Below are 68077 nucleotides of genomic sequence, written 5' to 3'. Positions count from 1 at the left end.
TTCCTCTCTTTTTTCTCTCTACCCCACTCTCTCTCTTCCCCCCTCTCTTTTCTTTTCTTTTATCCCGCCCTCTCTTCCCCTCTCTCTTCCTTTCTCTCATCTCGTTTTCTTCCTGTCTTCCTCTTCCTCTCTTTTTTCCTTTCTCTCTCTCTTCTCTATCTTTCTCTCTCTCTTGTCTTCTCTTTTTCTGTCTCTTCCTAGCTTTTCCTCTCTCTCCTCTTCCTCTTTTTCTCTCTCCCGTCTTCTCTCTCTCTCTTCCACTCTATATTTTTCTCTCTCTTCTACTCTCTCTCCCACTCTATATTTCTCTCTTTTCCTCTCTCTTCCTCTTTCTGTCTCCCTTCCTCCCTCTCTTTCTCTCTCTCCCTCTCTTTTCCTTTCTCCCTCTCTTCCTCTCTCTCTCCCACTCTCTCTCTTCCTTGCTCTCTCTTCCACTCTCTCCCATTTCCTATATTTCTTTCTCTTTCCCTCTCTCCCTCTCTCTTCCTCTATTTCTTTTTCTCTCTCCCTCTCTCTTGCTCTCTCTTTTCCCCTCTCTTTTCTTTTTCTATCTTTCCCTCTCTCTCCCTCTCTCTTCCTCTGTCTTTCCCTCTCTCTTTTTCTCTTTTTCTCTCTCTATTCCTCTCCTTTCTCTTTTCCTCCTTCTTTTCTCTCTCTTCCACTCTATATTTTTCTCTCTTCCTCTCTCTTCCCCCCTCTCTCTTTCCTTTTATGTCTCTTCCTCTGTCTTCTTTTCTCTCTCTCTTCCTGTCTTCTTTTCTTTTTCTCTCTATTCCTCTCTCTTTTCCTTTCTCTCTTCCTATATTCTTTTCTTTTTCTCTCTACTCATCTCTCTTTTCCTTTCTCTCTTCCTATATTCTTTTCTTTTTCTCTCTATCCATCTCTCTTTTCCTTTCTCTCTTCCTATATTCTTTTCTTTTTCTCTCTACTCATCTCTCTTTTCCTTTCTCTCTTCCTATATTCTTTTCTTTTTCTCTCTACTCATCTCTCTTTTCCTTTCTCTCTTCCTATATTCTTTTCTTTTTCTCTCTATCCATCTCTCTTTTCCTTTCTCTCTTCCTATATTCTTTTCTTTTTCTCTCTCTATCCATCTTTTTTCCTTTCTCTCTTCCTATATTCTTTTCTTTTTCTCTCTATCCATCTCTCTTTTCCTCTCTCTTCCTATATTCTTTTCTTTTTCTCTCTATCCATCTCTCTTTTCCTTTCTCTCTTCCTATATTCTTTTCTTTTTCTCTCTATCCATCTCTCTTTTCCTTTCTCTCTTCCTATATTCTTTTCTTTTTCTCTCTATCCATCTCTCTTTTCCTTTCTCTCTTCCTATATTCTTTTCTTTTTCTCTCTCTATCCATCTTTTTTCCTTTCTCTCTTCCTATATTCTTTTCTTTTTCTCTCTATCCATCTCTCTTTTCCTCTCTCTTCCTATATTCTTTTCTTTTTCTCTCTATCCATCTCTCTTTTCCTTTCTCTCTTCCTATATTCTTTTCTTTTTCTCTCTATCCATCTCTCTTTTCCTTTCTCTCTTCCTATATTCTTTTCTTTTTCTCTCTATCCATCTCTCTTTTCCTTTCTCTCTTCCTATATTCTTTTCTTTTTCTCTCTATCCATCTCTCTTTTCCTTTCTCTCTTCCTATATTCTTTTCTTTTTCTCTCTATCCATCTCTCTTTTCCTTCTCTCTTCCTATATTCTTTTCTTTTTCTCTCTATCCATCTCTCTTTTCCTTTCTCTCTTCTCGTCTTCTTTTCTTTTTCTCTCTATCCATCTCTCTTTTCCTGTATCTCTCTCTCTGTCTTCTTTTCTCTCTCTTTCTTTCTGGCTTTTCCACTCTCTTCCTAGCTTTCCCTCTCTCTCTTCTCTCTCTCTCTTCTACTCTATATTTTTCTCTGTCTCTGTCTTCCTCTCCATTTTCTTCTCTCTCCTTCTCTCTCTTCCCCCCTCTCTCTTTCTTCCTCTCTCTTTTGCCTTTTTTCTATTCCTCTCTTTCTTCCCCTGTCTTCTTCTCTCTTTCTCCCCCTCTCTGTCGTCCTCTGTCTTTTCCTCTCTCTTCTTCTCTTTTTCCCCTCTCTCTTCCTCTCTCCCTTTCTTGTTCTCGCTTTCTTTTCCTCTCTTCTTCTCTTTTTTTCTATTCCTCTCTTTCTTCCCCTCTCTGTCTTCTTCTCTATTTTTCTCCCTCCCTCTCTCTTCCTCTGTCTTTTCCTCTCTCTCTTCTTCTTTTCTCTCTTTTCCTCTTTCCCTCTCCCTCTCTCTCCTTCTCTCTTTCTTCCACTCTACATTTTTCTCTCTCTTCCTCCCTCTCTTCCACGCTCTGTATTTCTCTCTCCCTCTTTCTTCCTCTTTATTATTTCTATCCCTCTCTCTTCCTTTCTCTTTCATCTCTCTCTCTCCATGATTTCTTCTCTCTTCCTGTTTTTCTTCCTTTCTTTTTTATTCCCTTTCTTCCTTCCTCTCTTTTTTCTCTCTACCCCCCTCTCTCTTCCCCCCTCTCTCTTTCTTCCTCTTTATTTTCTTTTATCCCGCCCTCTCTTCCCCTCTCTCTTCCTATCATCTCGTTTTCTTCCTGTCATCCTCTTCCTCTCTTTTTTCCTTTCTATGTCTCTTCCTCTATCTTTCCCTCTCTCTTGTCTTCTCTTTTTCTCTCTCTTCCTAGCTTTTCCTCTCTCTCCTCTTCCTCTTTTTCTCTCTCCTTCTTCTCTCTCTCTCTTCCACGCTATATTTTTCTCTCTCTCTTCCACTTTCTCTTCCTCTTTTTTCTTTTCTTTTCCTCCCTCTCTTCCACTCTCTATATTTCTCTCTCCCTTTCTTCCTCTTTCTTTTTTCTCTCACTCCCTCTTCCTCCCTCTCTTCTTTTTCTCTTCCTCTCTTTCTCTCTCTCTTCCCCCCTTTCTTCCTCCCTCCCTCTCTCAATTCTCTGTCTCTGTCCTCTGTATCTCTTCCTCTCTTTTCCCCCCTCTCTTCCTCTCTTGCTGTTTTTCTCTCTTTCTCTTTGTCTCTCTTCCTTTTTCTATCCTTCTCTCCCTCTGTGTCTCTCTCTGTCTCTTCTCCCTCCCTCCCCGCTCTCCCTCTGTGTCTCTTTTTCTGTGTCTCTCTCTCACTCTCCTCTCTGTCTCTCTCATGTCTCTCTATCCCTCTCCTTCTTTGACTATCTTTTCTCTCTCTCTTCCCTTTTCTCTCTCTTCATCTTTCTCTCACCTTCCCTCCTTCACACACACTCTCTTTTCCTCTCTCTCTTACACTTTCCATATTTCTCTCTTCCTCTCTTTCCTCTCTCTCCTTCTCTTTTTCTCTTCCTCACTTTTTCTCTCTTCTTCTCTCTCTCTTCTATTCTCTTTCCCACGCTATATTTCTCTTCCTCTCTCTTCCTCTCTTTCTGTCTCCCAGCCTCCCTCTTTCTCTCTCTCCCTCTCTTTTTTCTTTCTCCCTCTCTTCCTCTCTTTCACTCCCACTCTCTCTCTTCCTCTCTCTTCTCTCTCCCACTCTCTATATTTCTTTCTCTTCCTCTCTCCCTCTACTTCTTTTTTCTCTCTCCCTCCCTCTTGCTCTCTCTTTTCGCCTCTTTTTTCTTTTTCTATCTCTTCCTCTCTCTCTCTCCCTCTCTCTTCCTCTTTTTCTCCCTCTCTTCTTCTGTCTTTCCCTCTCTCTCTTCTCTTTCTCTCTCTCTATTCCTCTCCTTCTCTCTCTCCTTCTTTCTCTCTCTTCCACTCTAAATTTTTCTCTCTTCCTCTCTTCCCCCCTCTCTTTCTCTGTCTCTTTTCCTTTTCTCTCTCTTCTTGTCTTCTTTTCTCTTTCTCTCTATTCCTCTCTCTCTCTTCCTGTCTTCTTTTTTTCTTCTCTGTTCCTCTTTCTTCTCTCTCTCTTTCTCTTTTCCTCTTCTTCCTAGCTCTCCCTCTCTCTCTTCTTCTCTCTCTCTCTTCCACTCTATATTTTTCTCTGTCTCTTCCACTCTCTCTCTTCCTCTCTATTTTCCTCTCTCCTTCTCTCTCTTCCTCCCTTTTTCTCCTTTCCCCTCTCTCCCTCTCTTTTCCTTTTCTCTCTCTCTTCCTCTCTCTCTCCCACTCTCTCTCTTCCTCTCTTTCTGTCTTCCTCACTCTCTTTTCCACTCTATTTTATTCTCTCTCTTCCACTTTCTCCCACTCCCTATATTTCTTTCTCTTTCCTCTCTCCCCCTCTTTTTCTCTCTCTCTCCCTCTATCTTTCCTTCTCTCTCTTCTGTTCTTTTTCTCTCTCTATTCCTCCTTTCTCTCTTTCCTTCTTTCTCTCACTTCCACTCTATGTTTTTCTCTCTTCCTCTCTCTTGCCCCCCCTTTCCTTTTCTCTCTCTTCCTGTCTTCTTTTCTCTTTCTCTCTATTCTTCTCTTTTCCTCTACCTTTCTCTCTCTTTCTAGCTTTTCCTCTCTCTTCTTAACTCTCCCTCTCTCTCTTCCACTCTATATTTTTCTGTCTCTTCCACTCTCTCTTCCTATTTTCCTCTCTCTCTTCTCTCTCTTCCCCCCTCTCTATTCTTCTCTCTCTTCCTTTTTCTCTCTTCTTTTCTCTCTAGTCTTTTTTCTATTCCTCTCTTTCTTCCCCTCTGTCGTCTTCTCTCTTCTTTTTCTCCCTCTCTCTCTCATCCTCTACCTTTTCCTCTCTCTCTTCTTCTCTTTTCCCCTCTGTCTTCCTCTCTTTCCCCATCCCGCTCTCTCTTTTCTCTCTTCTTCTCTCGTCTTTTTTTCTATTCCTCTTACTTGCCCTCTGTCTTCTTCTCTCTCTTTTCTCCCACTCTCGCTCTTCCTCTCTCTCTTTTTCTCTATCTTCCTCTTTCCCTCTCCCTCTTTCTCTCCACTTTCTCTTTCTTCTATTCTACATTTTTCTCTCTCTTCCATTCTCTATCTTGCTCCCTCTCTCTTCCACACTCTGTATTTCTCTCTCCCTCTTTCTTCCTCTTTATTTTTTTTTCTCTCTCTCTCTCTCTCTCCATTTCTCTTTCATCTCTCTTTCTGATTTCCTGTCTTCCTCTCTCTTTTCTTCCTTTCTTTTTTCTCTCCCACTCGTCCTCTCTCTTTCTTTTTTATTTTTTCTATCCCCCACACACACTCTCTCTCTTCCTTTTTTTCATCTCGCTCTCATCCTATATTTCTCTTCCTCTCCTTTCTCTCTCTGTCTCGTCCTCTATCCTTCCCTCTGTCTCGTCTTCTCTTTTTCTCTCTTTTCTTAGCTTTTCCTCTCTCTCCTCTCCCTCTTTTTCCCTCTCCCTTCTTCTCTCTCTTTTCAACTCTATATTTCTCTCTCTTCCACTCTCTTTTCATCTCTCTTTTCCTCCCTCTCTCTTCCACTCTCTATATTTCTCTCCCTTTCTTCCTCTCTTCTTTTTTCTCTCCCTCTCTCTCTTCCTCCCTCTCTTCTTTTTCTCTCTTCCTCTCTCTTTCTTCCTCTTTTTCCTCTCTCTTCCCCACCTCCTTCGTCCTTCCCTCTCTCTCTCTATCCTCTTTTTCTCTTCCTCCATATATCTTCTTTTCTTTCCCCTCTCTCTCTCTCTCTCTCTCCTTCCCTCTCTCCTGTTCTTTTTCTCTCTCATTTTTCTCTCTCTATTCCTCTTTTTCTCTCTCCTTCTCGTTCTCTCTTTCCCATTCTATATTTTTCTCTTTTCTACTCTCTCTTCCCCTGTCTCTCTCTCTCTTTCATTTTCTCTCTCTTCCTCTTTATTTTTTTATCCCGCCCTCTCTTCCTTTCTCTCATCTCACTCTCTTCTTGTCTTCCTCTCCTTTTCTTTTGTCCCTCTCTATCTCTTCCTCTATCTTTCCCTCTCTCTCATCTCTTTTTCTCTCTCTTCCTAGTTTTCCCTCTCCCTTCTTCTCTCTCTCTCTCTCCACTCTCTTCTTCTCTTTTTTTTCTTCTCTCTTTTCCTCCCTCTCTCTTCCACTCTCTATATTTCTCTCTCTCCCTTTCTTCCTCTCTTCTTTTTTCTCTCCCCCTCTCTCTTCCTCCCTCTCTTCTTTTTCTCTCTTCCTCTTTTTCTCTCTCTTCCCCACCTCCTTCCCTCTCTCTCTCTCCTCTCTGTCTCTGTCCTCTTTTTGTCTTCCTCCATATATCTTCCTCTCTTTCCCACACTCGCTTCCTCTATCTTTCCCTCTCTCCTGTTATTTTTCTTTCTCTATTCCTCTTTTTCTCTCTCCTTCTCTTTGTCTTTCCATTCTATATTTTTCTCTGTCTTCTACACTCTCTTCCTGTCTCTCTCTCTCTCTTTCATTTTCTCTCTCCTCTTCTATCTTCCTCTTTATTTTTTATACCACCCTCTCTTCCTTTCTCTCATCTCACTCTCTTCCTGTCTTCCTCTCCTTTTCTTTTGTCCCTCTCTATCTCTTCCTTTATCTTTCCCTCTTTCTAATCTCTTTTTCTCTTTCTTCCTAGTTTTTCCTCTCTCTCTCTTCCTCTTTTTCCCTCTCCCTTCTTCTCTCTCTTCTACTCTATATTTTCTCTCTCTTCCACTCTGTCTTCCACTCTCTCTTCTTCTTTTTTCTTCTCTCTTTTCCTCCCTTTCTCTTCCACTCTCTATATTTCTCTTGCTCCCTTTCTTACTCTTTCTTTTTTCTCTTCCTCCCTCTCTTCTTTTTCTCTCTTCCTCTCTCTTTTTTCTCTTTTACTCTCTCTTCCCCCCTTCCTCCCTCCTTCCCTCTCTCTGTCTCTGTCCTCTTCTTTTCTTCCTCTGTATCTCTTCCTCTTTTTCCCTCTCTCTTCCTCTTTTTCTCTCTTCTTTTTTCTCTCCCTCTCTCTCTCTTTTCCTCTCTCTCTCTCTGTTTCTTCTCCCTCCCTCCCCACTCTCCCTCTGTGTCTCTTTTTCTGTGTCTCTCTCTCACTCTCCTCTCGGTCTCTCTTATGTCTCTCTACGCCTCTCTCCTTCTTCGACTATCTTTTTCTCTCTTCTGTTTTCTCTCTCTTCTTCTCTCTCCTTCCCTCCATCTCACACACACACACACACACACACACACACACTCTCTTCCTCTCTCTGTTACACTTTCTTTATTTCTGTCTTCCTTTCTCTCCCTTCTCTTTTTCTCTCTCTTCCTCTCTTTTTCTCTCTCTCTTCTTCCTCTTTTTCTCTTTTTACTCTTTTTTCTCTCTCTTCCTCACTTTTTCTCTCTTCTTCTCCCTCTTTTTTCTCTTTTTCTCTCTCTTCCTCTCTCTCTTCTTCTCTCTCTTCCACTCTCTATATTTCTTTTTCCCTCTCCTCTTCTCTTTCTTTCTGTCTCTCTCCCTCTCTTTTCCTTTCTCCCTCTCTCCCTCCTCTCTTCCACTCTATTTTTTCCTCTGTCTTTCACTCTCTCTCCCACTCCCTATATTTCTCTCTTTCCCTCTCTCTCTCTTCCTCTATTTCTTTCTCTCTCTCTCTCTTCCCCCTCTCTTACTCCCTCGTTTCATCTCTCTTTTCATTTTTCCTCTATTCCTCCATCTCTTCCTCTCTCTCTCTCCCTCTCCATCTCTTTTTTCATTTTCTCTCTATTCCTCCCTCTCCCTCTCTTCCCCTCTTTTTCTTTTTCTCTCTCTTCCCCTCTGTCTCTCTTCCCCTCTTTTTCTTTTTCTCTCTTCCTCTCTCTTTTTCTCTCTCATTTTCTCTCTCTCTCCCTCTCTTTTTCTCCCTTTTCTTCTTCTCTCTATTCCTCTCTCTTCTCCCTCTTTCTCTTCTCTCTCCCTTTCTCCCTCTCCCTCTCTCTTTTCTTTTTGTCTCTATTCCCGTCTCTTCCTCTCATCTCTCATTTTCTCTTCTTTCTCCTCCCTCTCTCTTTTCTTTTTCTCTATTCCTCTCTTTCCCACCTCTCTTCTCCCCTCTCTTCATCTGTCTTTTCATTTTCTCTTTTTTCTCTCTCTCTTCCCCCTCTCTTCATCTCTTTTCCTTACTCTCTTTTTTCTCTCTCTTCCTTTATCTTTCCCTCTCTCCTGGTCTTTTTCTTTCTCCATTTCTCTTTTTTCTCTCTCCTTCTCTTTCTCTTTCCCATTCTATATTTTCTCTCTCTCTCTCTTCTACTCTCTTCCACTTTTCTCTCTCTCTTCCTTCTTGTCTCTCTTCCTCTGTCTCTTTCTCTCTCGCTCTCTTTTCATTTTCTCTCTCTTCCTCTTTATTTTTCTATCCCGCCCTCTCTTCCTTTCTCTCATCTCACTCTCTTCCTGTCTTCCTCTCCCTCTCCTTTTCCCTCTGTCCTCTCTCTTGTCGTCTCTTTTTTCTCTCTCTTCCTAGCTTTTCCTCTCTCTCCTCTTCCCCCTTTTCCCTCTCCCTTCTTCTCTCTCTCTCTTCCACTCTATATTTTTGTCTTTCAGTCTCTCTTATGCTTTTTTTCTTCTCTCTTTTCCTCCCTCTCTTCCACTCTCTATATTTCTCTCTCTCTTTCTTCTTATTCCTTTTCTCTCTCTCTTCTTTTTCTGTCTTCCTCTCTCTTTCTTCCTCTTTTTTCTCTCTCTCTCTTCCCCCTCTTCTCCCTTCTTTCCTCCTCTCCCTCTCTCCCTCTCTCTCTCTGTCCTCTTTTTCTCTTCCTTTATGTCTCTTCCTCTTTTTTCCCCCTCTCCCTTCCTCTCTTGCTCTTTTTTCTCTCTTCCTTTTTCTATCCCTCTCACCCTCTGTGTGAGTCTCTGTCTCTTCTCCTTCCCTCCCCGCTTTCCCTCTGTGTCTCTTTTTCGTCTTCTCTCTCTCATTCTCCTCTCTGTCTCTCTCATGTCTCTCTACCCCTCTCTCCTTCTTCGACTTATCTTTTCTCTCTCTTTTCCATTTTCTCTCTCCTTCCCTCCTTCACGCACACTCTCTTCTCTCTCTTACACTTTCTATATTTCTCTTCCTCTCTTTCCTTTCCTCTCTCTCCTCTTCCCTTTTTTCCTCTCTTTTTCTCCCTCTTCCTCACTTTATTCTCTCTACCTCTCCCTCTCTTTTTCTCTCTCTCTCTTCTACTCTTTTTCTCCCTCTTCCTCTTTCTCTTCATTTTCTCTCTCTTCTCCACTCTCTCTCCCATTCTCTATATTTCTCTCTTCCTCTCTCTTCCTCCCTCTCTTCTTATCTCTCTCCCTCTCTTTTCCTTTCTCCCTCTGTTCCTTTTCTCTCTTCCACTCCTCTCTTCCTCTCTGTTCCTCTTCCTTGCACTCTTTTCCACTCTATTTTTCTCTTCTTCCACTCTCTATATTTCTCTCTCTTTTCCACTCAATTTTTTTCTCTTTTCCTCCCCTCCTCCATTCCTCTCTCTTTTCTTTTTCTCTCTATTCCTCTCTCTCTTCCACTCTCTTATTCCCTCCCTCTCTTCATCTCTCTCTTTTCATTTTCTCTCTATTCCTCTCTCTCCCTCTCTCTTCCCCCTCTTCATCTCTCTATTCCTGTTTCTCCTCTCCCTTCTTCTCTCCTCTCCTCTTCTCCCCTATTTTCTTTTTCCCTCCTTCCCCTGTGTCTCTCTCTCTCTCTTCCTTCCTCTCTTTTCTTTTTCTCTCTCTTCCACTCTGTCTTTCTCTCTCTCCTTCTTCTCTTTTCTCTCTTTTATTTTTCTCTCTATTCCTCTCTCACTTCATCTCTTTTCATTTTCTCTCTGTTCCTCTCTCTTTCCCTCTCTCTTCATCTCTTTTCCTCTCTCTTCCTCTCTCTTCCTCTCTCCTGTTTTTTTCTCTCTCTATTCCTCTTTTCCTGTCTCTCTTTCCCATTCTATATTTTTCTCTTCTACTCTCTCTTCCACTTTTTCCCCCTCTCTTCCTTCCTCTCTCTTCCCTATCTCTCTCTCTTTCCTTTTCTCTCTCTTCCTCTGTCTTTTTTCTCTCTATTCCTCTCTCTTCTCTCAGTCTTTTTTGTCTCTATTCCTCTCTTCCCCCTCATTCTCCCTCCCTCTCCCTTCTTCTACTTTCCCCCTCTCTCTTCTCTTTCTAATTCTCCTTCCCTCTTCTTCTCATTCTCTTTCTTCCACTCATTTTCTCTCTATTTTTTCCTCTCTCTCCCTCCCTGTCTCTGTCTTCCTCCCTCTGCCTTCCACTCTCTCTTCTCTTCCCCTTTCTTCTCGCTTTCTTTTTTCTCTCCCCCTCTCTCTTCCTCCCGTCTTCTTTTTCTCTCTTCTCACTTTTTTCCTCTTTTCCGCTCTCTTCTTCTCTCTCTTTCTTCCTCTTTATTTTTTCTATCCCGCCCTCTCTTCCTCTCCTTCCTTTCTCTCATCTCATTCTCTTCAAATCTTCCCCTCCCTCTCTATTTTCCCTCTCTAGCTCTTCCTCTATCTTTCCCTCTCTCTTTTCTTCTCTTTTTCTCTCTCTTCCTAGCTTTCCCTCTCTCTCCTCTTACCTTTTTTCCCTCTACTTTCTTCTTTCTCTCTCTCTTCCCTCTATATTTTTCTCTCCTCCACTCTGACTCTCTCTTCCTCCTCTTTTTTCTTCTCTTTTTCTACCTCTCTCTTATTCTCTATATTTCTTTCTCCCTTTTTTCCTCTTTCTTTTTTCTCTCCCTCTCTCCTTTTTCTCTCCTTCCTTTATCTTCATCTCTCCCTCTCCCTTCTTTCCTTCCTCCTTCCTCTCTGTCTCTGTCCTCTTTTTCTCTTCCTCTCTTTTCCCCTCTATCTCCTTCTCTCTCTTCTTCTCTTGCTCTTTTTCTATCTTCCTTTTTCTATCCCTCTCTCCCTCTGTGTCTCACTCTGTCTCTTCTCCTTCCCTTCCCGCTCTCCCTCTGTGTCTCTTTTTCTATGTCTCTCTACCCCTCTCTCTCATTCTTCGACTATCTTTTTTCTCTCTCCTTTTTCCTCTCTCTTCTCTCTCCTTCCCTCCTTCACATATACTCTCTTCCTCTCTTCTCTTACACTTTTTTTTATATTTTCTCTCTTCCTCTCTTTTCCTTTTCTCTCCCTTTCTCCTCTATTTTTCTCTCTCTTCCACTCTCTCTCCCACTCTATATTTCTCTTTCCCTCTCTCTTACTCATTTTTTCTCTCTCTCTCCCTCTCTCTCTTCTTCCCTCTCTTTTCCTTTCTCCTTCTCTTCCTTCTCTCTCTTCTTCTCTTTCTCCCCCACTCTCTCTCTTGCACTCATTTTTTTCTGTCTTCCATTCTCTCTCCCACTTCTATTTTTCTCTCTCTCATTTCCACTCCATTTTTTCTTTCTTCCACTTTCTCTCCCACTCCCTATATTTCTCTTTCTCTCTCTCCCTCTATTTCTTTTTCTCTCTTCCTCTCTCTCTCTCCCTTCTTCTCTCTTCATCTCTCTTTTCATTTTCTCTCTATTCCTCTCTCTCTTCCCCCCTCTTATTCCCTCTCTTCATCTCTCTCTTTTCATTTTCTCTCTCTCTCCCTCTCTTCCTCCTCTCTTACTCTCTTTCTTCATCTCTCTATTCCTCTCTCTCTTCCCCTCTTTTCTTTTTCCTCTCTTCCCCTGTGTCTGTCTCTCTCTCTTCCCCTCTTTTTCTTTTTCTCTCTTCCACTCTATCTTTTTCTCTCTCTCTCCCTCCCTCTCTTTCTCTTTTTTCTTTTTCTCTCTATTCTCTCTTCTCTCTCTCTTATCTTTTTCTCTCTATTCCCCTCTTTTTCTCTCATCTTTCATTTTTCTCTCTATTCTCTTCCTTCCCCTCTCTCTTTCTCCCTCTTTCTCTTTTCCTCTCTCTTTCTTTTTCTCTCTATTCCTCCCTCTTTCCCCCATCTCTTCCTCCCTCTCTTTTCATTTTCTCTGTACTCTCTCTTCCCCCTTTCTTCATCTCTTTTCTTCTCTCTCTTATTCTAATCTTTCCCTCTCCCCTGCTCTTTTTCTCTCTCTCCTTTTTCCGTCTCTATTCCTCTTTTTCTCTCTCCCATTCTATATTTTTCTCTCTTCTACTCTCTTCCACTTTTTTTCTTCTTCTTCCTTCCTTCCTCTCTCTCTTCCCGTCTCTCTTCTTTTTCTCTCTATTCCTCTCTCTTCCCCTCATTTTCCCTCTCTTCTTCTTTCCTTCTCTCTCTTCTTCTCTTTTTCCTCTCTTTCTAGCTCTCCCTCTCTTTCTTCTCTCTCTTCCACTCTATATTTTCTCTCTCTTTTTTCCTCTCTCCCTCTTCCTCCCTCTCCCTTCCACTCTCTGTATTTCTCTCTCCCTTTCTTCCTCTCTTTCTTTTTTCTTTTCCCCCTCTCTTCTTTTTCTCTCTTCCTCTCACTTTTCTTCCTCTTTTTCTCTCTTCCTTTCTCTCTTCCTTCCTCTCATCTCACTCTGTTCCTGTCTTCCTCTACCCTTCTTTCCCCCCTTCCTGTATCTTTCCCTCTCTCTTGTCTTCTCCTTTTCTCTCTCTTCCTAGCTTTTCCTTCTCTCCTCTTCCTCTTTTTTTCTCTCCCTTCTTTCTCTCTCTCTCTTCTACTCTCTCTTTCACTCTGTCTTCCTCGTTTTTCTTCTCTATTTTCCTCTCTGTCTCTTCCCTTCCACTCTCTATATTTCTCTCTCCCTTTCTTCCTCTTTCTTTTTTCTTTCCTTCTCTCCTTCTCTCTCTCTTCCTCTTTCTGCCTCTTTTTTCTCTCTCTCCCTCTCCCTTCTTTCCTCCCTCCCTCCTCTCCTGTCTCTGTACTCTTTTTCTCTTCCTAACTTTTCTCCTCTTTATTCCTCTCTTGCTCTTTTTCTCTCTTTCTTTTTCTGTGCCTCTCTCCCTCTGTGTCTCCTCTCTGTCTCTTCTCCCTTCCTCCCCACTCTCCCTCTATGTCTCTTTTTCTATGTCTCTCTCTCACTCTCCCTTTCTGTCTCTCTCATGTCTGTCTACCCCTCTCTCCTTCTTCGACTATCTTTTTTCTCTCTCTTCTTCTTTCTCTCTCCTTCTCTCCTTCATACACACTCTGTTCCTCTCTCTTATACTTTTTAATATTTCTCTTTTCCTCTCTTTTCCTCTCTCTCCCTTTCTCCGTCTCGTTTTCTCTCTCTTTCTCACTATCTCTCCCTCTTTTCTCTCTTCTTTTCTACTCTTTTCTTTCTTCCTCTTTCTCTTCATTTCTCTCTTTCCTCCACTCTCTCTCCATTCTCTATATTTCTGTCTTTCCTTCTCTCTTCTTCTCTTTCTTTCTTTCTCTTTTTCCTCTCTCCCTCTTTTCCTTTCTCCCTCTCTCTCTCTTCTTCCTCTCTCTTCTCTCTTCCCCACTCTCTCTTCCACTCTTTTTTTCTCTCTGTTTTCCATTCTCTCTCCTCCCCACTCTCTATATTTCTCTCTCTCATTTCTACTCCATTCTTCTTTCTTCCACTCTCTCTCCCACTTTCTATATTTCTTTCTCTTTCCTTCTCTCCCTCTCTCTTCCTCTATTTCTTTTTTCTCTCTCCCTCTCTCTCTTTTTCTCTCTCCCTTCCTCTGTCTTCCTCTCTTTTTTCTTTTTTCTCTCTCTTCCTCTCTCTCTTTTCCTCTCTTTCCCCTCTCTTTATCTCTCTCTTTTCATTTTCTCTCTATTCCTTTCTCTTCTCCCTCTCTTACTCCCTCTCTTCATCTTTCTATTCCTGTCTCTCTTCTCTCTTCCCCCCCTCTTTTCTTTTTCCCTCTCCTCCCCTGTGCCTCTCTCTCTTCTCCTTTTTCTTTTTTCTCTCTCTTCCACACTCTCTTTTTCTCTCTCTCCTCTCCTCCTCTCTCTTTCTTTTTTCTCTCTATTCCCCTCTCTTCCTCTCATCTCTCTTTCATTTTCTCTCTATTTCTCTTCCTTCCCATCTCCCTTTCTCCCCCCTCTCTCTTCTCTCTCTCTTTTCTTTTTCTATTCCTCTCTCTTCCTCCCTTACTCTTTTCCTTTCTCTCTATTCCTCCCTCTCTTCTTTCTCCCTCTTCCTCTTTTCTTTTCTTTTTCTCTCTCTTCCTCTTTCTTCCTCTCATTTCTCTTACATTTTCTCTCTATTTCTCTTCCTTCCCCTCTCTCTTTACCTATCTCTCTTTTCTTTTTCTCTCTATTCCTCTCTCTTTCCCCCTCTCTTCCTCCCTCTTTTCATTTTCTCTCCCTATTCCCTCTCTCTCTCCCCCCTCTCTTCATTTCTTTTCTTCTCTCTCTCTTCTCTATTTTTCTCTCTCACCTTTTCTTTTTCTCTCTCTATCCTCTATTTCTTTCTCCTTCTCTTTCCATCTTTCCCATTCTATATTTTTCTCTTCTCTTCCACTTTTTTCCTCTCTTCCCCGTCTCTCTCTTTCATTTTCTCTCTTCTCTCTTCTCTCTCTCTCTTTTTCTCTATTCCTCTCTCTTCCCCTCTTTCTTCCTCTCTTCTCTCTTCTCTCTCTCTATTCTATATTTTTCTTTCTCTCTTTTTTTCTCTCTCTCTTCCTCCCTCTCTCTTCCACTCTATATTTCTCTCTCCCTTTCTTCCTCTCTGTCTTTTTTCTCTCTCCTCTCTCTCTTCCTCCCTCTCTTCTTTTTCTCTCTTCCGCTCTTTCTTCCTCTTTATTTTTTCTATCCCACCCTCTTTTCCTTTCTCTTATCTGTCTCTGTCCTCTCTTTCTCTTCCTCTCTTTTCCCCTCTATCTTCCTCTCTTGCTCTTTTTCTCTCTTTGTTTATCTATTCTTCTCTCCCTCTGTGTCTCTCTATGTCTCTTCTCCCTCCCTCCTGCTCTCTTTCTATGTCTCTCTCTCTCTCACTCTTGTCTGTCTCTTTCATGTCTCTCTCCTTCTTCGACTACTATCTTTTTTCTCTCTTCTTCTTCGTTCTCTCTCCTTCCCTTCCTCAGACACACTCTCTTACTCTCTTACACTTTCTATATTTCTTTCTTCCTCTCGCTCCATTTTCACTCTATTTTTCTCTCTTCCTCTCCCTCTTTTTTCTCTCTCTCTTCTACTCTTTTTCTCTCTCTTTGTCTTTCTCTTCATTTCTCTCTTTCCTCCACTCTCTCTCCCACTCTCTATATTCTCTTTTTCCCCTCTCTCTTCCTCCCTCTCTCTATCCCTTTCTCTCCCTCTCTTCATTTATCTATTCCTCTCTCTTTTTCTCTTTCTCCCCCCTTTTTTCCCTGTGTTTCTTCCCCTCTTTTTCTTTTTCTCTCTCTTCCCCTGTGTCTGTCTGTCTCTCTCTTCCCCTCTTTTTCTTTTTCTCTCTCTCTTCCACTCTATCTTTCTCTCTCTCTCCCTCCCTCTTTCTCTCTTTTCTTTTACTCTCTATTCCTCCTCTTCCCTCCCTCCCTCTTCTTTTTCTCTTTCCCTTTCTCCCTCTTCCTCACTCTATTTTCTTTTTCTATTCCCCTCTCTTCCTCTCATCTCTCTTACATTTTCTCTCTATTTCTCTTCCTTCCCCCTCCTCTCTTTTCCTATCTCTTTTTGCTTTTTCTCTCTATTCCTGTCTCTTTTCCCTCTCTTCCTCCTTCTCTTCATCTCTCTTTTCATTTTCTTCCTGTTCCTCTCTCTTCCCCCTCTCTTCATCTCTTTTCTTCTTCTCTCTTCTATCTTTCCCTCTCTCCTTTTTCTCTCTTTATTCCTCTTTTTCTCTCTCTCCTTTTCTTTCTCATTCTATATTTTTCTCTCTCTCTCTTCTACTTTTTTCTCTCTCTTTTTTCCTCCCTCTCTTCCCCTCTTTCTCCCTCTCTCTCTCTTCTACTTTCACTCTCATTCTTCTTCTCTTCTTCTCTCTCTTTCTAACTCTCCCTCTCTCTTTTTCTCGCTCTTTCTTCCACTCTATATTTTTCTCTCTCTCTTACTCCCTCTGTCTCTGTCTTCCTCCCTCTCTCTTCCACTCTCTATATTTCTCTCTCCCTTTCTTCCTCTCTATCTTTTTTCTCTCCCTCTCTCCCTCCCTCTCTTCTTTTTCTCTCTTCCTCTCACTTTCTTCCTCTTTTACTCTCTCTTCCTTCCTCTTTATTTTTCGATTCCACCCTTTCTTCCTTTCTCTGATTTTACTCTCTTCCTGTCTTCCTCTCCTTCTCTTTTTTCCCTCTCTCTCTCTTCCTTTATCTTTCCCTCTCTGTCTTCTACTTTTCTCTCTCTTCCTAGCTTTTCATCTCTCTCCTCTTCCTCTTTTTCCTCTCCCTTCTTCTCTCTCTCTCTTCCACTCTATATTTTTCTCTCTCTTCCACTCCCTGTGTTTTATTCTCTCTTCCTCTTTTTTCTTCTCTCTTTCCTCCCTCTCTCTTCTACTCTCTATATTTCTCTTTCTCCCTTTCTTCCTATTTATTTTCTCTCTCTCTCGTTCCCCTCTCTCTTTCTTCCTCTTTTTCTCTCTCTCTTCCCCCTCCTCTCCTTCTATCCTCCCTCCCTCTCTCCCCCTTCTGTCTCTGTCTTCTTTTTCTCTTCCTTTGTGTCTCTTCCTCTCTTTCCCCCTCTCTCTTCCTCCCTTTGTCTCCCTTCCTTTTTCTATCCCTCTCTCCCTCTGTGTTTCTTTCTCTGTCTCTTCTCCCTCCCTCCCCGCTCTCCCTCTGTGTCTCTTTTTCTTTGTCTCTCTCTTACTCTCCTCTCTGTTTCTCTCATGTCTCTCCTTCTTTGACTATCTTTTTTCTCTTTCTTCTCTCTCTCTCTTTCCCTCCTTCACACTCTCTTCCTCTCTCTTACACTTTCCATATTTCTCTCTTCCTCTCTTTCTTCTCTCTCCCTTTCTCCCTCTCTTTTTCTCACTTTTTTCTCTCTTCCTCTCCCTCTTTTTTCTCTCGTTCTACTCTTTCTCTCTTCCTCTTTCTCTTCATTTCTCTCTTTCCTCCACTCTCTCTCCCACTCTCTATATTTCTCTCTTCTTTCTTTCTGTCTCTCTCCGTCTCTCTCTTCCTCCCTCTCTTTCTATTTTGCTCTCTCCCTCTCTTCCTCTCTTTCTCTTCCCTCTCTTCCTCTCTATTTTTCTCTCTCCCTTCCTCTCTCTCTTTTTTCTCTCTCCTCTCTCTCTTCCCCCTCTCTTACTCCCTCTCTTCCCCCTCTCTTACTCCCTCTCTTCATCTCTCTCTCCCTCTCTTCCCCCTCTCTTCATCTCTCTATTCCTCTCTCTCTCTCCCTTTCTCCCTCTCTCTTCCCTCTTTTTCTTTTTCTCTCCTCTTCCACTCTATCTTTTTTCTCTCTCACCCTCTCTCTCTTTCTCTCTTTTCTTTTTCTCTCTATTCCTCTCTCTTCTTTCTTTCTTTCTCTCTCTCTTCCTCTTTCTCTTTTTCTTTTTCTCTCTCTTCCTCTCATTTCTCTTACATTTTCTCTCTATTTCTCTTCCTTCCCCTCTGTCTTTTCCTATCTCTCTTTCTTTTTCTCTCTATCTTTCCCTCTCTCCTGTTCTTTTTCTCTCTCTCCTTTTTCCTCTCTCTATTCTCTCTTTTTTCTCTCTCTCCTTCTCTCTCTCCCACTCTATATTTCTCTCTTCTTTCTTTCTGTCTCTCTCCGTCTCTCTCTTCCTCCCTCTCTTTCTATTTTGCTCTCTCCCTCTCTTCCTCTCTTTCTCTTCCCCCTCTCTTCCTCTCTATTTTTCTCTCTCCCTTCCTCTCTTCTCTTTTTTCTCTCTTCCTCTCTCTCTTCCCCCTCTCTTACTCCCTCTCTTCCCCCTCTCTTACTCCCTCTCTTCATCTCTCTCTCCCTCTCTTCCCCCTCTCTTCATCTCTCTATTCCTCTCTCTCTCTCCCTTTCTCCCTCTCTCTTCCCCTCTTTTTCTTTTTCTCTCTCTTCCACTCTATCTTTTTTCTCTCTCACCCTCTCTCTCTTTCTCTCTTTTCTTTTTCTCTCTATTCCTCTCTCTTCTTTCTTTCTTTCTCTCTCTTCCTCTTTCTCTTTTCTTTTTCTCTCTCTTCCTCTCTCATTTCTCTTACATTTTCTCTCTATTTCTCTTCCTTCCCCTCTGTCTTTTCCTATCTCTCTTCTTTTCTCCTCTATCTTTCCCTCTCTCCTGTTCTTTTTCTCTCTCTCCTTTTTCCTCTCCTCTATTCCTCTTTTTCTCTCTCTCCTTCTCTCTCTCCCACACTCATATTTTTCTCTTCCCTTCCACTTTTTTCTCTCTCTTCCCTTGTCTCTCTCTCCTGTTCTTTTTCTCTCTCTTCCTCTCTACCTTCTTTTTTCTCGATTCCTTTCTCTTCCCCTTTCTCCCTTTCTCTCTTCTTTTCTTTTTCTCTCTCTGGCTCTCCCTCTCTCTTCTTCTTCTCTCTCTCTTCTTCCACTCTATATTTTTCTCTCTTTTTTCCTTCTCTCTCTTCCTCCCTCTGTCTCTGTCTTCCTCCCTTTCTCTCTTCTTTTCTTTTTCTCTCTCTGGCTCTCCCTCTCTCTTCTTCTTCTCTTTCTCTCTCTTCCACTCTATATTTTTCTCTCTTTTTTCCTTCTCTCTCTTTCTCCCTCTGTCTCTGTCTCCTCCTTTCTCTTCCACTCTATATTTCTCTCTCCCTTTCTTCCTCTCTATCTTTTTTCTCTCCCTCTCTTCTTTTTCTCTCTTCCTCCCTCTTTTTCTCTCTCTTCCTTCCTCTTTATTTTTCGATTCCACCCTCTCTTCTTTCTTTCTCTCATCTCACTCTTCCTGTCTTCCTCTCCCTCTCTTTTTTCCTCTCTATCTCTTCCTGTATCTTCCCCTCTCTCTTCCTAGCTTTTCATCTCTCTCCTCTTCCTCTTTTTCCCTCTCTGTTCTTCTCTCTCTTCCACTCTGTCTTTTTATTCTCTCTTCCTTTTTTTTCTTCTCTCCTTTCCTCCCTCTCTCTTCCACTCTCTATAGTTCTCTCTCTCTCTCTCCTTTTTCTCTATTCCTTCCTCTTTTTTCCTCTCTCTCTTCCTCTCTCTCTCTCTCTCTCTCTCTCCCCCTCTCCCTTCTTTCCTTCCTTCCTCCCTCCCTCCCTCCTCTCTCCTCTCTGTCTCTGTCGTCTTTTTCTTTTCCTCTCTATCTCTTCCTCTCTTTTCCCCTCTTTCTTCCGCTCTCTCTCTCTTCCTCTCTGGTCTTTTTCTCTCTTTGTCTCTGTTCCTTTTTCTATCCTTCTCTCCCCCTGTCTCTCTCTCTCTGTCTCTTCTCCTTCCCTCCCTGCTCTCCCTCTGTGTCTCTTTATCTGTGTTTCTCTCTCACTCTCTCCTCTGTCTCTCTCATGTCTCTCTACCCCTCTCCTCCTTCTTCAACAATCTTTTTTCTCTCTCTTCTTCTCTCTCTCCTTCCCTCCTTCACACACACTCTCTTACTCTCTCTGTTATACTTTCTATATTTCTCTCTTCCTCTCTTTCCCTCTCTCCCTTTCTGCCTCTATTTTTCCCTCTTTTTCCTCACTTTTTTCTCTCCTCTCCCTCTTTTTTTTCTCTCTCTCTATTCTACTCTTTTTCTCTCTCTTCCACTCTCTATATTTCTCTCTTTCCTTCTCTCATCCTCTCTTTTCTTCTGTCTCTCTCCCTCTCTCTCTTCTTCCCTCTCTTTCTCTTTTTTCTCTCTCCTTTTCCTTCCCCTCTCTTCCTCTCTCTTCTCTCTTCCTTGCTCTCTCTTCTACTCTTTTTCTCTGTCTTCCATTCTCTCCCCCCATTCTCTATATCTCTCTCTCTCATTTCCACTCCATTTTTTTCTTTCTTCCACTCTCTCTCTCACTCCCTATATTTCTTTCTCTTCCTTCTCTCTCTCTTCCTCTATTTCTTTTTTCTCCCTCTCTCTTCCTTCTCTCCCCTTCCTCTCTTTTCCTCTCTCTCTTTCCCGTCTCTTATTCCTTCTCTTTATTTCTCTTTTCATTTTCTCTCTATTCCTCTCTTCCCCCTCTTTCACTCCCTCTCTTCATCTTTCTATTCCTTTCTTTCTCTCTCCCTTTTTCCCTCTCTCTCTCCTCCCCTCTTTTTCTTTTTGTCTCTCTCTCTCTTTCTTTTTCTCTCTTTCCCTCTCTTCTCCCTATCTCTTCTCTCTCTCTCTCTCCCCCTCTTCCTCTCTGTCTTTTCTTTTTCTCTCTGTTGCCCTCTCTTCCTCTCATCTCTCTTTCATTTTCTCTCTATTTCTCTTCCTTCCCCTCTCCCTTTCTCTCTTTTCCTCTATCTCTTTTCTTTTTCTCTCTGTTCCTCTCTCTTTCCCCTCTTTTCCTCCCTCTCTTCATCTCTTTTCATTTTCTCTATGTTCCTCTTTCTTCCCCCTCCCTTCTTCTCTTTCCCTCTCTCCCTTCTCTCTTTTCCTCTATCTTACCCTCTCTCCTGTTCTTTTTCACTCTCTTCTTTCTCTCTCTCTTTTCCTCTTTTTCTTTCTCCCTTTCCCATTCCATATTTTTCTCTCTTCTACTTTTTTCCCTCTCTTCCGTCCTCTCTCTCTTCCTTTCTCTCTCTTCCTTTCTCTTTCCCTCTTTCTCCCTCTCTCTTCTTCTCTCTTTCCAGCTCTCCTTCTCTCTTCTTCTTCTTTCTCTCTCTTCCACTCTATATTTTTCTCTCTCTCTTTGTTCATCTCTCTCTCCCTGTCTCTGTCTTTCTCCCTCTCTCTTCCACTCTCTATATTTCTCTCTCCCTTTCTTACTCTTTTTTCTCTCCCCTCTCTTCTTCCTCCCTCTCTTCTTTTTCTCTCTTCCTCTCTCTTTCTTCCTCTTTTTCTCTCTCTTCTTCTTTTTTCCATCCTGCCCTCTCTTCCTTTTTTTTTTCTTTTTTTTTTGCTGAGGCAATTGGGGTTAAGTGACTTTCCCAGGGTCACACAGCTAGACAGTGTCTGAGACCAGATTTGAACTCGGGTCCTCCTGACTTCAGGGCTGGTGCTCTATCCACTGCGCCACCTAGCTGCCCCCTCTTCCTTTCTCTCATCTCACTCTCTTCCTGTCTTCCTCTCCCTCTTTTTCCTTCTCTATCTCTTCCTCTATCTTTCCCTCTCTCGTCTTCTTTTTTCTCTCTCTTCCTAGCTTTTCCTCTCTCTCCTCTTCCTCTTTTTCCCTCTCCCTTCTTCTCTCTTTCTCTTCCACTGTATATTTTTCTCTCTCTTCCTCCCTCTCTTCTTTTTCTCTCTCTCTCTTCCTTTCCTCTCTCTCTTTCTTCCTCCCTCTCTTCCACTTTCTATATTTCTCTCTCCCCCTTTCTTCCTATTTCTTTTTTTCTCTCTCTCTTCTTTTTCTCTCTTCCTCTTTCTTCCTCTTTTTCTCTCTCTCTCTCTCTTCCCCCTCTTCTTCCTTCTAGCCTCCCTCCCCCTCCCTCTCTCCCCTCTCTGTCTCTGTCCTCTTTTTCTCTTCCTTTGTATCTCTTCCTCTTTTTCCCTCTCTTCCTTTTTCTATCCTTCTCTCCCTCTGTGTGTGTCTCTCTCTGTCTCTTCTCCCTTCCTCCCGCTCTCCCTCTGTGTCTCTTTTTCTATGTCTCTCTCTCACTCTCCTCTCTGTCTCTCTCATGTCTCTCTCCCCGTCTCTCCTTCTTCGACTATCTTTTTCTCTCTTCCTTTTTCTCCTTCTTTCTCTCTCCTTCCCTCCTTCACACTCTCTTCCTCTCTCTCTTAAACTTTCCATATTTCTCTCTCCCTTTCTCCTTCTCTTTTTCTCGCTTCTTCTCCCTCTTTTTTCTCTCGTTCTTCTACTCTTTTTTCTCTCTCTCCTCCCTCTTTCTCTTCATTTCTCTCTTTCCTCCACTCTCTCTCCCATTCTCTATATTTCTCTCTTCCTCTCTCTCTTCCTTTCTTTGTCTCTCTCCACCTCTCTCTTCCTCCCTCTCTTTCTCTTTTTCTCTCTCTCCCTCTCTTTTCCTTTCTCTTTCTCTCCCACTCTCTCTTCCTCTATTGCTTTTTTCTGTCCCTCTCTCTTCCTCTCTATTTTTCTCTTTCCTTTCCTCTCTCTTTTTTCCTCTATTCCTCTCTCTCTTTTCCCTCTCTTACTCCTCTCTTCATCTCTCTATTCCTCTCTCTCCCTCTCTTCATCTCTCTCCCTCTCTTCCCCTCTTACTTCCTCTCTTCATCTCTCTATTCCTCTTTCTCTCTCTCTTACTCCCTCTCTTCATCTCTCTATTCCTCTTTCTCTCCCTTCTCCCTCTCTTCATCTCTCTATTCCTCTTTCTTTCTTCTCCCTCTCTTCATCTCTCTATTCCTCTTTCTTTCTTTCTTCTCCCTCTCTTCATCTCTCTATTCCTCTTTCTCTCTCTCTTCATCTCTCTATTCCTCTCTCTCTTCCCCCTCTCTTCATCTCTCTATTCCTCTCTCTCTCTTGCCCCTCTCTTACTACTCCCTCTCTTCATCTCTCTATTCCTCTCTCTCTCTTCCCCCTCTCTTACTCCCTCTCTTCATCTCTCTATTCCTCTTTCTCTCTCCCTTTCTTCCTCTTTCTCTCGTCCCCTCTTTTTCTTTTTCTCTCTCTCTTCCCCTGAGTCTGTCTCTCTTCCCTTCTTTTTTTCTCTCTCTTCCACTCTATCTTTTTCTCTCTCACCCTCCCTCTCTTTCTCTTTTCTTTTTATCTCTATTCCTCTCTTCTCTTTCTTCTCCCTCTTCCTCTTTTCTTTTCTTTTTCTCTCTCTTCCTCTTTCTTCCTCTCATTTCTCTTACATTTTCTCTCTACTTCTCTTCCTTCCCCTCTCTCTCTTTTCCTATCTCTCTTTTCTTTTTTCTCTCTATTCCTCCCTCTTTCCCCCTCTCTTCCTCCCTCTCTTCATCTCTCTTCCTCTCTATCTTCTTTTTTCTCTCTCTTCCCCTCTTTCTCCCTTTTTCTCTTTTTTTTTCTTTTTCTCTCTCTAGGTCCCCCTCTCTATTCTTCTCTTTCTCTCTCTTCCACTCTATATTTCTCTCTCTCCCTTCCTCCCTCTGTCTGTCTTCCTCCCTCTCTCTTCCACTCTCTATTTTTCTCTCTCCTCTCTCTTCCTCTATTTTCCTTTTTCCCTCTGCTCCTCTCTCTCTTTTTCTCTCTTCCTCTCACTTTCTTCCTCTTTTTCTCTGTCTTCCTCTCTTTCTTCCCCTTTATTTTTTCTATCCCGCCCTCTCTTTTTCCTCTCTCTCTTCCTTTCTCTCATCTCACTCTCTTCCTGTATTCCTCTCCCTCTCTCTTTTCCCTCGCTATCTCTTCCTCTATCTTTCCCTCTCTCTTCTCTTTTTCTCTCTCTTCTTAGCTTTTCCTCTCTCTCCTCTTCCTCTTTTCCCCCCTCCCTTCTTCTCTCTCTCTTCCACTCTCTATATTTCTCTCTCTCCCTTTCTTCCTATTTCTTTTTTCTCTCCCTCTCTTCTCTCTCTCTCATTCTTCCTCTTTTTCTCTCTTCTCCCCTCCCTTCTTTCCTCCCTCCCTCCCTCTCTCTCCTCTCTGTCCTCTTTTTCTTTTCCTTTGTGTCTCTTCCTCTTTTTTCCCCTCTCTCTTCCTCTCTTGCTCTTTTTCTCTCCCTCTCTCCCTCTGTGTCTCTCTCTCTGTCCCTTCTCCCTCCCTCCCCGCTCTCCCTCTGTGTCTCTTTTTCTATGTCTCTCTCACTCTCCTCTCTCTCTCTCATGTCTCTCTCCCCCTCTCTCCTTCTTTAACTATCTTTTTTCTCTCTCTTCTTTTCTCTCTCCTCCATCCCTCACACACACTCACTCTCTTAACCTTTCTATATTCCTCTCTTCCTCTCTTTCTCCCTCAATTTTTCTCTCTTCTTCTCCCTCTTTTTTCACTCTCTTTTCTACACTGTTTCTCTCTCTTCCTCTTTTTCTTCATTTTCTCTCTTTCTTCCACTCTCTCTCCCACTCTCTATATTTCTCTCATTCCCTCTCTCTTCCTCTCTTTCTTTCTGTGTCTCTCCCTCTCTCTCTTCCTCCCTCACTTTCTCTTTTTCTCTCTCTTCCTCTATTTTCCTTTTTCCCTCTGCTCCTCTCTCTCCTACTCTCTACTCTCTTCCACTCTATTTTTTTCTCTGTCTTCCACTCTCTCTCCCACTCTCTATATTTCTCTCTTATTTCCACTCCATTTATTCTTTCTTCCACTCTCTCTCCCACTCTTTATATTTCTCTGTCTTATTTCCACTCCATTTTTTCTGTCTTCCACTCTCTCCCACTCCCTATATTTCTTTCTCTTCCTCTCTTTTCCCTCTCTCCTCTAATTTCTCTATTTCATTTTCTCTCTCCCTCTCTCTTCCTCTATTTCATTTTCTCTCTCCTTCTTTCTCCCTCTCTCTTTTTCTCTCTTCCTTTCTCTCTCTTTTTCTTTTTCTCTCTATTCCTCTCTCTTCCCCCTCTCTTCTTCCCTCTCTTCATCTCTCTCTTTCATTTTTTCTCTATTCCTCTCTCCCTCTCTTCATTTCTGTATTCCCCTCCCCCCTCTCCCTTTCTCCTTCTGTCTCTCTTCCCCTCTTTTTCTTTTTCTCTCTCTTCCCCTGTGTCTGTCTCTCTCTTCCCCTCTTTTTCTTTTTTCTCTCTCTTTTTCTCTCTCACCCTCACTCTCTTTCTCTCTTTTCTTTTTCTCTCTATTCCTCTCTCTTCCCCCTCTCGCTTCTTTTCTCTCTCCCTTTCTCCCTCTTTGTCTCTCTCTTTTTCTTTTTCTCTCTCTTCCTCTTTTTCTCTCTCTTCCTCTTTTTCTTCATTTTCTCTCTTTCTTCCCCCTCTCCCTTTCTCATTCTCTCTCTTTTTCTCTCTCTTCCCCCTCTCTTCATCTCTTTTCATTTTTTCTCTCTTCCTCTATCTTTCCCTCTCTCTCATCTTCTCTTTTTCTCTCTTCTTAGCTCTTCCTCTCTCTCCTTCTCCTCTTTTTCCCTCTCCCTTCTTCTCTCTCTCTCTTCCACTCTACATTTTTCTGTCTCTTCCACTCTGTCTTTCTCTTCCTCTTTTTCTTTTTCTCTTTTCCTCCCTGTCTCTTCCACTCTCTAAATTTCTCTCCCTCCCTTTCTTCCTCTTTTCTTTTTTCTCTCCCTCTCTCTCTTGTTCTCTCTTCCTCTCTCTTTCTTCCTCTTTTTCTCTCTCTTCCCCTCCCTCTCTCCTTCTTTCCTCCCTCCCTCCCTCTCTCTCCTCTCTGTTCTCTTTTTCTCTTCCTCTCTCTTTCTCCCTCAATTTTTCTCTCTTCTTCTCCTCTTTTTTCACTCTCTTTTCTACACTGTTTCTCTCTCTCCTCTTTTTCTTCATTTTCTCTCTTCTTCCACTCTCTCTCCCACTCTCTATATTTCTCTCATTCCCTCTCTCTTCCTCTCTTTCTTTCTGTGTCTCTCCCTCTCTCTCTTCCTCCCTCACTTTCTCTTTTTCTCTCTCTTCCTCTATTTTCCTTTTTCCCTCTGCTCCTCTCTCTCCTACTCTCTACTCTCTTCCACTCTATTTTTTTCTCTGTCTTCCACTCTCTCTCCCACTCTCTATATTTCTCTCTTATTTCCACTCCATTTATTCTTTCTTCCACTCTCTCTCCCACTCTTTATATTTCTCTGTCTTATTTCCACTCCATTTTTTCTGTCTTCCACTCTCTCCCACTCCCTATATTTCTTTCTCTTTTCCCTCTTTCCCTCTCTCCCTCTAATTTCTCTATTTCATTTTCTCTCTCCCTCTCTCTTCCTCTATTTCATTTTCTCTCTCCTTCTTTCTCCCTCTCTCTTTTTCTCTCTTCCTTTCTCTCTCTTTTCTTTTTCTCTCTATTCCTCTCTCTTCCCCCTCTCTTCTTCCCTCTCTTCATCTCTCTCTTTCATTTTTCTCTATTCCTCTCTCTCCCTCTCTTCATTTCTGTATTCCCCTCCCCCCTCTCCCTTTCTCCTTCTGTCTCTCTTCCCCTCTTTTTCTTTTTCTCTCTCTTCCCCTGTGTCTGTCTCTCTCTTCCCCTCTTTTTCTTTTTTTTCTCTCTCTTTTTCTCTCTCACCCTCACTCTCTTTCTCTCTTTTCTTTTTCTCTCTATTCCTCTCTCTTCCCCCTCTCGCTTCTTTTCTCTCTCCCTTTCTCCCTCTTTGTCTCTCTCTTTTCTTTTTCTCTCTATTCCCCTTTCTTCTCTCTTTCATTTTTTCTCTTTATTTCTCTTTCTTCCCCCTCTCCCTTTCTCATTCTCTCTCTTTTTCTCTCTCTTCCCCCTCTCTTCATCTCTTTTCATTTTTTCTCTCTTCCTCTATCTTTCCCTCTCTCTCATCTTCTCTTTTTCTCTCTCTTCTTAGCTCTTCCTCTCTCTCCTTCTCCTCTTTTTCCCTCTCCCTTCTTCTCTCTCTCTCTCCACTCTACATTTTTCTGTCTCTTCCACTCTGTCTTTCTCTTCCTCTTTTTTCTTTTTCTCTTTTCCTCCCTGTCTCTTCCACTCTCTAAATTTCTCTCCCTCCCTTTCTTCCTCTTTTCTTTTTTCTCTCCCTCTCTCTCTTGTTCTCTCTTCCTCTCTCTTCTTCCTCTTTTTCTCTCTCTTCCCCTCCCTCTCTCCTTCTTTCCTCCCTCCCTCCCTCTCTCTCCTCTCTGTTCTCTTTTTCTCTTCCTCTCTTTTCCCCTCTTTCTTCTTCTCTTGTTCTTTTTCTTTCTTCGTTTTTCTATCCCTCTCTCCCTCTGTGTCTCTCTTTCTCTATCTCTTCTCCTTCCCCGCTCTCCCTCTGTGTCTCTTTTTCTATGTCTCTCTCTCTCACTCTCCTCTTTGTCTCTCTCATGTCTCTCTACCCCTCTCTTCTTCTTAGACTTTTTTCTCTCTTCCCTTTTCTCACTCTTCTTCTCTCTCTCCTTCCCTTCTTCACACACACACACTCTCTTCCGCTCTCTCTTACACTTTCTATATTTCTCTCTTCCTCTTTCCTCTCTCTCCCACTCTTTTTTCTCTCTCTTCTTCCCTCTCTTTTCTTTTTCTCTCTCTCCCTCTTTTCCTTTCCCCCTCTCTTCCGCTCCCACTCTCTTCCTCCATTTCTTTTTCTCTCTCCCTCTCTCTCCCTCTCTCTTCCTCTCTCTCTTTTTTTCTCTATTCCTCTCTCTTCCCCCTTCTTACTCCCTCCCTTCATCTCTCCATTTCTCTCTCTTCCTCTCTTCATCTCTCTCTTCCTCTCTCTCTTCCCCTGTGTCTGTCTGTCTCTCTCTTCCCCTCTTTTTCTTTTTCTCTCTCTCTTCCACTCTTTTTTCTCTCTCACCCTCCCTCTCTTTCTCTTTTCTTTTTCTCTCGATTTCTCTCTCTTCCCCCTCTCTCTTCTTCTCTCTTTCTTTCTCCCTCTTCCTCTTTTCCTTTTCTCTTTATTACCCTCTCTTCCTCTCATCTCTCTTACATTTTCTATTTCTCTTCCTTCCCCTCTCTCTCTTTTCCTATCTCTCTTTTCTTTTTCTCTCTATCCCTCTCTCTTCCTCCCTCTCTTCATCTCTCTTTTCATTTTCTCTCTATTCCTCTCTCTCTTCCCCCTTCTTTCATGTCTTTTCTTCTCCCTTCTTCTATCTTTCCCTCTCTCCTGTTCTTTTTTCTCTCTATTCCTCTTTTTCTCTCTCCTTCTTTTCTCTCTTTCCCATTCTATATTTTTCTCTTTTCTTCTACTTTTTTCTCTCTTCCCCTGTCTCTCCCTCTCTCTTTCATTTTCTCTCTTCCTCTCTATCTTCTCTTTTCTCTCTATTCCTCTCTCTTCCCCCTCTCTCCCTTTCTCTCTTTTTCTCTCTCTAGCTCTCCCTCTCTCTTCTTCTCTCTCTCTTCCACGCTATACTTTTCTCTCTCTCTTTTTTCCTCTCTCTCCCTTCCTCCCTCTGTCTCTGTCTTCCTCCCTCTCTCTTCCACTCTCTATATTTCTCTCTCCCTTTCTTCCTCTCTTTTCTTTTTTCTCTCCTCTCTCTTCTCTTTTCTCTCTTCCTCTCACTTTCTTCCTCTTTTTCTCTGTCTTCCTCTCTTTCTTCTTCTTTATTTTTTCTATCCCACCCTCTCGTGTTCTTTCTCTTCCTTTCTCTCATTTCACTCTCTTCCTGTCCTCCTCTCACTCTCTATCTTTCCCTCTCTCTTGTCTTCTCTTTTCTTTTCTCTTCCTAGCTTTTCCTCTCTCTTCCTCTTTTCCCCTCTCCCTTCTTCTCTCTCTCTTCCACTCTTTGTCTTATACTCTCTCTTCCTCTTTTTTCTTCTCTCTTTCCTCCCTCTCTCTTCCACTCTCTATATTTCTCTCTCCCTTTCTTACTCTTTCTTTTTTCTCTCCCTCTCTCTCTTCCTCTTTTTTCTCTCTCTCTTCGCACCCTCTCTCCTTCTTTCCGTCCTCCCTCCCTCTCTCTCCTCTCTGTATCTGTCCTCTTTTTTTCCCCTTTGTGTCTCTTCCTCTCTTGCTCTTTTTCTATCCCTCACTCCCTCTGTGTCTCTTCTCCCTCCCTCCCCGCTCTCCCTGTGTCTCTTTTTTTATGTCTTTCTCTCACTCTCCTCTCTGTCTCTCTCATGTCTCTCTTTCCTTCTTCGACTATCTTTTTTCTCTCTCTTCTCTCTCTCCTTCCCTTCTTCACACACACTCTCTTACTCTCTTAACCTTTCTATATTTCTCTCTTCCTCTCTCTCCCTTTCTCCCTCTATTTTCTCTCTTCTTCTCCCTCTTTTTTCTCTCTCTTTTCTACACTGTTTTTCTCTCTTCCTCTTTCTCTTCATTTCTCTCTTTCCTCCACTCTCTCTCCCACTTTCTATATTTCTATCTTTGTCTCTCTCTTCCTCTCTTTCTTTGAGTCTCTCCCTCTCTTTTCCTTTCTCCCTCTGTTCCTCTCTCTCTCCCACTCTCTCTTCCTCTCTCTTCTCTTTTCCTCGCTCTCTCTTCCACTCTATTTTTTTCTATGTCTTCCATTCTCTCTCCCACTCTCTATATTTCTCTCTCTTATTTCCACTCCATTTTTTCTTTCTTCCACTCTCTCTCCCCCTCCCTATATTTCTTTCTCTTTCCTCTCTCCCTCTCTCTTCATGTATTTCTTTTTCTCTCTCCTCTCTCTCTTTTTTCTCTCCCTTTCTCTATCTTTTTCTCTCTATTCCTCTCTCTCTTCCCCCTCTCTTATTCCCTCTCTTCATCTCTCTCTTTTCATTTTTTCTCTATTCCTCTCTCTCCCTCTCCTCATTTCTGTATTCCCCCCCTCTCCCTTTCTCCCTCTGTCTCTCTTCCCTTCTTTTCTATTTCTCTCTCTTCCCCTGTGGCTGTCTCTCTCTTCTCTTTTTCTTTTTCTCTCTTCCTCTCTCTTCCATTCTATCTTTTTCTCTCTCACCCTCCCTCTCTTTCTCTCTTTTCTTTTTCTCTCTATTCCTCTCTCTTCCCCCCCTCGCTTCTTTTTCTCTCTCCCTTTCTCCCTCTTTGTCTCTCTCGTTTATTTTTCCCTCTATTCCCCTCTCTTCCTCGCTTCTATTTCTCTTCTTCCCTCTCTCTTTTCTCCCTCTCTCTTCTTTTTTCTCTCTATTCCTCTCTCTTTTCTCCCTCTCTTCATCTCTTTTCATTTTTTCTCTCTTCCACTCTCTTCATCTCTTTTCCTCTCTCTCTCTTTTCTCCCTCTTCCTTTATCTTTCCCTCTCTCCTGTTCTTTTTTCTCTCTCTTACTCTTTTTCTCCTTCTTTTTTCTCTCTTTCCCATTCTATATTTTTCTCTCTTCTACTCTCTCTTCCACTTTTTCCCCTTCTCTTTCTTCCTCTGTGTCTTCTTTTTTCTCTCTATTACTCTCTCTTCCCCTCCCTCCCTCTCTCTCTTCTTCTACTTTACCTCTCTCTTCTTCTCTTTTCTCTCTCTTTCTAGCTCTCCCTCTCTCTTCTTCTTTTCTTTCTCGCTTCCACTCTATATTTTTCTCTCTTTTTTCCTCTCTCTCCCTTCCTCCCTCTGTCTCTGTCTTCCTCCCTCTCTCTTCCACTCTCTATATTTCTCTCTCCCTTTCTTCCTCTCTTTTCTTTTTTCTCTCCTCTCTCTTCTCTTTTCTCTCTTCCTCTCACTTTCTTCCTCTTTTTTCTCTGTCTTCCTCTCTTTCTTCTTCTTTATTTTTTCTATCCCACCCTCTCGTGTTCTTTCTCTTCCTTTCTCTCATTTCACTCTCTTCCTGTCCTCCTCTCACTCTCTATCTTTCCCTCTCTCTTGTCTTCTCTTTTTCTTTCTCTTCCTAGCTTTTCCTCTCTCTTCCTCTTTTCCCCTCTCCCTTCTTCTCTCTCTCTTCCACTCTTTGTCTTATACTCTCTCTTCCTCTTTTTTCTTCTCTCTTTCCTCCCTCTGTCTCTGTCTTCCTCCCTCTCTTTTCCACTCTCTCCCTTTCTTCCTCTCTTTTCTTTTTTCTCTCCCTCCCTCTCTTCTTTTTTCTCTCTTCCTCTCTTTGTTCCTCTTTATTTTTTCTATCCTGCCCTCTCTCTTCCTTTCTCTCATCTCACTCTCTTCCTGTCTTCCTCTCCCTCTCTTTTTTCCTCTCTATCTCTTCCTCTATCTTTCCTCTCTCTCATCTTCTTTTTTCTCTCTCTTCCTAGCTTTTCATCTCTCTCCTCTTCCTCTTTTTCCCTCTCCCTTCTTCTCTCTCTCTCTTCCACTCTATATTTTTCTCTCTCTTCCAGTCTCTGTCTTTTACTCTCTCTTCCTCTTTTTTCTTCTCTCTTTTCCTCCCTGTCTCTTCCACTCTCTATATTTCTCTCTCTCCCTTTCTTCCTCTTTTCTCTCTCTCTCTCTCTCTGGTTCTCTCTTCTTTTTTCTCTCTCTCTTCCCCTCTCTCTCTCCCTTCTTTCCTCCCTCCCTCTCCTCTCTTTCTCTTCCTCTGTATCTCTTCCTCTCTTTTCCCCTCTTTCTTCCTCTCTTGCTCTTTTTCTCTCTTCGTTTTTCTATTCCTCTCTCCCTCTGTATCTACCTTTCTCTGTCTCTTCTCCCTCCCTCCTCTCCCTCTGTATCTCTTTTTCTATGTCTCTCTCTCACTCTCCTCTTTGTCTCTCTCATGTCTCTCTACCCATGTCTCCTTCTTCGACTATCTTTTTTCTCTCTCTTCCTTTTTCTCTCTTCTTTCTCTCCTTCCCTCCTTCACACACACTCTCTTCCTCTCTCTGTTACACTTTCTATATTTCTCTCTTCCTCTCTTCATCTCTCTCCCTCCCTTTTTCTTTTCTTTTTCTCTCTATTCCTCTCTCTTCTTTCTCCCTCTTTCTCCCTCTTCCTCTCTCTCTTCCTTTTTCTGTCTATTCCCATCTCTTCCTCTCATCTCTCTTTTCATTTTTCTCTCTATTTCTCTTCCTTCCCCTCTCCCTTTCTCCCTTCCTCTCTTTTCTTTTTCTATTCCTCTCTCTTCCTCCCTCTCTTTCTCTCTTTTCTTTTTCTCTCTATTTTCTCTCTCTTCCTCCCTCTCTCTTCCACTCTCTATATTTCTCTCTCCCTTTCTTCCTCTCTGTCTTTTTTCTCTCCCTCTCTCTCTCTTCCTCCTGTTCTTCTTTTTTCTCTCTTCCTCTCACTTTCTTCCTCTTTTCTCTCTCTTCCTCCCTCTTTCTTCCTTTCTTTTTTCTATCCAGCCCTCTCTTCCTCTCTCTCCTCTCGCTTTCTTCCTGTCTTCCTCTTCCTCTCTTTTTTCCCCCTCTCTGTCTCTTCCTCTATCTTTCCCTCTCTTTTTTCTCTCTCTTCCTAGCTTTTCCTCACTCTGCTCTTTCTCTTTTTTCCCTCTCCCTTCTTCTTTCTCTCTCTTCCACTCTATATTTTTCTCTTTTCCATTCTCTGTCTTTTACTCTCTCTTCTTTTTTCTTCTCTTTTCCTCCCTGTCTCTTCCATTCTCTACAATTCTCTCTCCCTTTCTTCCTTTTTCTCTCCCTCTCTCTCTTCTTTTTTCTCTCTTTCTTCCACTTTTCTCTCACCTTCTCTCTTCTTTCTCTCCCCCCTTCTTTCCTTCCTCCCTCCCTCTCTCCCTCTCTGTTTCTGTCCTCTTTTTCTCTGCCTCTTTATCTCTTCCTCTCCTTTCCTCTCTATCTTCCTCTCTCTCTTCTGCTCTTGCTCTTTTTCTCTCTTCCTTTTTCTATCCCTCTCTCCCTCTATGTCTCTCTCTCTCTGTTTCTTCTCCCTCCCTCCCCGCTCTCCCTCTGTGTCTCTTTTTCTATGTCTCTCTCTCACTCTCCTCTCTGTCTCTCTCATGTCTCTCTACCCCTCTCTCCTTCTTTGACTGTTTTTTCTTCTCTTCTTTTTTCCTGTCTTCTTTCTCTCTCCTTCCCTCCTTTACACACACTCTCTTCCTCTCTCTCTTACACTTTCTATATTTCTCTCTTCCTCTCTGTCCCTTTCTCCCTCTCTTTTTCTCTCTTCCTCACTTTTTTCTCTCGTTCTTCTACTCTTTTTTCTCTCTTCCTCTTTCTCTTCATTTTTCTCTTTTCCTCCACTCTCTCTCCCACGCTCGATATTTCACTCTCTCTCTTCTCTCTCTCTCTTCTTCCCCTCTCTTTCTATTTTTCTCTCTCTTCTTCTCTTTTCCTTTCTCCCTCTCTTCTTCTCTTTCTTTCCCACTCTCTCCCTTCCTCTCTCTTCTCTCTTCCACTTTATTTTTTCCTCTGTCTTCCACTCTCTCTCCCACTCTCTATAATTCTCTCATTTCCACTCCATTTTTTCTTTCTTCTACTCTCTCTCTCTCACTCCCTATATTTCTTTTCTTTTTCTCTCCTCTCTCTCTCTTCCTCTCTCTCCTTCTCTCTTTTTCTCTCTTCCTCTCTTTCTTCCCTTGTCTTATCCCCTCTCTTCATCTCTCTCTTTTCTTTTTCTCTCTATTCCTCTTTCTCTCTCTCTTACTCACTCTCTTCATCTCTCTATTCCTCTCTCTCTCCCTTTCTTCCTCTCTCTCTTCCCCATTTTTTCTTTTTCTCTCTCTTCCACTCTATCTTCTTCTCTCTCACCGTCCCTCTCTTTCTCTTTTTTTCTCTATTCCTCTCTCTTCTCTCTTGCTTCTTTTCTCTCTCCCTTTCTCCCTCTTCCTCTCTCTTTTTTTCTCTCTATTCCCCTCTCTTCCTCTCATCTCTCTTCCATTTTCTCTCTATTTCTCTTCCTTCCCCTTTCTCTTTACCTAGCTCTCTTTTCTTTTTCTCTCTATTCCTGTCTCTTTCCCCCTCTCTTCATCTCTCTTTTCATTTCCTCCCTGTTCCTCTCTCTTCCCCCTTTCTTCCTCTCTTTCTTCTCTCTTTCTTCATCTCTTTCTTCTTTTTTCATCTCTTTCTTCTCTCTCTTCTTCTATCTTTCCCTCTCTCCTGCTCTTTTTCTCTCTCTCCTTCTCTCTCTCTCTTACCCATTCTATATTTTCTCTCTTTTCTACTTTTTCTCTCTCTTCTCGTCTCTCTCTCTTTCCTTTTCTCCCTGTCTTCTTTTTCTCTCTCTTCCTCCTTCTCTCTCTCTTCTTCTACTTTGCTCTCTCTGTTCTTCTCTTTTTCTCTTTCTAGCTCTCCCCTCTCTCTTCCACTCTATATTTCTCTCTCTCTTTTTTCCTCTCTCTCTTCCTCTCTCTTTCTCTGTCTTCCTCCCTTTCTCTTCCACTCTCTATATTCCCCTCTCCCTTTCTTCCTGTCTATCTTTTTTCTCTCCCTCTCTTCTTTTTCTCTCTTCCTCTCACTTTCTTCCTCTTTCTTTCTCTTCCTCTCTCTTTCTATTTTTTCTATCCCGCCCTCTCTTCCTTTCTCTCATCTCACTCTCTTCCTGTCTTCCTCTCTCTTTTTTCCTCTCTCTCTCTCTTCCTCTATCTTTCCCTCTCTCTTGTTCTTTTTCTCTCTCTCCTTCTCTTTCTCATTCTATATTTCTCTCTCTCTTGCACTTTTTTCTCTCTCTTCCTTGTCTCTCTCTCTTTTCATTTTCTCTCTCTTCCTCTCTGTCTTTTTTCTCTCTATTCCTGTCTCTTCTCCTCTTTCTCCCTCTCTCTTTTCCCTTTTTCTCTCTCTTTCTAGCTCTCCCTCTCTCTTCTTCTCAGTCTCTCTCTTCCACTCTATATTGTTCTCTTTCTCTCTTTTTTCCTCTCTCTCTTCCGCCCTTTGTCTTTGTCTTCCTCCCTCTCTCTTCCACTCTCTATATTTCTCTCTCCCTTTCTTCCTCTCTTTCTTTTTTCTCCCTCTCTCTTCTTTTTCTCTCTTCTCTCTCTTTTCTCTCCCTTCCCCCTCTCCTTTCTTTCATTCCTTCCTCCCTCTCTCTTCTTCTTTTCTCTCTCCTTCCCTCCTTCACACACACACTCTCTTCCTCTCTCTCTTACACTTTCTATATTTCTCTCTTCCTCTTTCCTCTCTCCCTTTCTCCCTCTCTTTTTCTCTTTCTCTTACCGTCTCTCTTCTCTCTTTTCTTTTTCTCTCTATTCCTCTTTCTTCTTCACTCTCTCTCTTTCTCCCTCTTCCTTTCTCTGTCTCTGTCCTCTTTTTTCTCTTCCTATTTCCCCCCATCATCCTCACTTGCAAGTTTTCTCTCTTGTTCTTTTTCTCTCTTTCTTTTTCTGTGCCTCTCTCTCTGTGTCTCTCTCTCTGTGTCTCTTCTCCCTTCCTCCCCACTCTCCCTCTATGTCTCTTTTTCTGTCTCTCTCTCACTCTCCTCTCTGTCTCTCTCATGTCTCTCTACCCCTCTCTCCTTCTTCGACTATCTTTTTTCTCTCTCTTCTTCTTTCTCTTTCCTTCCCTCCTTCACACACACTCTCTTCCTCTTTCTCTTACCCTTTCTATATTTCTCTCTTCTTCTTTCCTCTCTCTCCCTTTCTCCCTCTCTTTTTCTCTCTTCCTCACTTTTTTCTCTCTTCCTCTTTTTTCTCTCTCTTCTACTCTTTTTTCCTCTCTCTTCCTCTTTCTCTTCATTTCTCTCTTCCCCCACTCTCTCTCTCTCCCCCTCTCTCTTCCTCTCTTTCTTTCTGTCTCTCTCTCTTGTTCCCTCTCTTTTCTCTCCCTCTTTTTTCCTTTCTCCCTCACTTCCTCTCTTCCTCACTTTTTTCTCTCTTTCTCTTTTTTCTCTCTCTTCTACTCTTTTTTCTCTCTCTTCTCTTTCTCTTCATTTCTCTCTTCCCCCACTCTCTATATCTCTCTCCCCCTCTCTCTTCCTCTCTTTCTTTCTGTCTCTCTCTCTTGTTCCCTCTCTTTTCTCTCCCTCTTTTTTCCTTTCTCCCTCACTTCCTCTCTCTTCTTCTCCCACTCTCTCTCTTCCTCACTCTCTCATCCACTCTATTTTTCCTCTGTCTTCCATTCTCTCTTACACTCTCCATATTTCTCTCTCTCATTCCACTCCATTTTTTCTTTCTTCCACTCTCTCCCACTCCCTATATTTCTCTTTCCCTCTCTCCCTCTCACTTCCTCTATTTCTTTTTCTCTTTCTCTTTTCTTTTTCTCTCTATTCCTCTCTCTCTCTTCCCCTCACTTATTCCCTTTCTTCATCTCTTTTCTTCTTTTTTCATCTCTTTTCTTCTCTCTCTTCTTCTATCTTTCCCTCTCTCCTGCTCTTTTTTCTCTCTCTCCTTCTCTCTCTCTCTTACCCATTCTATATTTCTCTCTTTTCTACTTTTTTCTCTCTCTTCTCGTCTCTCTCTCTTTCCTTTTCTCCCTGTCTTCTTTTTCTCTCTCTCTCCTCTTTCTCCCTCTCTTTTTCTCTTTCTAGCTCTCCTCTCTTTTCTTCTTTTTCTCTTTCTAGCTCTCCCTCTCTCTTCCACTCTATATTTCTCTCTCTCTTTTTCTCTCTCTCTTCCTCTCTCTTTCTCTGTCTTCCTCCCTTTCTCTTCCCCCTCTCTTACTCCCTCTCTTCATCTCTCTATTCCTCTCTTTCCCTTTCTCCCCCCTCTCTCTTCCCCTCTTTTTTCCTCTTTTCCCCTGTGTCTGTCTCTCTCTCTCTTTCTTCCCCTCTTTTTCTTTTCCTCTCTTCCTGTCTCTTCCACTCTATCTTTTTCTCTCCTTCCCTCCCTTTCTCTCTTTTCTTTTTTCTCTCTTTCTCTCTCTTCCCCCTCTTCTTCTCTCTTTCTCCCTCTTCCTCTCTTTCTTTCCTTTTTCTCTGTATTCTTATCTCTTTCCCCCCTCTCTTCCTCCCTCTCTTCATCTCTCTTCTCATTTTCTCTCTGTTCCTCTCTCTTCCCCCTCTCTTCATCTCTTTTCCTCTCTCTCTTCCTCTATCTTTCCCTCTCTCCTGCTTTTTTTCTCTCTCTATTCCCCTTTTTCTTTCTCTCTTTCCCATGCCATATTTTTCTCTCTCTCTTCTACCCTCTCTTCCACTTTTTTCCCTCTCTTCCTTCCTCTCTCTCTTCCTGTCTCTCTCTCTTTCCTTTTCTCCTTCTTCCTCTCTCTGCTTTTTTTCTCTGTATTCCTCTCTCTTCCCCTCTTTCTCCCTCACTCTCTTCTTCTATTTTTCCCCCCTCTCTTTCTAGCTCTCCTCTCTTTTCTCTCTCCTCCATTCTATATTTTTCCCTCTCTCTTTTTTCCTCTCTCTCTCTCTTCCTCCCTATCTTCTTCCCTCTCTCTTCCACTCGCTATATTCTCTCTCCCTTTCTCCCTCTCTTCCTTTTTTTCTCCCTCTCTTTCATCCTCCCTCTCTTCTTTTTCTCTCTTCCTCTTTCTTCTTCTTTCCTCTCTCTTCCTCTCTTTCTCTTTATTTTTTCTATCCCGCCCTCTCTTCCTCTCTCTTCCTTTCTCTCATCTCACTCTCTTCCTGTCTTCCTCTACCCCTCTTTTTTCCTCTCCATCTGTTCCTCTATCTTTCCCTCTCTCTCGTCTTCTCTTTTTCTCTCTCTTCCTAGCTTTTCCTTCTTCTTCCTCTTTTTTCCTTCTTCTTTCTTCTCTCTCTCTTCCATTCTATATTTTTCTCTTTCTTCCACTCTCTTTCACTCTTCCTCTTTTTTCTTCTCTCTTTTCCTCCCTCTCTCTTCCACTTTGTATATTTCTTTCTCTCCCTTTCTTCCTTTTTTGTTTTCTCTCCCTCTCTCTTCTTTTCTTTCTTCCTCTCTCTTTCTTCCTCTTTTTCTCTCTCTCTTCCCCCTTCTTTACTCCCTCTCTCCCTCTCTGTTTCTGTCCTCTTTTTCCCTTCCTCTGTATCTCTTCCTCTCTTTCCCCATCTTTCTTCCCCTCTTGCTCTTTTTTCTCTTCGTTTTTCTATCCCTCTCTCCCTCTGTGTCTCTCTCTCTGTCTCTTCTCCCTCCCTCCCCACTCTCCCTCTGTGTCTTTTTTTCTATATCTCTCTCTCACTCTCCTCTCTGTCTCTCTTCCCGTCTCTCCTTCTTCAACTATCTTTTTTCGCTCTTCCTTTTTCTCTCTCTTCTTTCTCTTCCTTCCCTCCTTCACACACACTCTCTTCCTCTCTCTCTTACACTTTCTATATTTGTCTCTTCCTCTCTCTTTTTCTCTCTCTCCCTCCCTCCCTTTCTCTTTTCTTTTTCTCTCTATTACTCTCTCTTCACCTTTCTCTCTTCTTCGCTCTCTCTTTCTCTCTTTTCTTTTTCTCTCTATTCCCCTCTCTTCCTTTCATCTCTCATTTTCTCTCTATTTCTCTTCCTTCCCCTCTGCCTTTCTCCCTCTCTCTCTTTTCTTTTTCTCTCTTCCTCTCTTTCTTCCTCTTTTTCTCTCTCTTCCCCTCCCTCTTCCCTTCTTTCCTCCCTCCCTCCCTCTCCTCTCTTTCCTCTTTTTCTCTTCCTCTGTATCTCCTTCCTCTCTTTCCCTGCTTTCTTCCTCTCTTGCTCTTTTTTCTCTCTTCGTTTTTCTATCCCGCTCTCCCTCTGTGTCTACCTTTCTCTGTCTCTTCTCCCTCCCTGCTCTCCCTCTGTGTCTCTTTTTCTATGTCTCTCTCTCACTCTCCTCTCTGTCTCTCTCATGTCTCTCTTCCCGTCTCTCCTTCTTCGACTATCTTTTTCTCTCTTCCTTTTTCTCTCTCTTCTTCTCTCTCTCCTTCTCTCCTTCACACACACTCTCTTCCTCTCTCTCTTACACTTTGTATATTTGTCTCTTCCTCTCTCTTTTTCTCTTTCCCTCCCTCCCTTTCTCTTTTCTTTTTCTCTCTATTCCTCTCTCTTCTTCGCTCACTCTTTCTCCCTCTTCCTTTCTCTCTTTTATTTTTCTCTCTATTCCCCTCTCTTCCTTTCATCTCTCTTTCATTTTCTTTCTATTTCTCTTCCTTCCCCTCTGCCTTTCTCCCTCTCTCTCTTTCTTCTCTCTTTTCTTTTTCTCTCTTTTCGTCTCTCTTCATCTCTTTTCATTTTCTCTGTTCCTCTCTTCCTTCTCTCTTCATCTCTTTTCCTCGCTCTCTTTTCTCTCTCTTCCTCTATCTTTCCCTCTCTCCTGTTCTCTCTCACCTTTTTCTCTCTCTCTTCTCTCTCTTTTCTTTTTCTCTCCTTCCCTCCCTTTCTCTCTTTTTTTCTCTCTCTCCCACTTTTTTCTCTCTCTTCCTCTCTTCCCCTGTCTCTCTCTCTTTTATTTTTCTCTCTTCCTGTTTTTTTCCTCTATTCCTCTCTCTTCCCCTCTTTTTACCTCTTTTCTCCTTCTCTTTTTCTCTCTCTTTCTAGCTCTCTCTCTCTTCTTCTTCTCTTTTCTCTCTCTTCTACTCTATACTTTTCTCTTTTCTCTCTTTTTCCTCTATCTCTCTTCCTCCCTCTCTCTTCCACTCTATATTTCTCTCTCCCTTTCTTCCTCTCTTTTTTTTTTCTCTCCCTCTCTCTTCCTCCCTCTCTTCTTCTCTCTTCCTCTCACTTTCTTCTTTTTCTCCTTCCTCTCTCTTTCTTCTTCTTTATTTTTTCTATCCCACCCTCTCTCCTTCTCTCTTCCTTTCTCTCATCTCACTCTCTTCCTGTCTTCCTCTACCCCTCTTTTTTCCTCTCCATCTGTTCCTCTATCTTTCCCTCTCTCTCGTCTTCTCTTTTTCTCTCTCTTCCTAGCTTTTCCTTTCTTCTTCCTCTTTTTCCTTCTTCTTTCTTCTCTCTCTCTTCCATTCTATATTTTCTCTCTCTTTCTCCCTCTCTTCTTCTCTCTTCCTCTCTCTTTTTTCCTCTCTCTCTTCCACTCTCTTTCACTCTCTCTTCCTCTGTTTTCTTCTCCTTTTTCCTCCCTGTCTCTTCCACTCTCTATATTTCTCCCTCTCTTTTTCTTCCTTTCTTTTTTCTTTCCCTCTCTCTTCTTTTTCTCTCTTCCTCTTTCTTTCTCTTTTTCTCTCTCTCTTCCCCCCTCTCTTCTTTCCCCTCTCTCCTCCTCTCTCCCTTCTTTTCCTCTCTCTCTCTTTCTCTCTCTCTCTCCTCCCTCCTCTGTCTGTGTCTTCTTTTTCTCTTCCTCTCTTTCCCCCATCTTCCTCTCTTGCTCTTTTTCTCTCTTTTTTTCTATGCCTCTCTCCCTCTGTGTCTCTCTCTCCGTCTCTTCTCCTCCCCGCTCTCCCTCCGTGTCTCTTTATCTGTGTCCCTCTCTCTCTCTCATGTCTCTCTACCCCTCTCTCCTTCTTCAACTATCTTTTTTCTCTCTCTTTTCTTTCTCTTCCTTCCCTCCTTCACACACACTCTCTTCCTCTCTCTCTTACCCTTTCTATATTTCTTTCTTCCTCTCTTTCCTCTGTCTCCCTTTCTCCCTCTCTTTTTCTCTCTTCCTCTCCCTCTTTTTCTCTCTCTTCTTCTTTCTCTTCATTTCTCTCTCTCCTCAACTCTCTCTCCCACTCTCTATATTTCTCTTTCACTCTCTCTTCCTCTCTTCTTTCTGTCTCTCTCCCACTCTCTCTTCCTCGCTCTCTCTTCCACTCTATTTTTCCTCTGTCTTCCATTCTCTCTCCCACTGTGTCTCTCTCTCTCTCTCTCTCTCTCTCATTTCCACTCCATTTTTTCTTTCTTCCACTTTCTCTCCCACTCTCTATATTTCTCTTTCCCTCCCTCCCTTTCTCTTTTCTTTTTCTCTCTATTCCTCTCTCTTCTTCGCTCATCTTTCTCCCTCTTCCTTTCTCTCTTTTATTTTCTCTCTATTCCCCTCTCTTCCTTTCATCTCTCTTTCATTTTCTTTCTATTTCTCTTCCTTCCCCTCTGCCTTTCTCCTCTCTCTCTTTTCTTCTCTCTTTTCTTTTTCTCTCTTTTCGTCTCTCTTCATCTCTTTTCATTTTCTCTGTTCCTCTCTTCCTTCTCTCTTCATCTCTTTTCCTCGCTCTCTTTTTCTCTCTCTTCCTCTATCTTTCCCTCTCTCCTGTTCTCTCTCACCTTTTTCTCTCTATTCCCTCTCTTCCTTTCTCTCTTCTTCTTCTCTTTTCTCTCTTTCCCATTCTATATTTTTCTCTCTCTCTCCCACTTTTTTCTCTCTCTTCCTCTCTTCCCCTGTCTCTCTCTCTTTTATTTTCTCTCTTCCTGTCTTTTTTCCCTCTATTCCTCTCTCTTCCCCTCTTTTTCTTTTTCTCTCTTCCACTCTATCTTTTTTCTCTCTCTCCCTCCCTCTCTTTCTCTTCTTTTTCTCTCTATTCCTCTCTCTTCTTCTCTCTCTTCCTTTCTCCCTCTTCCTCTCTCTCTCTTTTTCTCTCTATTCCCCTCTCTTCCTCTCATCTCTCTTTCATTTTCTCTCTATTTCTCTTCCTTCCCCTCTCCCTTTCTCCCTCCCTCTCTTTCTTTTTCTTCCTCTATTCCTCTCTCTTTCCCCCTTCTCTTCCTCCCTCTCTTCATCTCTTTTCATTTTCTCTCTGTTCCTCTCTTTCCCCCTCTCTTCCTCTCTCTTTCCCCTCTCTCCTGTTCTTTTTTCTCTCTCTCCTTTTTTCTTCATTCCTCTTTTTCTCTGTCCTTCTCTCTCTCTCTCCCATTCTATATTTTTCCCTCTCCTACTGTCTCTTCCACTTTTTTCTCTCTTTCTTCCTCTCTCTCTTCCCCTGTCTCTCTTCCTCTGTCTTCTTTTTCTCTCTATTCTTCTCTCTTCCCCTTTCTCTTTTCTCTCTCTTCTACTCTATACTTTTCTCTTTTCTCTCTTTTTTCCTCTATCTCTCTTCCTCCCTCTCTCTTCCACTCTATATTTCTCTCTCCCTTTCTCCTCTCTTTCTCTTTTTCTTTTTCCCTCTCTCTCTCCCCCTCTCTTCTTCTCTCTTCCTCTCACTTTCTTCTTTCTCTCTTCCTCTCTCTTCTTCTTCTTTATTTTTTCTATCCCACCCTCTCTCCTTTCTCTCTTCCTTTCTCTCATCTCACTCTCTTCCTGTCTTCCTCTCCCTTTCTTTTTCCCCCTCTCTATCTCTTCCTCTTTCTCCTCTTCTTTTTCTCTTTCCCTTCTTCCCCTCTTTCTCTTCCACTCTTTTTTCTCTCTTTTCCACTCTCTTTCACTCTCTCTTCCTCTGTTTTCTTCTCCTTTTTCCTCCCTGTCTCTTCCACTCTCTATATTTCTCCCTCTCTTTTCTTCCTTTCTTTTTTCTTTCCCCTCTCTCTTCTTTTTCTCTCTTCCTCTTTCTTTCTCTTTTTCTCTCTCTCTTTCCCCCCTCTCTTCTTTCCCCTCTCTCCTCCTCTCTCCTTCTTTCCTCTCTCTCTCTTTTCTCTCTCTCTCTCCCTCCCTCCTCTGTCTGTGTCTTCTTTTTCTCTTCCTCTCTTTCCCCCATCTTCCTCTCTTGCTCTTTTTCTCTCTTTTTTTCTATGCCTCTCTCCCTCTGTGTCTCTCTCTCCGTCTCTTCTCCTCCCCGCTCTCCCTCCGTGTCTCTTTATCTGTGTCCCTCTCTCTCTCTCATGTCTCTCTACCCCTCTCTCCTTCTTCAACTATCTTTTTTCTCTCTCTTTTTCTTTCTCTTTCCTTCCCTCCTTCACACACACTCTCTTCCTCTCTCTCTTACCCTTTCTATATTTCTTTTCTTCCTCTCTTCCTCTGTCTCCCTTTCTCCCTCTCTTTTTCTCTCTTCCTCTCCCTCTTTTTCTCTCTCTTCTTCTTTCTCTTCATTTTCTCTCTCTCCTCAACTCTCTCTCCCACTCTCTATATTTCTCTTTCACTCTCTCTTCCTCTCTTTCTTTCTGTCTCTCTCCCACTCTCTCTTCCTCGCTCTCTCTTCCACTCTATTTTTCCTCTGTCTTCCATTCTCTCTCCCACTGTGTCTCTCTCTCTCTCTCTCTCTCTCTCATTTCCACTCCATTTTTTCTTTCTTCCACTTTCTCTCCCACTCTCTATATTTCTCTTTCCCTCCCTTCTTCTTTCTTCCTCTATTTTTTCTCCCTTCCTCTCTTTTTCTTTTTCTCTCTCCCTTCCTCTCTTTTCTTTTTCTCTCTATTCCTCTCTCTCCCTCTCTTCATCTCTCTATTCCTCTCTCTCTCTCTCCCTTTCTCCTCCTCTTCTCTTTCCCTCTTTTCTTTTTCCCTCTCTTCCCCATCTGTCTGTCTCTCTCTTCCCTCTTTTTCTTTTTCTCTCTTCCACTCTATCTTTTTCTCTCTCTCCCTCCCTCTCTTTCTCTTCTTTTTCTCTCTATTCCTCTCTCTTCTTCTCTCTCTTCCTTTCTCCCTCTTCCTCTCTCTCTCTTTTTCTCTCTATTCCCCTCTCTTCCTCTCATCTCTCTTTTCATTTTCTCTCTATTTCTCTTCCTTCCCCTCTCCCTTTCTCCCTCCCTCTCTTTTCTTTTCTTCCCTCTATTCCTCTCTCTTTCCCCCTTCTCTTCCTCCCTCTCTTCATCTCTTTTCATTTTCTCTCTGTTCCTCTCTTTTCCCCCTCTCTTCCTCTCTCTTTCCCTCTCTCCTGTTCTTTTTTCTCTCTCTCCTTTTTTCTTCATTCCTCTTTTTCTCTGTCCTTCTCTCTCTCTCTCCCATTCTATATTTTTCCCTCTCCTACTGTCTCTTCCACTTTTTTCTCTCTTTCTTCCTCTCTCTCTTCCCCTGTCTCTCTTCCTCTGTCTTCTTTTTCTCTCTATTCTTCTCTCTTCCCCTTTCTCTTTCTCTCTTCTTCTTCTCCTTTTCTCTCTTCCACTCTATATTTTCTCTTGCTCTCTTTTTCTCTCTCTTCCTCCCTCTGTCTCTGTCTTCCTCCCTCTCCCTTCCACTCTCTATTTCTCTCTCCCTTTCTTCCTCTCTTTTCTTTTTTCTCTCCCTCTCTTCCTCCATCTCTTCTTTTTCTCTCTTCCTCTCTCTTTCTTCTTTTTCTCTCTCTTCCTCTCTTTCTTCCTCTTTATTTTTCTATCTCATCCTCTCTTCCTCTGTCTTTCTTTCTCTCATTTCACTCTCTTCCTGTCTTCCTCTTCCTCTCTTATTTCCCTTTCTATCTCTTCCTCTATCTTTCCCTCTCTCCTCTTCTCTTTTTCTCTCTCCTCTTCCTCTTTTTCCCTCTTCCTTCTTCTCTCTCTTCCACTCTATATTTTTCTCTCTTCCACTCTCTCTTCCTCTTTTTTCTGCTCTCTTTTATTCCCTCTCTCTTCCACTCTCTACATTTCTCTCTCTCCCTTTCTTCCTCTTTTCTTTTTTTTTCTCTCTCTCTCGTTCTTTCTTCCTCCCTCTTTCTTCCTGTTTTTTTCCTTTCTCTTCTCCCCCCTTTTTTCCTCCCTCTCCCCTTTTTTTCTCTTCCTCTCTTGCTCTTTTTCTCTCTTCCTTTTTCTATCCTTCTCTCCCTCTGTGTCTCTTTCTGTGTCTCTTCTCCCTCCTGCTCTCCCTTTATGTCTCTTTTTCTATGTCTCTCTCTCACTCTTCTCTCTCTCATGTCTCTCTCCTCCCCCCTCTCCTTCTTCGACTATCTTTTTTCTCTCTTTTCTTCTTTCCCTCTCCTTCCCTCCCTCATACACACTCTCTTCGTCTCTTACACTTTCTATATTTCTCTCTTCCTCTCTTTCCTCTCTCCCCTTTCTCACTCTATTTTTCTCTCTTCCTCTCCCTCTTTTTCTCTCTCGCTTCTACTCTTTTTCTCTCTCTTCTTCTTTCTTTTCATATCTCTCTTCCTCCACTCTCTCTTCCACTCTTTATATTTCTCTCTTCCTCTCTCTTCCTCCCTCTCTTTCTTTATTCCTCCCTCTCCCTCTCTTCGCCCTCTCTTACTCCCTCTCTTCATTTCTTTATTCCCCTCTATCTCTCCCTTTTTCCCTCTCCTTCTCTTCCCCTCTTTTCTTTTTCTCTCTCTTCCCCTGTATGTCTGTCTCTCTCCCTTTCTCCCCCCTCTCTCTTCACCTCTTTTCTTTTTCCCTCTCTTCCCCTGTGTCTGTCTCTCTCTTCTCTTTTTCTTTTTCTCTCTTCCTCTCTCTTCCATTCTATCTTTTTTCTCTCTTCCTCCCTCTCTTTTTCTCTCTTTCCTCTCTCTTCCCCCCTCCTTCTCTTTCTTCCTCCCTCTATCTTCCTCTCTCTCTTTTCTTTTTCACTCAATTCCTCTTTCTTCTTTTTCTCTCTATTCCTCTCTCCTCTTTTTCTCTTTCTTCCTCTCTTTCCCTCTTTTTCTCTCTCTCTCTCACTTTTTTCTCTCTCTTCTTTTGTCCTCTCTCCCCCTCTTTTCCTCCCTCTCTTTTTCTCTCGCTCTCCCTGCTTCTCTCCCTCCCTCCCTCTCTCTCTTCCCCCTCTCGTCTCTTTTTTCTCTCTTCTTCTCTGTCTCTCTCCCTCTCTCTCTACCTCCCTCTGCCCCTCTCCTCCTCCCTCTCTGTCTATTTTTGTCTCTCTTCCTTCTCTCTCTTTTCTCTCTGTATTTTTTCTCTCTCTCTTCCTCTCTTTTCTTCCTCTCTCCCTCTCTTTCACTCTATAGTTTTCTCTCTCTTCCTTTCTTTCTCTCTTCCACTGTCCCTCCCACTCTGTATATTTTTCTTTCCCTCTCTCTCCCGCTCTTAGTCCCTCTCTTTCTTTCTCTGTCTCCCTCTCTCTTTTTCTCTATTCCCCCCTCTCTGTCTCCCTCTCTCCCTTTCTTTCTCTCCCTCCCTTTATTTTTTCTGTCTCTCTTCCTCTCTTTTTCTCTCCCTTCCTCCCTCCCTCTCTCTGACTTTTTTCTGTTTCTTTTCCTCTCTTTTTCTCTCTCTTCCTCCCTCTCTCTCTTTTTTCTGTCTCTCTTCCTCTCTTTTTTCTTCCCCTCTCCCTTCCTTCCCCCTCTCTCTTCTTCTCGTTCTTTTTCTCTCTTCCTCTCTCTCTTCCACTCTCCCTCCCACTCTATATTTCTTTCTTTCCCTCTCTTCTTCTCTTTTTTTTCTGTCTTCCTCTCTCTCTTCCTCCATCTCTTTCTTCCTCTCTCTATTCCTCTGTCTTCCCCCTCTCTTTTTCTTCTCTCTTTCTCCCTCTCTTCCTCTTTCTTCTTTTCTTTTTCTCTCTTCTTCTCTCTTCTATTCCTCTCTCTCTTCCCCCTCTCTCTTCATCTCTTTCTTCCTCTCTCTCTTCCTCTTTTGTATCTGCTATCTTTCCCTCTCTTCTTCTTTTTCTCTCTCTCTTCCTCGCTTTCTCTCCCTTTCTCTCTCTTCCACTCTATATTTCTTTCTCTTCCTCTCTCTTTCTCTGCCTCTTCCTGTGTTTCCTTCTCTCTCTCTTTTTTTTCTTCCTCTTTTTCCCTCTCTCTCTTCCTCTCTCTTTTTCTCTCTTCTATTCCTCTCTCTCTTCCCCCTCTCTCTTCATCTCTTTCTTCCTTTCTCTCTTCCTCTTTTGCATCTGCTATCTTTCCCTCTCTTCTTCTTTTTCTCTCTCTCTTCCTCGCTTTCTCTCCCTTTCTCTCTCTTCCACTCTATATTTCTTTCTCTTCCTCTCTCTTTTTCTCTGCCTCTTCCTGTGTTTCCTTCTCTCTCTGTCCTCTTTTTTTCTTCCTCTTTTTCCCTCTCTCTCTTCTTCTCCCTTCTCTCTCTCTTCCACTCTATAGTTCTCTCTCTCTTCTTCTCTCTCTCTCTTCCATTCTATAATTTTCTCTCTCTTCTACTCTTTTTCTCTCTTCCTCTATCTCTTTTCTTTTCCTTTCTTTCTCTTTCTCTTCCACTCTCCCTCTCACTTTCTATATTTCTCTCTTTTCCTCTCTCTTCCTTCTTTTTCTCTCTCTTCCCCTCTCTCCTTTTTGTCTCTATTCCTCCCTCTCTCCCTCTCTCTCTCTTCCTTTCTCCCTCTCTCTCTTCCTCCCTCTCTCTCTCTTCCACTCTATTTTTTTCTGTCTTCCACTCTTTCTCCCTCTCTTTCTTTTTCTCTCTCCCTCTCTCTTTTCTTTTTCTCTCTATTCCTCTCTTCCCCTCTCTCCTTCTTTCTTTTTCTCTCTTCCTCCCTCTATTTTCCTCTCTTTTTCTTTTTCTTTCTATTCCTCTCTCTCTTCCCCTATCTCTTTTTCTTTTTCTCTCTCTTCTCTCTTCCCCTTCTCCTTCTTTCTTTCTCTCTCTTCCTCCATCTTCCTCTCTTTTTCTTTTTCACTCTATTCCTCTTCTCCTTTTCTTTTTGTCTTTTCATCTTTCTCTCTCTTCCTCTTTTTCTCTCTCCCTCTCCCTCTTTTTCTCCCTCTCCCTCTTTTTCTCTCTCTTCTCTTTTTTCCCCTCTTTCTCCCCCTCTGTTTTCCTCCCCCTCTCTCTCCTTCTCTCTTTTTCTCTCTCTCCTTCTTTCATTTTCTCTCTCCCTCCCTCTCTCTTCTCTCCCTCATCTCTCTCTCTGTCTCTTTTTCTCTATCTTCTTTTCTTTGCCTCTCTCTTCCTCTGTTTCTCTCTCCCTCTCTCTCTTCCTTCCTTCCCCTTCTCCCCCTCCCTCCCTGTCTGTTTTCTGTCTCTCTTCTTCTCTTTTTCTTTCTCTCTTCATCTCTCTCCCTCTCACCCTCTCTTTTCTTCTCTCTCAGTCCCACTCTATATTTTTCTCTTTCCTACTCTCTTTCACTTTTCTCTCTTCCTCTCTCTCTTCCACTCTCTATATTTCTTTCCTTCTTTCTTCTTTCTCTCTTTCTTTTTCTTTTTCTCTCTTTCTTATCTCTTCCTCTCACTTTTCTCTCTCCCTCTCCCTCCTTTTCTCTCTCTTCCTTTCTCCATCTTTTTCTCTCTCTTCCTCCCTCTCTCTCATTTTTTCTCTCCCTCCCTCCCTCCCCATCTCACACTCACTTCCTCTCTCCCTGTCTTTTTTCTGTCTCTCTGCCTCCCTCTCTCTCCCTTTTTTGTGTCTCTCTTCCTCTCTTCTCTTCTCTCTCTCTCCCTCCTTCTCCCTCTGTCTTCCACTCTCTCTCTCTAACATTATTTTCTCTCTCTCTTAATCTCTCTCTCCCTCTCTTCTACTCTATAGTTTTCTCTCTTTCACTCTTTTTCTCTTCTCTCTCTCTTCATCTTTTTCTCTCTCTCCCTCTCCCTCTTTTTTTCCCTCTCCCTCTTTTTCTCTCGCTCTTCTCTTTTTTCCTCTCTCTCCCCCTGTTTTCCTCCCTCTCTTTTTCTTTCTCTCTTTTTCTCTTCTTCTATTTTTCTCTCCCTTTCTCTATTTTTCTCTCTCCCTTCCACTCTCTATGTTTCTCTTTCTTCCACTCTCTATTTTCCTCTTTTTCTTCTCTTTTCTCTTCTACTCTCTATTTTTCTCTCTTCCTCTCTCTCTTTTTTCCATTCTCTATTTTTCTCTCTCTCCCCGTCTCTCTTTTTCTCTCTCCCACTCTCTTCCCCTCCTTCCCTCTCTCTGTCTCTTTCTTTTTCTTTCTTTCTGTCTTTTTTTTCTCTCTCTCTCCCTCTCTCTCTTCCCCTCCCTACCTCCGTCTCTGTCTCTGTCTCTCTCTGTCCCTCTGTCTCTCTCTCTCTTCCACACTCTATTCTCTCTCTCTTCCACTCTCTATTTTTCTCTCCCGCTTTCTCTTTTTCTCTCTTCCCCTCTCTATTTTTCTCTCTTCCATTCTCTACTTTTCTCTCTCTCTTCCACTCTCTATTTTTTCCTCTCTTCCACTCTCTATTTTTCCCCTCTCTCTTCCACTCTCGATTTTCTCTCTCTTCCACTTTCTCTTTCTCTCTCTCTCTCTCCCCCCTCTCTTTTTCTTTCCTTTTCCCCTCTCTTTCTCTCTCTCTTATCCTCTCTATTTTTTCCTCTTTCTTCCCCTATTTTTCTCTCTCTTCCTTTCTTCCTCTTTTTTTTCTCTCTCTCTCCCTCTCTTTCTTCCACTATTTTTCTCTCTCCACCTGTCTTCCTTTCTCTCTTCCTCTCTTTCTTGCACTTTCTATTATTCTCTCTCTTCCACTCTCTCTCCCCATCTCTCTCTTCCTCTCTCTCCCTTTGTGTCTGTCTCTTCTCCCTCCCTCTCTCCCCCCTCTCCCTTTGCGTGTCTGTCCCTCTTTGTCTCCCTCACTCTCTCTCCCCTCTTCCTTTCTCTCCTCTCTCTGTTTCTATCTCTGTTTCTCTTTTCCACTATCTTTTTCTGTCTCTTCTCCTCTCTCTTTCCTACTCTCCTTCCCTCCTTCACATACATTCTTTCTTCAAACTATAACTATCTAGGTTTTTCCGTCTGTCTCTTTCCTGTCTTATTCACTCTATTCATCTATTTTCCCTAATAACCTCTCCACAACCACCCCTCTCTACTTTTCTAAGTCTCTGAATTCATTCATCTTATACTCTTTTACCATCTGTTTCTCCTTGTTCCTGCAATCACACTTTTTTTTTTTTTTACTGTTTAGGTCTCTCCAACTACACACATCTTACACTACAAAATCTCTTCCTCTTAATTTTACCTCATATCCATCTCTCACTGTCTGGCTTTCTCCAACCATTGCTCTCTCCATGTCTTAATCTTTCCATTTATACATTTCTGCCTTCTGGGTCTCCTTAACCATCCAATCCTTGCTAAGTTTCTTCATTCGTTCATATCTTCCTATATCTCTTCAACTATCCATATTTCTCATTGAGGTCTCTTTAAACCATTTCTCATCATTTTATCTATTTTTCTCAGTCTAGGAACCTTCAATCATCTATTTCTCACCATCTCCAATTCATTCTCTCTCCTTGTATTTATGTCTTTCTTAAGCCATTTTTCTTGACAAGATCTTTTATCTAGGTCCCTCCATTCATCTTTCTGTTATCCTTTTCAATCATAAATCATTCATTGTTTACATGTGCAAACCTTCCATTTTCTATAGACTAACTTTTACCAACTATGGTCTGTTTCTGCATTTAGCAATTTATTCCTTTCTAAATCTTTTCATTATTCTGCCTGTGAGCATCTAGGTCCCTCCATACATCAACATTGTCATATATGAAATGGATTCTCCATTCATACATTTTTCCATATGTAAGTATCTTATCCATCTCACTTTCATTAGGTCTCTTTTACTGTCTTTATCTTTCTATAATTATTTGTATTTATCTATTTTAACCTGGATGGTTCTCTGAAACCATCAATATTATCCTGACTAGATCTCTGCTATATTTCTCACCATCTAAGTCTCTCCAACCATCAATTTCTCTAGTTCTCTTCATCTTCATTGTCTAGGTCTCTTTATTCACCTATTTCTACTTATCTGATCTCTTCAAAACTATCTTCCTTTGTCTATGTTTCTCTTTCTTTTCTAAATGACATTTTTCAAGTAACAAGTAGTTTTAATTAAATTATTTCTACATTGTACAAATTTAAAATAAAAAACAAAAGTCAAATTCCTCAGTACATATCTACATGATTTGGCAAAATAAATTCTCATATTAACCATGTATAAAAATGTATGCCTTTTTCTGTACTTTAAGCTCATGACCCCTCTCTGTTTGGAGGTAGATGGCAATTGTGTCTTAATTCTTTTGTACTGATAGGTTATTATGTCAATAAGAATTCAACAGCCTTTTAAAATAATTTTTGTTTAAAAAGTTATCACTGCATACATTATTCTGCTGGTTCTCTCTTCACTCTGTATCAGTTCACAAAGGTCACTTTAGTTTCTTCTGAAGTTGTCCCTTTCATCATATCTTAGGTCACAATAATATTCTATTATGTTAACATATCACAATTTATTTAGTCATTCCCCAAACAGGAAGATTTTCCTTCTTTGTTACCAATATTTGACTATCCCCAAAATACTAGTATAAATGGTTTTGCACATACAGATACCTGTTGACATTCTTTGATGTTGTGGAACCTACTAATGATATAGCCATAACTTTTTAAGCTTCCCTAGTTGCAAATTGCTTTTCAGAATGGCTGGACTAATTCACAGCTTCCTCAACTATTCACTAGTGTATCTATTTTTTCTATATTCCCTACAACAGTTGTTTTTTTAACATCATTTTTTGTCAGTCTGATAGCTGTAAAGCAGTAACTCAAAGTTGCTTTAATTTATGTTTCTCTAATTATTAGGGATTTAAAACATTTTTTTCATATGATTGGTAACAGTTTCGTTATCTTCCTTTGAAAACATCACGTTCATATCCTTTATCTATTGAGGAATGACTCAGTCATATAAAATTGAGTCCATCCCTTTTATAGCTTAGAAATGAAATCTTCATTAGAAAAGGTTGTTGCAACAGTTCTTTCCAGTTACCTTTTCCTTTATAACTTTTACTACATTAGATTTCTGTATGCAAATCCATTTTAATTTAATATATTTACAATTGTCCATTTTATCTTGTGTGATCCCATTACTTGAAGTTTCATCATAAGCGCGTACTCTATCTACAAATCAGAAAGGTAATTTCTTCCTTGCTGCTCTAATTGTTTTTGATGTCTTTTTATATCTAAATCATGTATCCATTTGGAGCTTATCTTGGCATATAGTGTGAGGTGGTGGTCTAAACCTAATTTTTACCAGATTGCTGTCCAATTTTCCCAGCATACTCTGTCAAATAGTGAGTCCTCCCTCCACCAAGTGGGATCTCTTTGGGTTTATTAAACACTGTTTTTTGACTTCTCTAATATTGTGTTCCTAATCTGTTCCTCTGATCAATCTCAAACTCTCCCAAATCGTTTAAATAATTACTAATTTGTAATGCACTGATATCTCCAAGCACCCATCTCTTATTTCCTAATTCTCTTCAATCATGCACCTCTGTTGATTCAACAATCAAATATCTTACTCTCATCACTGCCATAGAATATTCAACTTTCACTTTTTAGATTTATCCATCAATCCATCTTTTAGATTCTGGGACTAACCATCCAATTTTTCCTGTACAGGTTTCTCCATTTCTGCCTATCTGGGTCTTTTCAACCATCAACTTTCACTGTCTAGGTTTCTTCATTGATGCATCTTTTGGTGTCTAAATATCTGCAATCCTCTAAGGTATCACTTCACACCTCTGAGATTGGCTAAGATGACAGGAAAAGATAATGATAAATGTTGGAGGGGATGTGGGAAAACTGGGACAATGATTGAGTTGTGAACAGATCCAACCATTCTAGAGAGCAGTTTGGAACTACGCCCAAAGGGCAAACTGTGCACACCCTTTGACCCAACAGTGCCATTACTGGGTCTGTATCCCAAGGAAATCATAAAGGAGGGAAAAGGACCCACAAGTACTAAAATGTTTGTAGCAGCTCCTTTTGTGGTAACAAAGAATTGGAAAATGAGTAGATGCTCATCAATTGAGGAATGGCTGAACAAGTTGAGGTATATAAAGGTAATGGAATATTATTGTTCTATAAAAAATGAACAAACTGATTTTAGAAAGGCCTGGAAAACCCAGAAAAAGAACTAAGGAGACTGAATGTAAACCAACATATGCTATAGTCACTTCTTTTGGTTTTTTTTCATTTTTTGTTTTTTAATCTTACCCATGATTTTTCCCTTTTGCTCTGATTTTTCCATAAAGCAATGTGTGCTAACTATTTCTCCACATCTCCTTGTCTTTCCGACTCTCTGTCTCTTTTGAGCTGTCTCTGACCACCCATTTCCACTTTAATAATTATTTATGTTAATTTATTCCTGCCTATCCTGGATCTCTTCAACTATCCATCTCTCACTGTCTTGTATTCCACATCTGTCTCTACATTCATCCATCTTCATCTGTCTCTCCAACCAGATATCTCACTCTTTACATTTTTCCAACCATACAGCTCTAATTCTTTTGGTCTCCCTTCACATCCAACTCTTACTTTGTGGGTTTCTCTATTCTACCATTTCTATTTGTCTAGGTCCCTTTACCTATGTCTCCTTTTCTAGCTTTCTACATTTATCCATTTTTCACTCTTTGTCTCCCTGTTGATACACTTCTTACCATGTAGGTCTTCTTAACCACATACCTCTTTCTTTCAATCTTTCTATTCAAAAGATTCTTACTTTATTGGTCTCTCCACTATGCAATTTTTTCTTTACTTTTTGATAGAACTCACTTGTGTATCTAATCCTGGAGTTTTCTCTGGGAATCCATTTATGGCTTATTCAGTGTGTTTTTCTGATACATATCAGATTATTTCAATGACCTATTTCTTTTTTTAAAAGACATTTTGATGGTTATAATTGCTAGTTTCATTTTTGATATAAAAATTTTATTTTTCTCACTTTAAGCCATGGTAACTGTCTGTATTTAATTTAAAAAAAAATAAAGCTTCTACTTTTATCAATAGACTTTTTGCTTTCAATTTTAATTAGCTCTGATTTTCATAATTTCTACTTAGGGATTTAAAATTTCTTATTCAAATTTTAAAATGTTTCCATGTGCAATATGATGTGTCTTTTTTGTTGCTAAAAGGCAGGAATAAAATTTGCCCCTCAGAACTGATTTAACTGTACCTCATAAGTTTTGGTATGATGTCTTCATTGCCATTGTCCCTATTGAAATTTTTTATTATTTTTTATAACTTAGAGACCTCAGATTTGATCCTTAGAATTATCTTAGTCTCCAATTATTTTTAATTCTTTATTGATCCCTTATTGAATATAATTTTAATTGCCTTATGATTAGCAAATGTGTTGTATTTCTATTTTTCTGGTGAGGCCTTTATGCCTTTATATGTGGTATTTGTAAAGGCCCCATGTTGCACTGAGAAGAATATACTCTTTTCTGTTCCTATTGCCTAATCTCCTGAGATCTAGCATCTATACATTTTAAAAGGTTTATTAGGAGTCTTAATTTTTCTAGTTCTGAAGGGATACATGAATTCCCCTACTATAGTTTTACTATCTACTTCTCCGTACAATTCAATCAACTTTTCCTTTAAGTATATAGATGCAATGTTGTTAGGGGTGGATGTGTGTGTAGAATTGATCCACAGTGTCTTTGACATAATATAATTCCTCAGCTCCTTTCTTTATTATGCCTGTTTACTGTAATCTTATCTGAAATCATAACCACTACCTTTGTTTTTAATTCAGTTGAAGCAAACTAGATCTTGCTAAAGCCTTTCATTTCAACTCTCTGTGGATTTTGGTGTTTAAGGTTTTTTATTTTAAACATTGTTGGGTATTTTATTTTCTAATTTATTCTCGTCTTCATTTTATAGATGAAGTTCATCTCGCTCACATTCATGGTTATAAATGTTATACATTTCTTTTCTTCCTCCCCTCTTGTACCTTTTTTTCTCCTTATTTCTACTTCCCTCTTTACATATAAGAAGTGAGAGAAGGATGGGGAAATTGCCTGACACTAAGTGATGTGTCCCTCATATTTTGTGTCCTCTATATATTTTCCTTTGGCTGTATGTTCACCTCTTGGTGATTCATGGGGTCCTTAGGTTTTTCCACAGGTAGCCACAACTATGTACCTACCCCTCATGTGTATTTTCCCATAGCCATGTGCTTCCCCTAACTATAATTACTCCCTATATTATTCTGTGTCCATATCTGTCTTATCTGCCATTATGTCCTCACTTGTCTTTTGACTGTCTGATTTATGTATTCCCATATACATATTTGGTATCTCCCCATATATTGCCTGTCTTTGTCCTCCAACTATCCACGGGGCCCTGAAGCTACCCACAAGTAGTTCCTCCAGCTGTGTAACTGTCTCCTTCATGCTTTCCTATGTGTAGATCTTCCATTTCTATATATTCCTCAGTCTATGTGGGTTCTTCCCTCCCTGGTGTCTTTCCACCTACCTATGCTTCTTGGTCTTGCTTTTTATTTAAATCTTCCCAGCTGGGTTGTTCCTCATTTATCAATGTCCCTATATGCTCATCCTTCCTGCCCTAGTATCTCCATCCATGTGTTCCTGTTTCTCTAAGTTTCTCTTTCCTGTTCTTTTCCCCCCCTTATTCTCCAGATTTTCCCCATCATGCTCCAGTGGCCTTTTCACCCTTGAAAATGCTTCTACTCCTGCTGCCTTCTCATCTCTACTTTGCTCCAATTGATGAGCTCCTTATAGAACCTCCACTTTAAAGAAGTGTCAAGGCTAGTCATATTCACTCTCAAACTCCTCTCCCAGTCTTATTCTGGGGTCTCCATACTTTTCCCCCATTCTCCTGAACAGATACCTTCTCATTTTTCTTTTTACCTATATTTGCATTGCCTGCTGTCTCTGTCCTATGTCTCCATGTCCTGTATGTATAAAATGATAAAATTACCTTGTTCTCTCTTCCAATTGATCAGCTCTTGTTTCCCTGGCACCTAGCAGAGTTTGTCATACAGAATGAATTGAACAAAAGCTTATTGGTTAACTGATGAACATAGACTTAGAGTTCAAGAGATTTCGAGACATTGAAGCTCAAGATGGAGATTTACACTTAGATACCTGGGAAACCTGAAGGCCTAGAAGACTAGCACCCTTGAGATCTATATGGGGAAGCCTGAAACACTAGAAACATAGAAACATCGAATCTAGGAATTCTAGAGGATTAAAAACTTCAAGACTTAGGCCTAGAGTCTTGAAGTCTTCTGAAATCCCAAAAATTATAGAAGCCTCATGACATTTAGACATGAGGCTCTGGAGACCTGGAGGCCAAAATGGGTTCATGATTCAAAGGGTGATACTATAAGAAAATTAGGAGAACAAGGGATAGTCTACCTCAAATCTGTGGAGAAGGAAGGAATTTATGGCCAAAAAGAGCTAGAGAACATTATGAAATGTAAAATGGATCATTCTGATTCTATTAAATTTTAAAAATTTTGTACAGATAAAACCAATGCAGCCAAGAGTAGAAGGGAAGTGAGGCTTCAACTCAGAATCTTAGAGTTCAAGAATACACAAGCCCCATGCTTCACTTTGGAGGCTTGAAGGTCTAGAATCCTTAGACATTTTCTCCACACTTCAAGATTATCTTTGAGAATTGGGTAATTCTGAATACCATCAACTTCTCAGAATTTTCATGAGATTGTTCACTCCTGGTTCTCTTCCCATCTATCAGAAAGGTTCCTTCTCCATTTCCTTTGCTGCATCTTCAAATAGGTCACACTACTAACTTAGTGTCCCCTAAGCATCTCTTGTGGGATCTCGTCTCTTTACCATCTATACTACTCACTTTTTGATCCCAGTCTCCAGTGGTTCAACTATTTTCACTATACAGATGATTCTCGGGTTTATTTAGCTGGCTATAATTTCCTTCTGGAGCTCCAGTTTTCTTTGTCCTGTAAAGCATCTCAGACTCCACATGTTCAAAACAGACCTCATTCTTTTCCCCTTAAAAATCATCTCTTCTTACCAACTTTCCCATCACCATTTATGCTACTAACATCCTCTCGATCATCCAGGCCCCTGACATCATTATCTTTCTTGGCTCTGTGCTTGAACAATGGTTTTTTAAGTCTTGTCCTATCTACTTTCCACAAAATCTAATTAATAATCTCTTCCTCACCAACTCAGCCATCATCTTTGTAAAGGCCACACAACTTTTTGACTAAATTATTGTAACAGCTTTCTAATTTGTCTCACTGTCTCAAATGGATTGGCAATCCATGGTCCACTCACAGTTGCCAAAATGATTGCTATTCTCTCCTGCCTCTCCCATCTTGATCCCTCGGTAGGCCAGTTTAAGTCTACACTGTCCTCTTCTCTCTAGTCCTTTGTGCCCTTCATTCTATTGCTGAATTTGCCCCTGTCACCCTTGGATCACATCCACAATCCACTGTCTTTAGTCCTATTCATAAGCTTCTCAAAGACACTGGAGAAAATCATGAAACTACTCTGATTTGTGCACTAAAAATTGTTACATAATCTCCATCAGGCCCTCACTGTTGCAAAGCAATCCTTTTACACAATCTTAATGGATTTACTATCCCACTCATCACAGCGACTTTTCCAAATCTTTTCATTCATCCTCAAGTCTCTCATAGGTCCTTTGCCCCTACCTCTTTGAAAAGATCGAAGCCATTCACATTCTCTTCTTTCCAAATACTGTCTCATTGGGTGATCACAGCAAGTTCTATGCATTCAATTATCTCTATGCAAATTATCCTCTGATCTATTTTCCAATCCTAACTTCTCCCCTGACCTCCAATCTTGCATAATCAAATGCCTATTGAATATTTCAAAAGGGTTATCAAACAGATATATTCAAAACTCAAGTCATCTTGTTGCTCCCCCTTTCCCAAGATCCCCCTTACTGTCAAGGACATCACCATCCTCCCAATACCTCAAGCTCACAACTTTGGTGTTACCCACAAGCCCCTGCCACTCCCATAGCCAATCTGTTGCCAGCCCTATCTTTTCTACCTCCACAATATCTTTCAGATATGTCCCCTTCTCTCTGTCCAAACAGGTGCTGCCCTGATGCAGCTCCTAACCACCTCATAACTTGGATTATAGCTAGCCTTTCTTGATCATTCCCTGGTTTCAAGTCTCTTCCCACTCTTACATCCTCTATTCAGCTTCCAAAGTGATCTTCTTAAAGTGCATGGCTGACCAGGTCACACATCCAGGGATGACTTTACCTATAAGTACAATGGGATCATAGAAAGCACTTCTATTGTGCTTTAAGGCCTGCAAAGGACTTTACAAACATTTTCTCCTTTTATCCTTATAGTAACCCTGGGAGATAAGTGCTGCTATTACCTGAATTTTATAGATGACAAAACTGAGACAAAGCTGAAGTGATTTACTCAGGGGCTAACATAGCTAATAACTGTCAGACACTGGGTTTTGAACTGGGGTCTTCTTGACTCTAGGTCCCACATTTTATCCAATGTGCCACTGAGATGCATTAAGATTTACACAGCCTGAGCCTTTCTGACCTTTTCAGTCTTGTATTATTGTACTGTCCCTTCTCCAATCCAATGCTCTTGTTGCTGCCCCACATCTAGGGTACTTCATTTCCCAACTGTGGCCACTTTTTTTAAAAATAAGATTCAAAAAATCTTGCAGAACATGTTTATTGGCCTCAACATATTATTACATTTTTCCTTGTTACTTTCTTTGAATAACAGCTTTTTATTTTCAAAACATATGCAAAGATAGCTTGCAAAACCTTGTATTCCCAATTTTTTCCCTCTCTTCTCCCCTCTCCTCTCCCCTACAGTGACCACTTTCACTGATGGACCCAAGCACCTGGGATGTTCTTCCTCCTTACTTACTAATAATTGTGATTATTAAATCACAATGGATGCCCATCAGTTGGGGAATGGCTGAATAAGTAATGGGATATGAGTGTTATGGAATATTATTGTTCTGTAAGAAATGACCAGCAGGAGGATTTCAGAGAGGCTTGGAGAGACTTACAGGAACTGATGCAAATATTATTATTATGGAGGCAGTGGCTTGGGTGAGGAAATATTTTGTGGCAGCTTCTGTGGTGCGTGGATTGTTTGGGGCAGTTGTTATGGGAATGATGGCTAGTGTATTAATTTCTAGACCTATTCAAGCAGTAAATCAGTGGTCACTGAATAAGGTTAGGCATGTGCCGATAAAGAGGCTTAGTGTTAAAATAATGAGTACATGAGTGAAATGAACAGAACCAGGAGATCTTTGTACATGGCAACAACAAGATAATGTAGTGATTAGCTGTGATGGACTTGGCTCTTCTCAACAATGAAGTGATTCAGGCCAAATTTAATAGACTTGTGATGGACCCAGCCATCTGTACTCAGAGAGAGGGCTATTGGGACTGAGTGTGGATCAAAGGATAGTATTTTCATCTTTTTTGTTGTTGTTTTTTGCTTATTTTCCTCCCTCATTTTTTCTTTTGTTGATCTGATTTTTCTTGCGCAGCATGATAAATGTGGAAATATGTATAAAAGAATTGTACATGTTTAACCTATATTGAACTACTTGCTGTCTAGGGGACAGGGAGGGAGGGAAGGAGAAAAATCTGGAACACAAGGTTTTGCAAGGGTGAATGTTGAAAACTATCTTTGCATGTATTAGAAAAATAAAAAGCTATTTAAAAAAATTCAGATCACACCCCACACCTCCTATGAGAGGCCTTTTTAAGTCTCCCTCCTCTCCCCTCAAACCTCTATGGCTGCTTTCTCTCTGAGAACATCTCCAATTGACACATGGTACATAATTGCTAGGTTCTCTCTCCCATAAGAATGTGAGCTTCTTGAAGTCAAGTCAGTGTTTTTTGCCTTTGTATCCTCAAAGATTAATCAATCCAAATACCTGATACACAGCAGTAGGTGCTTAATGTTTTTTTTCTCTTGTAGTTCCTTCTGCCACTTCAGTATTAAAGAGTTTTTATCAATTTGATCATGATTTCTTTAGTCTCCAGTCAGGAAAATTCCTAACAATCAGGCAGAAGTTGGTCTCCCTATCTAAATTTATATTTCTAGGTACCTCCAATTAAAATGCAGCCTCTTTGTGTTTGAAACAAAATTTAAGTTACTGGAAATATCTGGTTAGCAAAACAATATGTTACATAATAGTCTGTGGAGAACCAGGTACTGGGAAGAAAAAGTTGAAAAGACAGACCTTTTCTTGGGGAGTCAGATTGAGGTGGTTAAGCTGGTGGTGCCAGTCCTGTTCCTCTGATGCCGGATACCTGTGAACAAATAGCCATCATCAATATCACCACCTTCACCAAAGCTTACACTTCCCCTTCTCTTTGCCTAGCTCAGCTCCAGTTCCCACTCCCTCTTCTCTGACCATTTGCTTTGGAGGCAGCATCTTTCTTTTATATAAATTCCTCTGCAGTTGAGTACTGAATACTCAATTCAATACTTGAGTGTTGAATACTCAATTAATAGTTAATAATAACTAAGCACTCAACTGCTTTGATTGATTCCAGCTGACATTCAGGATCACCGGTTCACACTTCTGAGTGACTGATTCAATTAAGAATGTTTTTCTTACCCAACAAAGGTGGGTGATTTTAATTTTATCAGCAGAGTCCCAACTTAAAAGAAGGAAATCTTGAAAATCAGAAGAGAAAGAGGTAAGTTTGAAAAAATCTAACAAAATTGATAAACATTCATCTCCAAAAACAGACCAGAAAATCAAATCAACAAAATAAAAAATGAACACGATGAAATCACAACAAAACCGGAAGAAACAAAAGGAATCTGAAGAATGAAGTTATGAGCCAACAAAACTGAGAATATAAAAGCATAAGAAATAGGAAACACCTATATGATATACAAATACAAATATTACCCCTCTACTTACCTGACAATCCAGTGTGGCAGTCCTTCATCCAGAATGCTCCATATCTTCCAACTGTGGCCATTTTCACTGGTGTTCCCAGGTGGCTGGAATGTTCTCCCTTCTTATTTCCACCTCCTGGATGTCCTGGCTTCCTACAAGATTCAGATCCATCCCACCTTTTATATATAGATAGAAATATCTAGATAATGATCTAAATATGAGTATATACAATTATAATATATAGTCAAATAATAAATATATATATACACACACAATACATGCATACACAATTTTTTATTATAAAATACAAACTAGCAGAACACTAAATATAGAGCATAAATGATTCAATCATAGGAAATGAAATAAAACCAGCTGTAGAGAAAAAAACAAATATAAAAACTTCTGATGGACTTGCAAAGACAATTTTATATATATATAGAAGAACAATTAGTGCCAATACTCCACAAGTTACTTTCAAAAACTGAAATGTATACAACCAAGCTCTACTAAAGCAAAAACAAAAATTCACAGTATAGAGATAAAATTTTTACCTGATGATGGTAGGAATCAACAACAAACCAATATCAGTATTAAACTTCTATGCTTGAAATATAGTATCTAAATTCAAAAAGGAAAAATTAACTGAATGTCAAGGAGATATAAGTAGCAGCACAATAACAGCAAGATACTTTACTGAGCCCCTCTTGGATTTGGACATGGAACTGAACAAACTGCTATTGAAATTGTAAATTTGAAATTGAAAAAACTAAGCCTATCTTCTAAAGGAAACTCAAAGTCTATACACAGTCTCAGCATGTGGAACTTAACAAAAATTGACCAGTATGATTAAAGCACAGAGATATTGAAAATAAATATTAAAAGGCAGAAATAGCAAATATAGTCTCTACAGACAACACAATAAAAATGTCAGCAGTTAAAGGTAATATAAACAAAAGACACAGACCCAATATTGCAATCCAAAATAACAAGTGGATAAAGAACAAATCATAGAGACGATAATTTTCTGAAAGACAATAATAATGATGAAGCAACATACCGAAATTTTCTGGGATGTAACTAAAGCAGTATTCAAAGGAAAATCTTATCCCTGAAAATAGAAAAAGATCGGATCAATAAACTGGATATGCCTTTAAAAAATTAGAAACTTGACCAAAACCAAGCTCAGAACAAGTTTTTTAAAGGTGATATTAAAACTATAGGAGAAATAAATTGGAAACCAAGACAGCTACAGAAATGAGAAGACAAAGTTAATTCTTTGAAAATGTTAACAAATTGATAAACCTTTAGCCAATCTCATTAAAAAGAGGTCATAAAATAAAAATAACAAATGAACCAGGCAAAATCCCAACAAAAATCAGAAGAAATTAAATGAATTATCAGAAAGTATTATTCACAGTTATGTGCTAACAAAGCTAAGAACACAAAAGAAATAGAGAACTAACAGAAAATCTAACATATCTTAAATAATTCAATCTCAGAAAAGGAAATTATACTATTCCAAAATAACTATTAAAGAAAAAAAATGGGGCTTAATGAATTCACAGGGGAATTCTATGATGCTTTTAACAGAGTGGATAAGCACTAGCCAGGCCTGGAGTCAAGAAAACTCATGTTCCCTAGTTCAAATCTGGCTTCAGACACTAAGTAGGTGTGTGACTGGGCAATCACTTCACCCTGTTTGCCTCAGTTTCCTCATCTGTAAAAGTGAGCTGGAGAAAGAAATGGCAAACTACTTCAGTATTTCTGCCAAGAAAACCCCGAATAGTTCACAGAGTAGGACATGACTGAAAATGTCTGAATAACAAGGAATGAAAGAGAAATTGTACTTTGAGAGTATAAAGTACAAGACAACAATCATCAAAACCATTTACTATTTGTTAAAGTGTAGAAGCAAAGATCAATGGAATGGACTAGATAGTCTAATTCATGGGCAAGAAGGCTTTCTGGAGGCTCTGTAAAGCAAGTGCCTTCCTTCTAAATGTATCTCTTTATCTATTTTTTACAACTTCTAACTATTTCCTATTTATCCTGTGTATGTATGTATGTATATACATATATATGTTTACATGCTGTCTCCTCCATTAGACTGTAAATCTCTTGAGATCAGGGACCATCTTTTTATTGCTTTATTTTTTCTGGTTATACATGCATATTAACTTTTTAAACACATTTTTCTTTATGAATCATGTTGGGAGAGAAAAATCAGAACAAAAAGGGAAAACCACAAGAGGAAAAAAAACAGAAAAAAGAAAAGAACGTAATGTGTTGATTTACATTCAATCTCTGTAGTTTTTTCCGGATGCAGATGGTATTTTCTATCCGAAGTTTATTGGGATTCCCTTGGATCATTGAACTGTTTTCATAGTTGATCATCACACAATCTCACTGTTAATATGTACGATGTATTCCTGGTTCTGCTTGTTTTGCTCAGAAATCAGATGAGGGCTACAGGGAAGAGAAATAGTATTCATTCAGTCAATCAATACTTATTAAATTATGTATCAGGCACTGGGCTAAGTGCTGAGGATACAAAAAGAGGCAAAAGACAAAATTAAGAGTGAAAGAAAAAAATCATTAGAAACCTGCACTTAAGCAGAACAAATTTCCTCATTTGTCATGCTTTTTTAAAAAGTATATATAAATACTAACATATACAGGTACACAAACACATTCTACACTCTGAGTCCTTTATCTTTGAGGAGTGGGGAACATGTTTCATCATTAATCCTTTGGAATTGTGGTTGATCATTACTCTGATCAGAGTTTTTCAAAGTTATTTGTTTTTATAATCTTGTCATTGTGTAAATTGTTCTCCTGATTCTTCTCATTTTACTTTGCATTAGTTCATACAAGTTCATCTACATCTTCCCCATGGCTCTCTGAAACTATCCTGTTTATAATTTCTTAAGGCACAATTCCAGCATATTTGTATACCATAATTTATTCATCCATTCCCTGATATATGGGAACCCCATCAGATATTCATTCTTTGCTACCTCAAAAAGAGCTACAAATCTTTTTGCACATCCTTAAAGCTTGTTTTGTTTGACTAATATCTACCTAAATCTATCCCCCACTTCTCCTATTTTTTGAATTCAGACTTTATGTTGGGGCCAGACTGCCTTTCTGGAAGATAGAAAAAGCTGGGTCCGTTGCTATTTTCTTGGGGTATTATATTATGTTACTTCACACTCTCAGGGACAGCTCAGGCAGGAGATTTGCAAGCTATCCAGGCTCCCAAAGTCATCTGATGAAGGGCAAAATCTGATCAGTACTCCTCTGGTTTGAGTTGTAAATTCCTAACCTAAGTTGGGCCTGAGCAACAGTACATTTCTGTTAGCCTCGTCCCCTATCAACCAGCTGGAAAAAGTCCTGCTGTTCAAAGGACAGGCTCTCAGATTTGGTCTGGAATTCCTATCCTGGTCATTCCTCTGCAGACTTTCAAAACCTGCAGGTCTCGCCCAGAGAATTCCAGTTACAGCTCACTAATGCTTGTTAGCTGGCTGACTTTATCATCATTTTAAGCTCTTTAAGGAGCACCACAAGGACTGAAAATGCCAAGTATGGCACTTTCACTGTCCTGAATAGACAGAACAGTTTGTTGAAATGGTTTGGGCAAATTTTTTCCATGTTTTTCTTGTTTATGTTCCATTTTTATCCTTGAGCAGCCTTAGAATAGTTTTACCCTAGTTGGATATCCAGTTTTTAATCCTCCAGCATTTAAAGGAAGAGATATGAGGAGACACTTCTACCCCCATTCCTTGGCAGAGATGAGAGGGTCATGGGGTGATGCATTACACATATTTTCAGATTTTTTAAATGAATTGATCACTTTTGTTGACTTTATTTATATTCTTACAAATATTATTTATCATATGAAGTGATTCTCTGAGACTGGTGAGAAGGAGGGATTTGGAGGGAAATTTTTTGTCAAGTAAAGTGATCAAAAGATATTAATAAAAATTTATTTCAAAAAATAAAGTACTAGCATATTTAGTGTGCTTTGATATGGAGTGCCCCCATTCTGTTTGCTGATCTACTTTAGTTTCAAATTTCAAACCACAATGATCATTGCTACTTCTTAGTAACTTTGAGGTCTAATATTGTTTAGGTCTCCTTCCTTCCCATCTCTTTTCATTATTTTCCATGAGGCACTTGACTTTTTTTTTTTTAAATTTCAAATGACTTATTTTTTCCCCTACCTTATTAAAGTAATTCTTCATTATTCTGACTGGAATGGCAGTAAGTCAGCAATTTAAGTAATATTTTTTATTGTATTAGCTTGGCCTACTCAGCAATTACTATTTCATCACTTATTTAGACCTGTCTTTATTGTATAGAGTGTTGCATATTTGTAATCATATAGTTCCTGAATGAATATAGATAGGTAAACTTCCAAGTATTTTATATATTTCTATCTTTTGCTGCTGAATTTTGTTGTTAATATGCAGAAACGCACATGATTTATATGGATTTATTTTGTATGAATTTTGCTAATAATGTTTTATTTTAATTTTTATTTATTTATTTTTTTGTTAAGGCAATTGGAGTTAAGTAACTTGCTTAGGGTCACACAGATAGGAAGTGTTAAGTGTCTGAGGCCAAATTTGTACTCAAATCCTCCCAACTTCAGGGCTGGTGCTCTATCCACTGCGCCACCTAGCTGCCCCTTTATTTTAATTTTTAATATATTCTCCAAGTTTTTCTAAATAAACCATTTCAACATCTGCAAACAAAAAGACAATCTCATTTCTTCTTTGCTTATTCTTATTCCCCTTACTTTTTTTTTTATTTTACTGCTATACCTAATATTTATGGTACTATGTCAAATAATAGTGGTGATCACAGAAATCTTTGCTTCCCTACTGATCTCAGTAGAAAGGCTCCTTGATCTGCACATATTATGTTTTTTTTTTAATTTTTAGAAATACTATTAAACATATTAGGGAAAGGTTCATTTTCCTCATTTTCTAGCGTATTAAAAATAAAAATAAATGTATTTCATAGATTTTTATGCATCTACTGAAATAATCATGATTTTTATCATTACTAGTGTCATTTATTATGTTTATAGTTGACTGAACCAACCCTGCATTCCTGATATAAACCTGATCTGGGTATAATGTATAATCTTTTTGATATGTTGCCATTAGCCTCTTCACAAATATTTCATTTTTCTATCAATATGCATTGGTTTTATTTTCCCCATTCTGTTTCTGCCTGATTTAGAAACCAAGATGAATTCCTTATCATAGAAAGGATTTTGTAGGATACCATCTTCCTGTATTTTTGTTAATATACTAGGATTCATCTAATCAGTTCTTTTTTTCCTTTGGGAGTTTGTTAATGACTTCTTTGATTTCTTTTTGTGTGTTCTATTAATTTAGATGATTTCAATTTTTATAAATATTTATCCATTCACTTATCAGTTTTATTGGCAAATTGTTGAGCAAAATAACTTCTAATAATTTCCTTTCTTCATTTCTTATGAATCTTTCTCTTCATTTTTGATACTGGTAATCTAGTTTTCCTATTAAAAATTAAATTGTTAATCTAGTCTATTTTTCTCAAAATAAAAACCCAACTCCTAGTTTTAATTCTTAATTCAATGCTGTTTTTTCTTTTATTTTTTCAATCTTGTCTTGAATTTTTAGAACTTTTCTTTTGTGTTTAATTGGTGTTTTTAATTGGTTATTTTTCTAGTTTTTTAAAAAGGACTATGCATTTTTTTACTTTTTAAATTTTATTTTATTTTCAAATGAAAATCCAACTTTTCTCTCTCCCACTTCACTTCCTCCCTCCCATTGAAAAAGCTAGAAAAACCTATTCTGAACATGCATAATCAAGCAAAATAAATTCCCACCACAGATGTGAGCAAAAAAAAAAATGTCTCACTCTGACTTCATCACCTTTCTATCATGAGTGGCAAGCATGATTTATCACAAGGCCTCTGGAATTGGCCGGTCATTAATTATGTTGATCAGAGTTTTTGAGTCTTTCAAGGTTGTTTGTATTTATAATATTACTATTATTGTACAAATTGCTCTTCTAGTTTTGCTCAATTTATCTTTTTATGTCTTTTCAAGTTTCTCTGAAACTGTTCCCATTATCATTTCTTACAGCACCATAGTATTACATCACATTCATATATCATAACTTGTTTAGCCATTGCCCAACTGAGGGGCATGCCTTCAATTTCCAATTCTTTGTCACCACAAAAAAAACTGCTAAAATATTTTTGTACATATGGATCTTTTTTCCTATATCTTTGATGAATTTGTGATGCAGACCCAGCAGTGATACTTCTGGGTCAAAACATAATTTAATAGGTTTGAGGGCAGCTCTAGCAGCAGTGCATTTAAAAAATCTATCTTCCTTCTCAAAGCCTCTCTAACATTTGTCATTTTACTATTTTTTTGGTCAACTTTGACAATCTGGTGAGTGTGAGATGGGACCTCAGAGTTGTTTTAACTTTCATTTCACTAAATAGTGACTCGGCATTTTTTATGGCTGTTAACGGCTTTGCTTTCTTCCTCTGAAAATTGCCTGCTCGTATGCTTTAACCATTTATTAATTGGGGATTTATTCTGATTCTTATACATTTGAATATATTCAGGGAAATTTGTTTCAAAGACTTCCCCCTTCCACTATTTATTGGTTTCTTTTATAACTCTTATATCTGGTTTGCAAAAACTTTTACATTTTATGTAATCAAAACCGTCCAGTTAATTTTCTGTGATCTTTTCTATCCCTATTTTACAATTTTTTCTTTGCTCCTCTAACTTATGATGGCACCCTTTAAGTCTAAGTCATGAACCTATGTGGAGCTTATTTTAGAATAAGATGTTGGTATATACTTAGTTTTGTTAGATTTCTTTCCAGTTTTTCCAACAGGTTTTGTCAAATGGTGATTTTTCTGTTTGATCTCAATGGTTAGTACTTTGGGTTTATTAAACACCAGGGCATTGTACTCATTTGCTTCTGTACATTATATAATTAATCTGTACCAATGATCAACCTATTTCTTAACCAGTACCAAATTATTTTGATGATTACTGCTATGTATTATGGTTTGAAATACAAGACTGCTATATTCCTGTGCTTAACTTTTTTCAATAATTCTCTTGAGATTCTTCATCTTGTGTCCTACAAAGGGATTTTTTTTCTCCCTCCAGAAAATAATCTTTTAGCATTTTGATTGAAATGGCATCAAATAAGTAAATTAATTTAGGTAGTATTGTCATTTTATTACATTGACTCAGCCAGTTCATAATCAATGAATATTTCTCCAATCATTTAGACCTGCCTTTATTTATGAAAAGAATCTTTTGTAATTGTGTTTAGTTGTTATGTGTGCCTTGGCAGACAGGCTCCAAAACATTTTATTCTTTCTGTAGTTATTTTGAATGGAATTTCTCTATCTCTTCCTACCAAATTTTGTTAGAAACACATAAAAATACTAATGATTTATGTGGGTTTATTTTATATCCTGTAACTTTGCTAAGGTGTTAACTGTTTCAATTAAGTTTAGTTGATTCTAAGGTTTACTAAGTAAACTGTTACATCATTTTCAAAAATAATACTTTGGGGGCAGCTAGGTAGTACAGTGGATAGAGCCACAATCTTGCAGTCAAGAGGACACGAGTTTAAATACACCCTCACACACTAGTTGTGAGACTTTGGACAAGCCACTTAACTGACTGCCCTCAAAAAAGCGCAATAATTTTGTTTACTCTTTGCCTGTGCTTATTCCCACTTTGTCATTCTACTGCCACACTGAATAGTAATGATGATAACGGACCTCCTAGCTTCACCACTGATTTTATTGGAAAGGCCTCTAGTTTATCTCTATTAAAGATTATGCTAACTCTTGGTTTTAGATACTTGTCCTATCAAGGAAATTTCCATTTATTACCATACTTCCTAGTATTCTGTTTTAAACTGGAATGGGTTTTATATTTTGTCAAACACTTTTTCTGCATCTATTGACATAATAATTTTTGTTGTTCTTATAATTGATATAGTTAATTAGGCTTATAGTTTCCCAGACCTCTATTCTTGATACAAATCCAGCCTAATCAAAGTATATAATCTTTCTACAGTAATGTGTTATTATAGTCTCCTTGCTAACTTTTTTTTTAACATAAACATTCATTAGGGATATTAGTCCAGTTTTCTTCGCTTTGATTCTCCCTAGTTTTGGTATCAACACTGTATTTGTATTTTAATTTGTTAGGACACCTTATTTTTCCTACCTTTTCAGTTTATGTAATGTTGGAATTAATTGTTCTTTAAACGTTTGAGAACTTGCTTGTAAATCCATCTGTTTTTTGTTTTTTTTTTTTCTTTGAGAGTTAATTTATGGATTGTTTGATTTCTTTTTCAAAGATTGGCTTATTTAAATCCTCTATTTCTCATTCTGCTAATATGGACATTGTACATTCTATATTCATCCATTTCATTTGGATTGTCAATTTTATTGGTATATAATATTTACTTTTATTTCTTCTTTGTTATAAACTCACCTTTTTCATTTTTGATGCTGGTAATTTGGCTTCCTCTTAGCTAATGGTTTATCTATCTTATTACCGCCCCCCTCCACCCAAATGAACTTCAAGGTTTTTTAATAGTGTGTGTGTATGTATGTATGTGTGTTTGTGTGTGTGTATATATATATACACACACACACACATATGTATATATATAATAGTATGTGTGTTTTGATTTTTGCTAATCATTTTATTGATTTTTCCATTTTGATTTTTAATTGGGATTTTTAAATTTGTTAATTTTCTAGTGGGTTTTTAATTTTTTATCTTATTTGCATGCCCAAATTGTTGACCTTTCTTTCATATCCAAAACATTAGTAAGGGAGAATTTTCTTGTTATAGGCACCTATAGTTACATCTTTAAAAATCTCAATATGTTGTCATCTTTAATAAAACTGTTTCTATGACTTGCTCTTTGCCCATTCTATAGGAATAAGTTAGTCTCTAATTAAATTTCAATCATTTAGTGAGAGGTTCTTTACTGCATATATTTTTAATTGCATTGTGGTTTTTAAGAATGCATTTTAATATTTCTGCATGTATAAAATTTTTATAGCTTAACACAGAATCCATTTTTGTGAAGGTACTATGCAGAGCTGATTAAGAGGTATCTACATTTTCATTTAAATAATTTCTCAAATTCTAGTCACATCTATTTATTTTATTGTTTCTCCCTGTAACTCATTTAACTTATTTATGTAGTTAGATGCCATAATATTTGGCATATTTATATTTAGTCTTGATATTAATTCACAGTCTGTTTACTTTTTAGCAAAATGTAATTTTCCTGCTTCTCTTTTAAGACTATTTTGCTTGGTGCTTTGTCAGAGATCATGTTT

The 68077-nt window shown here is 40.1% G+C and overlaps 1 protein-coding gene and 3 long non-coding RNA genes across 5 annotated transcripts; 1 reads left to right on the top strand and 3 right to left on the bottom strand.

Moving 5' to 3' along the window:
* Positions 1-10845: 10845 nt before the first annotated feature.
* Positions 10846-21436, bottom strand: LOC127542683 (uncharacterized). Its single transcript, XR_007948785.1, has 2 exons — positions 21407-21436; positions 10846-11396 (listed from the first exon to the last, which is right to left on the bottom strand). It is a non-coding gene; the product is annotated as an uncharacterized LOC127542683 (long non-coding RNA).
* On the bottom strand, positions 17001-18258 carry LOC127542680 (uncharacterized). The gene is made up of 2 exons (XR_007948783.1): positions 17782-18258; positions 17001-17174 (listed from the first exon to the last, which is right to left on the bottom strand). It is a non-coding gene; the product is annotated as an uncharacterized LOC127542680 (long non-coding RNA).
* Positions 21437-21651: 215 nt separating the features above from the next.
* LOC127542684 (uncharacterized) lies at positions 21652-22019 on the bottom strand. 2 transcript variants are annotated; one of them, XR_007948786.1, is made up of 2 exons: positions 21978-22019; positions 21652-21807 (listed from the first exon to the last, which is right to left on the bottom strand). It is a non-coding gene; the product is annotated as an uncharacterized LOC127542684 (long non-coding RNA). The 2 variants fall into 2 exon arrangements; XR_007948787.1 differs by having other exon boundaries at positions 21929-21999.
* A 16685-nt stretch (positions 22020-38704) lies between these two features.
* LOC127542677 (uncharacterized) lies at positions 38705-44824 on the top strand. Its single transcript, XM_051968435.1, has 2 exons — positions 38705-39132; positions 41411-44824. The coding sequence occupies exon 2, from the start codon at positions 43034-43036 to the stop codon at positions 44084-44086; it is 1053 nt and encodes a 350-aa protein (XP_051824395.1). The 5' UTR covers positions 38705-39132; positions 41411-43033; the 3' UTR covers positions 44087-44824.
* Positions 44825-68077: the final 23253 nt, after the last annotated feature.

Source organism: Antechinus flavipes, chromosome X, assembly GCF_016432865.1.
Source record: "Antechinus flavipes isolate AdamAnt ecotype Samford, QLD, Australia chromosome X, AdamAnt_v2, whole genome shotgun sequence".
Lineage (NCBI taxonomy): Eukaryota > Metazoa > Chordata > Mammalia > Dasyuromorphia > Dasyuridae > Antechinus > Antechinus flavipes.
This window is presented reverse-complemented; position numbering and strand designations above follow the sequence as displayed.

Excerpts from the sequence above, each read along its gene's own strand:
- LOC127542677 (XM_051968435.1), top strand. The coding sequence starts at position 43,034 with ATGTCTCTCTCTCACTCTTCTCTCTCTCATGTCTCTCTCCTCCCCCCT.